The 72,089-nt window shown below is 29.4% G+C and overlaps 2 protein-coding genes across 2 annotated transcripts; both read right to left on the minus strand.

The window, feature by feature from the left end:
• Positions 1 to 7,489: 7,489 nt before the first annotated feature.
• On the minus strand, positions 7,490 to 9,799 carry LOC136075071 (uncharacterized). Its single transcript, XM_065787311.1, has 3 exons — positions 9,126 to 9,799; positions 8,363 to 9,005; positions 7,490 to 8,260 (listed from the first exon to the last, which is right to left on the minus strand). Exons 1-3 carry the CDS (start codon positions 9,797 to 9,799, stop codon positions 7,490 to 7,492), a joined length of 2,088 nt encoding a protein of 695 aa, XP_065643383.1.
• A 10,209-nt stretch (positions 9,800 to 20,008) lies between these two features.
• LOC136074979 (uncharacterized) lies at positions 20,009 to 58,252 on the minus strand. Its single transcript, XM_065787154.1, has 2 exons — positions 58,127 to 58,252; positions 20,009 to 22,082 (listed from the first exon to the last, which is right to left on the minus strand). The coding sequence occupies exons 1-2, from the start codon at positions 58,129 to 58,131 to the stop codon at positions 20,264 to 20,266; spliced, it is 1,824 nt and encodes a 607-aa protein (XP_065643226.1). The 5' UTR covers positions 58,132 to 58,252; the 3' UTR covers positions 20,009 to 20,263.
• Between the last annotated feature and the right edge of the window lie 13,837 nt (positions 58,253 to 72,089).

Here is a 72,089-nt window from a genome sequence, read left to right on the forward strand (position 1 = left end):
TTGTCGTGTGCTTTTTTAATTCAAAGGAATTTTAGAAGTTAATGGCGTACAGGTGATAACCTTTTCCATTAAATCTAAAACAATAGCTCCCGTTTAACCCAAAAAATATTTACAGAGAGTTGCCTCATTAGAGTAGATTTTTACTATTTGTACAATACCATCCGATTAGATGGCAGTTTGACACATCCGATATGAAAAATAACTATAAGGAACTGGCGCATATCTTCTGATTTATTAGTTTGACATCATTTTCACTTAGATATAGACTATAAACTAAATAGCTATTTTTTCATAATCACCAAGATTTCGCTAAATTCAATTTTTTTAATTTAATCAATTTTTTTCAAGATTTTCTTGAAGTTGTTTTTAATCCTAAATTTAAAAAGTCAAATGGCACCAAAACTTGATTAAAGTATCACATATAAACTACTAAAACTACTATATATATATATATATATATATATATATATATATATATATATATATATATATATATATATATATATATATATATATATAATTTTCAGAAGTTTAGTTATCCAAAAACTAAACTTCTGAAAGTTGGGAAAGTTGACGGTTAACATTGTTAATCGTCAACTTTCCCAACTTTCAAAAATTTAATTTTAGTTAGATAAAAAAAAAATAACAATAAAATTAACATAGTATTTGAAATGATCGGAAATACAATTAAAAAAAAAGAAAGAGATAAAAGTTCCTTTGAATTTGATTTTAAAAAACAAACTTTATTAAAAGGTTTAGTAAATTTAAATGAAATAATCCTAACCAAATAGTTATCTTAGTAAACAGCAAAGTTTATCGTAAAACGTTTGTTAAAAAAAAGTTTTTTTGTAAATCTATATATTTAACACAGCAAGTTGTTTGAAAATGGAAGTAAATTGGGGAGGCTGTCTAAATAAAATAATATTTTTCAAAAAATTGTGTAGTCCAAATTTCAAATTGTGTGATTGCTTGCTCAAAAACTCATAAATCAAAAAATTGCCCCCTACCCCTACTAGATAATTTGTATCGACTAAATCAAAAAAGTAAAATAAAATCTACCCTTTTCCCCTTACTCTATTGTCTGAATCCGCTCTTCGCTTCTTCTTTAATTCAACTCAAGTTACCTCAATACAATTACATTGAATCATAAAATATTAATTTCTCTAACGGAAAACTGTTTATATTACCAAAGAGCATGGTTTAAATATATAATAAAATTATGCTTGAAAAAAATTAAAATTTCATATTTGGAATACAGTAAAAACAAAACAAAGTCTGAAAGAAGAAGCCTAGAAAGTTTTTTCCTTGAGTTATACTTAGTTTAAACTATTAGGAAAATGTGATATTATAACTAAGTAATGTCCTTAAACTTGAAATTCCAATACAACTTCAAATTTATAAAAATGACTACGACTATTAAATTTTTGGCTTTCCACGAAACTCATTTAAACTATTGTTTCTTACTCAATAACAAAACATTATTTACAGGTTTCTCTAAATAGTAGTTGTTTCCTTGTTTGGTTTTATTGGCCGATCAATTATCAATTAAACTATTTTTATCGGCTTATTTTGCACTCTCGGAAGCCTTAATTTAAACACTTTCAATCAGAAACGATATTAAGACTCACAATTAAGACTATTAAAGATATAAGGAAAACTTTGCACTAGAGACACAGTTGTAAGATCCAATTAAATGGATGGTGTGGCAATGTTTGGAATTTCCTTTTTTTGTCTTTTCAGCAGTCACAACATTGTTCCTTTGTGACATTGCCACCAACAATTCTGTGCCTCACTTTTTATTTATAGATTTATCGTACATGTGAAAATATGCTTGTGCTTAACGACTACTCAACAAATAAATGAAACTTTTAAAAAACGTCACCAGTAAAAGTAAAAAATAAAAGCTTCTGTTGTGACAATCTATCTGTTGAGGCAAGCCATCTGCTATTGCAAATATTTTTACACTTTGCTTTAGAAAAATTCACGTCAGTATGGTCTGTAGATAAACGTTATACGAACTTATAACAGAGCGTTGCATCTGTTTTAAGTTGCTTTTGGGAATGTTTACAGGAATGCTTTCAATTAAAGGTTCCAGCTGTTACATAAGTTCAAATGTTTTAATTCTTTGTATGTCATTAACTTTACATAGAGCATTTGCAATAAGACTAGAAAAACAATTCTTTCAATCAGTTGGAGCATGTAATGTAACATTTATATGCCTCAATGGTAATTTATTACAACGCAGCATACAAATAGACCAAAATAATTGTCTCCTGGTTAAATATTTCAAATTTTATAGAAAACCTCCACCTTTTCCTGAACCTGTTATGGAATTTGCACATTTCCCGTGTAATTTCGAAGGACTCATGGGTTGCGCTCAAAACCATCTATTATAGATAATTATTATGGCTATATTGTCTAAACGTTAAATGACGTCATTCAATCAATGAAAGTCTGGTTGTTGTAAATTTGTCTTTTTACAGTTTAAAAATTTTAACCCCCCTTGCATTTATGTATCAATGATCAATTTTACCTTTCCAAAAAATGCAATCCCGCATAGGTAAAAAAAAAAAACTTTTTCAATTTTTCCATAGTTGTTATTCACATATAGTGGCACCATAAAATTTATCTGACAAATTAAAAATCAAAAATTTAGAAAGTACGATGTACCGTACTGAGCATATATCCTCTAAATGTAAATATATTTTTACTTTTTGTTTTAAATCTACTACATAGAGTTCTTATTGTTCTGGAGTTTAAGGTTCATAAGTTTTGCTGGTTTTCTTAGGAAAAAGAAAAGAAAAACTATGGGTACCCTGATTGTCACAGCGTGACAATAGTGGTAATATTGGCTTGATTAATTTTTTTTATTTTTTGTCAGACGCTCGTAGAATAGCTACAGAAGGTATTTACTTTTTTAAATTAAACTTGTTATGGCTTATAAGCAACACTAAAAGCATTAGTTCGCTCCTTATATCCTTATAAGAAAATAGTGACATGTGCAAACCATAGGGGGAAAGGGGGGTTATTGGGTGTGATAGAGCCCTTTTTTGTTGCAATTGCCCTCTTTTTTCTAACAATCGCTTTTTGTTTTGCGTAAATTTTTTTATAAAATTAAGGAAGATATTTATGTACTACAAATTGCCTTCTTTTTTAAAAGCGTCTTACCCTAAAAAATTTCACGGTACGGGCCTGATTAAATTCGAAAATATAAAATTCAATGAATTAATTCAGTCTAGAATACATGCAAGGTTCATTATTCAATTAGAAAAGTGATAAGCAGTTCTTAGGCTAAAATATTGTCAGTAGTTCTGTGAAAAAAGAGATAAAAATGAAAAACAATATATAAACTTGGAAGTATGGCAGTTAAATCAGATTTAAATCATTCTAAGTATTGTAAAAACTTTGCATACTTTATTCAAATTCAAGAAATAGAAAAGCAAAGAAAAGTAATTTATGTTCTTAGGATTCTATTTTAATGAGTTCTTAGTTAACTTTTTTTCTTTTTTATTTGAATATTTTATTTATCAAAAATAGCAAATAATGATATTTTTGAGAATACCCTTTTGAGCAATCTTTCTAAAGACAACATGAATAGTTTTTTAGAAACTTCAATGAACTTAATAAAAACACCAATATGAATTTAAAATCAAAAAAGATTTAAAGACTTAAGAAGATTTAAAGACTTAAAGATTTAAAGACTTAAAGACTTAAGAAGATTTAAAGACTTAAGAAGACTTAAACATAAGACGTATGGGTCAAAACTTTAAAAAATTTAAAGCATTTTTATTTATTATAAATTACACTTTCGACGTCATATATATGTCAGAGACTCGGCATGATTTAGAAAGTCCACTTGAGTCAAATTCTAGTTATAGTTTGTCCAATTACAAATGAGTTAGTCAAAAACGAGGAAACAATAAGAAAAGGCGGGGAGCAAGGTGTTTATGTACTTGAAAAGTATCAGGGTAAAATAAAAAGGCAATTAAGTGTAGAAAATAATAATTATGAAAGTTAATTTATTGAAATAATTAATGCAAAAATTAAAAACATTATAACTTGATGTGTGTACCGACCGTCTAGAGGTAAAAGTATACCATTTTGAGATTTTCTTGAAAAAAGTATTTTAAAAACAAAGAAAAAAAAATTTATTTTACCTTGGTTACAAAAATTTGAACGCCCTAACATATCAGAAAATTCCGAGAACAAGATTTTTTTTTGACATGTCATACAAATACAATGTTTTGTCTGTAATTTATAAACCGGTTAGGATATATAGAACTTCCGCAACTGCGATAGATAATATTTTTATTAACAAATAATTAGAAACTTCATTTGAGACAGGGATATTTAAGACTGATATAGTGATCCATTTCCAATATACGTAAACACAAAAATATAAAAGTTCTTCCAAATGATCAGCCCAAAAGTTTAAATTTAATTAAACGCAACTTTTCAACTTATATCAAAACAATCTAACATACAAAGTATATATAGAGAACTGGACTGAAGTTAAAAGGCAAATGTAGGATATAGTTTAATTTAAAACAAAATTTCAAGAGATTTTATTATGAAGCTTGTCCAGTTAAAGTATTAAAAATAAAAATAAAAACACTTATTATTCCTTGGATGGATAAAACACTTATAAAATACTCTAAAACCAAAAAAAAACTATATAATAAATTTCTTCAAAACAATAGTTCAACTAATGAAAAAAATTATTAAATATATAAATACTTTTATATAGATCTTCTAAAAAAAAAACTAAAAAAAATATTACAGTAAACAATTTAATAAATGTAGCTTGGTACTAAAAAAACATGGGCAGTTGTCAATGATATATTAGGAAAAACTAAAAATAAAACTTCTTCGCAACCAAAACGAATCAAAATAAATATGATAATATATTATGTCTTGGAGAAATATCTGAAGAGTTTAATATATATTTAACAAATGTTGGACTTGATCTAGCTAACAAAATTACGCCATCCTCTTATTCTTATAAAACCTATCTAAGACCGTCAAATGAAAAAATGTTGCATGATTTTGACTTGACACCAAAAGAATTTGAAACAGCTTTTTTTTTCATAAAAAAAAAAAAAAGCCATCAGAATTTGACAATACACCCAGTAATATACTAATTTTAATTAAAAAAAAGCATTAGTAGACGGTTTGTTCTATATTGTCAAGCTTTCCTTAAATCAAGGAATATTTCCTGAGGTACTAAAACTCGGAAAAGTAGTTCCAATTTATAAAATTATCATTCTAATATTTCCTATTACAGGCCTATATCATTGCTTTCTGTACTTTTGTAGATATTTGAACATGTAACTTGTAATAAAATCTTGACCGTTTTACAAAAAACGATTTTTTTATCTAAATCAACTTGGATTTCAGAAAAATCATTCAACTGAACATGCCATTATTGAATTAGTTGATCGAAAAAAATAATGACTTTAATGAAAAAAAATTTATCTTAGGTATATTTATTGATCTAACTAAAGCTTTTGACACTCTTGGTCGTTGCATCTTAATAAAAAAGTTAAAGTATTAAGAGGTATTAATAAGGACTACAATTGGATTAAAAGTTATCTTACTGATAGAAAACAATATGTTCAAACAAGGAATACGGAATACTTAAAATCTCGCGTGGAGTACCACAAGGATTAATACTAAGCCCTCTCTTATTATTAGTTTTTATAAACGACTTAAGTAATGCATCGGTCAAATTACAGCCAATTATGTTTGCAGACGATACAAATCTCTTTCTTTTACGGCCGACAGCACGAGTTTCAAAGTGGAGGGGCACAATCATCAATTTCTAAAAAAAGTCTCCATATCTTGAATTTTTGAAATAAAAAAAAAGCTCATTTAGAAAAAAAGTGTGTGTCGGGGGAGGGACAAATGCTCCTCTGGCCTCTTGGTGTTGTTGGCCCTATCTTTCCAATCATAGTATCAAGCAACTTTATGCCGACATGAAATTTGAATTAAATAACATGGGTTTACAGCAAATGAACTCTGATAAAACGTTAAAATATTAAGTTATACATTATTTCAAAAAAGTCGCAAATGTTAAACCCTCCCGTTAAATTTCCTGATCTATTTTTAAATAATAAAAAAATAAAACAGGAAGACTCTATAAAGTTCTTAGAAATACTTGTTAACAAGCATTTTTATTGGCTTCTTCATATAAAATATTTACAAAAAATGTTAGTAAAAATATCGGTTTGATGTACCGAGTTCGTCCTCATGTTAATACGCTGTGTCTTAAATTAATATACCTCTCTTTCCTTCATTGTTTTATTAATTATGTCAATATTACATGGGGTAGCATGCAGCCTACAAAACTTAAGAAATTACAGTGTTTCAAAAAATGCGTGTGAAATTATATACTGGGAAAACCGAGGGGAACACACTAAATCCTTAATGACAGAGATGACAACGATGAACGTTTATGAAATAACTAATTATCAACAGCTAATTTCATGTATAAATATACAAAAAACTTTACTCCAGCTAATTTTATTTGTAAGTTTGTAAAAGATATAAACGAAAAGTATTTTTTACAAGCAAATCAATCAAATTTCTTTAAAATGTATAAAATTTAAAACACAGCCCTACCAGTTATGCTTCTACCAGACACTAAAGACAAAAAATATACCTCAGAATAATTGATAGATTAATATTTACATATAAATAAAAATATAATAATAATTTTTTTTACCTATTTCCCTCATTACTCCCATGAAGTTGTCTAAAGTAAGAAAAAAGATAACTGAAGCTAAAACTAACAAAAACTAAACAAAAATTAACTATAAACTAAAATAAACTTTAAGTTTTAATATCTGCACTTCAGAAGATAAAGGTCGGTTGTCCAGTCTTTTTGTGGAAATGAGTTATGTATGAGACCTTTTTAGTTTTTTCAGTATCTTTATAGGTATAAAGACTGTTTTCCAACAATAATGTGAAACAAAGTTTGGTCAATATAAAGGGTCTGGTGTCGCCACAATGTTCAAAGGAAAAACGTCTGTAGTCCAGAAATGACTTTTCATTTTTTTTGTTTAACTTTTTCTTTTTGTCAAAGTTATGTTTTATGTGTCTCAAGACAAATTAAATAAAACACGAAAAAAATAACACAAATTTAACCATCAAGAAAAAGCCAATGAAGACTAATTATTTTACTATTTACCCTCTCCTGGACAATTTCTAAAATGAGACAACTGACTTGGACTTTTGAGGTACAGCTATAAATGCTTTATTTATTTAACTATATTAATCATGTAATTTATACTTAGTTTTTTTTCCAAATCTCCTAAAAGAAAAAAGAAAATAAAGCTTAAGCACTTGATGTCTTAAAATTCCAGTTACAATACAAATAAACAAATTCCTATTAACAAATACCTAATAGCAAAAACACTGACTTATTTCAGTCTTCAATCCTGTGTCTAAACAATAGAAGCATTTAAATGTGTAGACGTTAAATATCTACTTAACCTTTTAAAATTTTAATTTGATGAAGAGTAGCTCGTTCAGCTATTAGAAGTGGGACTGAGAGGTGAATGAAATCTTCCATCATAAAAGCTTTGCATGTATTCCAGAAATGCAAACGATTGTCAGGTTCACAAAGGGTCAAAATAATTGAAAACAACTGTCTAATTTGCTTTGGCATACATGTTAAAACCGCCTCAGAAAGAGTATTCTGCCATTTAGTGTCATCTTGCAACAAACCTTTCAAAACACATGCTTCACGAAATGTTTCAAGGACAATACCATTAACAGTACGCACATCCTCCCAAGATAATGCACCTTTTAATTTCAAAAGTAACTGTCTAAGAAAAAATAATTCTCCAGTTGGATTAACTTTATACATTCTTACTATCACCCTGTTACCACCCCTTTGTCTAACCTTCCATTTACAATGTTTATCATCAAGTATAACGTGATAAGGAATGTCTACATACGAATAGCAATGTGCTCTTTCATTTTCAGTATTTAACTTAAACCATGCCGTTAGGTGCTTATCACGTTGAGCTGCACGATCTAAAGCCACTTGTTCTGCTCCCTCTCTAAAATACGCTAATTGATTTTCAGGTAGATGAACTTTAAGGCTTATAATAGAGTGTGACAAATAACTTGTTGGATACTCGAAAATTCGCCACAATGCTTCAGGTACACTTACATAACGACAATCTAAAAAAGTGTTTACTTCATCATGATTAATTTGTTCATTTATTAAAATATTGGCACAGTCGTGACCCTTCTATATATATTTGTACAAATATTTAACAGCCTTAACAGACATGAAAGCTTCAAAATTAATGTGAGCTTGATATTTCTTTGATAACCATAGATTGTAAGGTACCACCGAGCGGTTATTTAAATTGTTAACTTTAAGATTGATAACCAAACTATTATCACGACGTCTATAGCGTGGATAACCATTATGAACTGCTACTGTTTTAGCATTAGATTCTTTAGGATAGATTTTGCTGCGCACCCCATCTTTCAGGCAGGGAGAATTTGGATTCAGTATGCCACATGGACCATGAATCATGCAAGTTTTAACGACGTCATAAAGGTCTCGATTAACAATCGGACCTGGAATTTCTGCAGATATTAAATTATTGATATCATGAGCTGTTTCAAGCTTATCATCATTTGCAAAGTGAAGTAAAATATGAAAATGTGGCAAAACACGCTTTTGAAACTCAATAACCTGAACATGTGTTACAACTTTCCCTAATACACCGTGCTTAAAAATGTCATTGAGAAGGTTATTTAATTTGAGTTTAAATACTCGAATAACCAAGTTAGGTCTATCATTTGCTATCTGACCTGGATATAAATTTTCAGTTATCTCGCGCCATTTTGGGTTGCAAGTGAAATTAATAAAAAGATCTGGTTTACTATACATTTTATTTATAGCCATAGCATCTTCAAAGTTTTCTTTTAAAACTCTAGGACTTCCTACATAAGTTGATGGCAAAACTACAACACGCCCTGGTCTAACACGATCATTTCAAAGCTTGTTTACATGTTCGTGTAAGACATTATAAAGCTCGCTCCTCAGTTTGTTTTGGTTATTTCTGATGAAACCAAGGCGCTGGCCTTCAATTTTCACATACGCATCAACAGCATATAGCTGAAACAGTTTTTTGCCATAAAAGAGTGAAGAAAAAAATTGTCTAATTGAAAGTTTATAATTGTAATACTGAGATAATGTAACACGATTTCTAACCAATGTGGTTTGTTCAGGATTATGAACCAATTGATTATGCCAACCAGCATGACCACTCGGAAAAAATAGAGGATAAACCATTGGATCTAAGTTGGCAGACATACGTGATATAGTTTTAAGAGGATGACCTCTTGGGTAAATAACAACTTCCCTGGAAACAGGTGGTGCACCATCTTCACCAACAAATACAACTGCAACTTCGTTATGTGAAAGGACATTATAGCGACGTCTATCATACCCTTTAAGTAAAGACATTTTTACAACTGACACTGAGCGACCTTTTAGAGCTGCTTGACGAATTTCTTCATCTTCCACTTCAGCCATGTATTTAAATGCAAGAGCAAATGGGTTTTCTTCACTAATAATAGTTTGCAATCGAAACATTAAATCATTTAAGCAAAGATCATTGCCACGAAATTGCATTCTAAAATTTACTGCTGCAAGTGGATCATAGATGTATAGTTGACAATATTTCAGCGGAACATCTTGATTTGGTCTTAAATTACCAATACGATGAAAAACTTGACCACATCTTCTAAAACATGGCGGCCCATGATTCATGGGTTGAACTACATTAGCTTCAAATGAAGCAAAAGAAGGACAGGCATTATAATTTCTAATATATTTAAAAAAATTCAGATTGGCATTTCTATCTGCATAGTTTCCTTTAAATAAATCTTCTAAACCTTGTGGAAATGGTAAAGGTTGCTACAAAACTACCTTTCCCTTATGGCAACATAAAAAATGTGTTTCATCAAGAAATTTCTTAGCACCCTAATGCTGAAAGATATAATTCATTAATTCATTTCTCCTAAACAATTATAATCTGGAATAGTATTATTTCTTGCTATACAATGCATTCTTTTGTATCTAGAAGCAAATCTCGCATTTTGTTGATTATTAATTTCATCTCGCTTAAGCCTATCTCTTTCATTTCTGCGACAGTTATTTTCAACTCGCCTAACAAAGCTCTCTTCATTTGGGTTCGAATTATTTGCTGCTTGCTGAGCAGCATTTTGTCCATTATTAATTTCATCTCGCCTAAGTCTATCTTTTTCATGGCTACTAATATTTCCATTTTCTAAACTAATATCTGCTTCTATCCTAATATCATCCATTTAAACTTCACTTTTAATTGAAAGTAGAAACAAAAAATCTTAAACGAATTCTGAAGATTGCGATCTTTCCTATATAATTTTTTTTCTACTCTAAATAGTACACACAAATCATTTTTATATATAACAGACTGTCATTTAAAATAAATTATACAATAATCCTATGACTTTAAAAAAATATATATATCAGCTAGGAGATGTTTGAAAAACAATTAGCTTAGCAAATAGTAATAAAAATAATTATTAAAAACATGCAATTCTAATAATAAACATACTGCTAACAAAGAAAAATTAAAAAAAAAACCCTTTGTTGCAAACTTAAAAATTATTTTTTCAAAAAAAATTATTATTAGTAAACGTTTCTTTCAAAAATTCACAAAATTTTACAATATTTCGTTCTTCTATACCACATTAATACATTATCTGATAAATCTAAAATAAAAAATGTAATGAATAAGTAAATAAATAAGAAAAGCATTACATACAAAAAATGAAAATCAATGCACCTTATAGAGAAAAGCTGTTGTGATTTACCAGAGTAGTAGTTGTAAAATATTATTATTTTATGTTAGCTTTTACAAAATAATTTATGCTGAAACATCATGATTCCAAAATACTTATAGCAAAATCATGTAGTAAACAGCACTAAAGACAAAAAATCAAATTGGCATAAAACAAATTGTATATATGGCAAAATAACTTGTATTGGCTTTTAGTGAATGATTAAAAGCAGTGATTTTTAATAAAATTACCTATTTACTATTTTTAACAATAGACACCAACATGAAGATAAGCCAAATGTCTATCAACTTAAAACATAAAAATAAAAGCATCACAGCAACAACACACAACAATAGCACACACCATAAGTTAATATAATATGTATATAACATAACTTAAGTAAGATAACATTCATATATAACAGAACATAAGTAACAACATTAAGCAAAATGTTATTAAATTTCATTACTATGTATTTTTTGACACTAAACGCTATTGTGTAACCCTCTGTTATAAGTACATCACCTGGCTGGCAAAGTTGACAAATCCTACTCTACACGTTTACAAAGTCACAGCACTTTAAAACAACATAATATAAACATATGTACCAACTTTAAACACAACAAATGTGTTTAAATATGTATATAAGGTTAAATATATACCTTATATACATATTTAATCACATTTTTAAAAACAATTATATAACACATATTAACACATACACAAACAATAAAAAACACTTTACATTATTATAAAAACACATTGATAAAACAACTATGAAGCACTTATTACCACATACACATACATATCAAAAAAGCATAAATGCAAACAATGCAAAATGCAAGCATAAATGCAAACGTGTACAAACAAAAATTTTAAAAATGACGAGAGAAAATTTAAAAAAGATTCAAAATAAACAAAATATATATTTACAAACAATACTCCTTACCTTTTTTTTTCATAAGAACTGTAATCCTCATAACAAAATTTAACGTTTACATACAATAACATATGACATGCCATGGCAGTGTTGGAACAATGTTTTAATTTAATTTTTCTAAATTTTCTAAAAAAGAACAAAAATAGTTAATAGCATCACAGAAATTTCAAAGTAGTAATAACCATTTTATGAAAAATAGCATCAGTATAACTTTAAACAACATCCATACCCCTATTTTCCTTCTAAAATATAAAATAATAAAACTGCTAAAAGAAAAGCTAAAACAAACAAAATATAAACGATTTAAAAAATTAAAATCCTTGCTACTTCATGTAATAAATATTTAAAATTTTTCTACTTTATCTAATAAAAATGTATATTCAACTATTTTATAAACTTACTTCTATTATAATATGATCTTAACGATGATTGTTTATCTTAGTATGATTCTTTAAGTAATATATCTAAACTAATAATTAAATTTCATAAAGAAAAAAGTTTCAACTCGCTTAAGAGATTTTTCTCAAATGACCGCGTGCATTTTGAGAACGCGTTCTTTTAAAGCATAACTAATAAAACGACATTAAACATTAAACGTTTCTGTAGTATTAATATTAAGATGATGACATTGAAATGGATGATAGGCTAAATAAAGTTATGTATTTACAAGATGATGTAAGTGCTATGAGGCGTGTTGAAAATAATCGTAGACGAAATGAAGGAAGTAGACTTAAAATAAGTAAACAAATAAGAAATAAATGCTTGAAATAAGAAATTTATGAAAGAAATTAAGATAAAATTAACCATTTACAAAATAAAATAAAATAGGCTTAATCAAGATGAAGTTAATCGTAGCCAAAATGAAAGAAGATGTGTTGGACAAGGAGGAATGTATTCTATGGCAAGAAGTAATGCTATTCCCGATTATTATTATTTAGGAGAAATGAATCAAATTTGTCACCACTGTGGTGCTAAGAAATTTCCAGATGAAACACATTTCTTATGTTGCCATAATGGTAAGGTAGCTTTGCCTCCACTTTCACCATTTACACAAGTTTTACAGGCTTTATTTACAGGGAGTTATGTAGACCGTAATGCTATTGTTGATCTTTTTAAACATATTTGAAATTATAATGCCTGTCTTTCTTTTGCTTCTTTTAAAGCAACTGTAGTTCAACCAATAAATCATGGGCCTCCATGTTTTAAAACATGTGGTCAGATTTATCATCGTGTAGGTAATCTTAGGCCAGATCAAGATATTTCACCAATACATTCTCAACTATATATATAAGATACACTTGCAGCAGTAAATTTTAGAATGCAACAATGTGGTAATGATCTTTGTTTACGTGATTTGATGTTTCAATTGCAAACTATAATTACTGAACAAAATCCATTTGCTCTTGCATTTAAAAGCATGGCTGAAGTAGAAGATGAAAAAAATTCGTCAAGCGGCTTTAGAAGGTCGCCAAGTTTCTGTTGTAAAAATGTCTTTACTTGAAAGAGGTGGTAGACGTCGCTATGATCTAACTTCACACGATGGAGTTGCAGTTGTATTTGTTGGCGAAGATGGTGCTCCCCCAACTTCCAGGGAAGTTGTTATTTACCCAAAAGGTCATCCTTTAAAAATTGTATCAAGTATGTCAGCCAACTTAGATCCTATGATTTATCCTCTCTTTTTTCCAAGAGGCGATGCTGGTTGACATAATCAGTTAGTGCATACCCCTGAGCGTGCCACACTTGTTAGAAATCAAGTTACATTATCTCAGTTCAACAATTATAGACTTTCTGTTTGGCAATTTTTCTGTTCATTATTTTTTGGCAAGAAACTATTTCAGCAATATGATGTAGATGCATATGTAAAAATTGAAGGCCAGCGTTATGTTTTTATCAGAAATAATCAAAATAAACTGAGAAGCGAGCAGTCTGATGCCTTACATGAACATGTTAACAACATTGCGAACGAACGTAATGTTAGACCAGGGCGAGTAGTTGTTTTGCCATCATCTTATGTAGGAAGTCCTAGAGCTTTAAAAGAAAACTTTGAAGATGCTATGGCAATTATTAAAAATTATGGTAAACCAGATCTTTTTATTACTTTTACTTGCAACCCGAAATGGCGTGAAAATAACAAGAAAATTTATATCCGGGTCAGACTGCGAAATGATAGACCTGATCTGGTCACTCGAGTATTTAAACTCAAATAAAATAACCTCCTCGATGATATGTTCAAGCATGGTGTATTAGGCAAAGTTGTAACGCATGTTCAGGTTATTGAGTTTCAAAAGCGTGATTTGCCGCATGCCCACATTTTACTTCATTTAGCCAATGATGATAAACTTGAAACAGCACAGGATATCAATAATTTAGTATGTGCAGAAATTCCAGATCCGATTGTTAATCGTGAACTTTATGATATTATTAAAACTTGCCTGATTCACGGCCCATGTGAGATACTGAATCCTAATAATGAAAGAAATAACTTACCTGTTGAGTTTTTGAACAGCTTAACTCCTTCAGGTATGCCTCCTTATTGTTTAAAATTGAAAATTGGTTGTGTAATTATGTTACTTAGAAATTAAGATCTCAAAGCTGGGTTATGCAATGGCACTTGAATGAAAGTTTGTGCTCTTCAAAATAATTATATTGATGCAAAGGTTTTAACAGGTGTTTCTGGTGGTAAACGGGTATTTGTTCCTCAAATTCAGTTGGCTCCATCGATTCCAATTTACCTTTTGCTCTGAAACGTCATCAGTTTCCTGTCAGATTGGCATATTCAATGACAACTAACAAAAGTGAAGGTCAAACATTTGACACAGTTGGTGTACATCTAAAAAAAACCGTGTTTTTCTCATGGGCAACTATATGTTGCCTGTTCAAGAACTAGAGCATTTAATAGCTTGTTTTTCAAAATTGATAAACATATCATTCAAGGTATGGTCGGTGAAAAATGTTACACAAATAATGTTATTTTTTCTAATGTTCTTAATTTATAGTCTAGGTTTTTCACATTTCTTAATGTTCATATCTTGTAAGCACAAGTTGTATGATGTATTTAATGACTTTTAGTTATTAATTAAACTTTAAATTATCAATTGTACTTTTTATTAATTATTTGTACTTTTTTTTGTTTAAACATTTGTTCCAAAATTCCATATAAAATTCCAAATGTTGCATTAACAAAATAGCATAAATTTTGAATTATTTAATAAATGGTCTTCAAAAATGTTTTATTTACAAATATACTTAAATTATAAATAATTATTGTTTTAATATTTAATTTTTTTTATAAAAAAATATAGAAAATGCAGTTTTTGTTTTTTAGCCTACTGCTATAACTGCTTTTAAATAGTTGTTAGTGTTATAATTCATTGCCAAATGTGTAGAGTTAGGTCTTTAAACTAGCAAAGCATGTGTGTAGTGCTAGGCCGTTAAACTAGCCAAGCAAGTGTTTTTTCTTGCAATGTATGTAGAGCTAGGCCGTTAAACTAGCCAAGCAAGTGACTTGCAGTGTGTGTAGAGCTAGACTGTTATGCTGGCCGGCTATTCTTTATAACTAAAAATCTATTTAAAAGTCTAACTAAAAATCTATATAAAAAAAAAAAAAACTTAGCGATCAGCAGGATTGCAAACTTTGCCAGCCAAGAGCTTTAGTTAGCAGAGCTATGAGACAGCATTTAATGCCAAAAGGTGTTTGGATCGTCCATAAGTTACGTAACACAAACTTATACAATAAAACAAAAAAGTTCAAAAGTTTTCTATCGCAGAGTTTTAATATTTAGATAAATTAGCGCATTAAGTTTAATGAAAATTGACGCGTAAAAGAGCTAAACATCTCCAACTTCTGCTTTTAGATATACTTTGCGTTGCGTAATTTATGGACGATCCCTTACTGTCATATTTAATGTCCGTTGTCTAGCCTCTTATAGCTATATATATATAAAACACATGTTTGTTAATATTTTGTCTAATTTCATCCTACAAATATCTTAAGCTATTTGCTATTGCTTTGCGTAATTGTTGTGATGTTATTGTTGTAATGTTTAGTGTTGATAGACAGCTTGGCTTATCTTCCCGTGGTGTCTATCGTTAAAAATGGTTACAGGTAGTTTCTCTAACTGCTTTTAATTATTCACTAAAAGCCAATATAGCATTTGATATTACTATAGTACAATTGTTTGTATCTCTTTTTTTTTTTTTAACTTTAGTGTTATAAATATTTTTGCTCTTTGAATGAGATTAAACGAGTTGGCTTTTCATTAAAGATAAAGATATTGGTTTCAAAAATGAACACCATAGCCAAAGTGCTCAAAAAATTAAGTAGTTTTTAAAAATCTTACTATTTTGTTCTTTTTTCTTTTTTTTTTTTTTACATTTCTTTTTTATTTTTCTATAACTTCCTACTAGTATGGAATCGCGTAGCTTTTTTAATGTTTAATCGTCGTCCCTATCGATAATAAATATTTTTAAGTATTTTAATATGGCCTTCTTTACAATAGGCTATGTTTGACTCCTCGTTCCTGGAGATGGCGGCTATTCTAACTCATTTGAAAAAGTGCCTTCAACGTTAATTGTTTTTTAAGAAAAATATGTTTTATATAGATTTTTTTAAATACTTTTGTTATAACTATTTATCATGTAAATAAATTTATTTTTAAAAAAAAGTGAACACAATTTTAACTATTTAATTTTTAAAACTGTTTTATGTGGTTTTAACATCTCTTGTATAGTCTTTTCAGCTCATTAGACCGGGTGAATAAAAAAAAGCAACTGCTTTTATTCAACGCTTTTAGACTAATTGCTCACCTTTATGTGAAAATATTTATAAATTTTGCTCAAATTTTTATTAACGTAAAGGGTAACAATTACTTCAGAAATGTCGAGTAAATGCAATTACTTATTTTATCATTCTGACTTAAACAAAAATTAATAAAAAGTTTTAAATAAAACTAATAATTTTAACGCAAAGTTAAGACAAACGCAAAGCAAGGCAAAATACATTTCGGACATTTTTCGCTGAATATTTTCTGCATTAGTATAAATTTGGATTGGATGAATGCTGAAATAAGCATATGCTAATATACGTTAATATAAAGTAAATCGACATATTTGTTTACGGTAATTTTTTTTTTTCTCTAATTATTACTTTAATTTCTGCTGGATTATTAAAAAAAAAGATAGCTTGAGTAATAAGCTTTAATATTATAGGAGCAGTATACAGGGATTAGCCTTATCCGGAATTGTGGATATATTTTTCAACTTATAGTTTTTCCGGATATCCAAAAGAATTTCTTTTCGAACAAGTTTACAAGTTATATAATAATAAGTTATATTAAGATACAAGATAAGGTATAATTTTTGTGAATATCTATTTTTTTAGCTTCACTCTTAGCAAAATAAAGAAAAGTTTAAAAAAAAATTAGGAACTACTTAGCTAAAAGCAAATTTAAGAGAAAGGAAAGGGAAAATATATTCCGGATATTTTACCTAAACAATTTTTCGCAATTTTAAAATAAGACTTGGATGATCTATGCATATAATTCAAATCATATTTTAACAAAACAATTTTGTTGTGATTTGCGCATTTAATGATATTATTGAAAAACCCTTACTAATTATTTTTAATCTTTCATTTAATAATGGTATTTTTCCTGACCTCTTAAAACTAGCAAGAGTAGTTCCAATTTTTAAAGACGGTGATATTTTTAAATTATCTAATTATAGACCTATCTCAATACTTCCATGTTTTTCTAAAATTTTAGAGAGAATAATGCATAATAGGCTATACAATTATTTTATAAAACATAAATTGCTTAATAATAATCAGTACGGATTTAGAAAAGGGCACTCGACAGAACATGCAGTAATTAAATTAGTTTAAGAAATTTTAAACGGATTTGAAAACAACCAATATACTCTTGGGGTTTTTATTGACCTCTCAAAGGCCTTCGATACTGTGGACCATACTATTCTTCTTTACAAACTCAGAAATTATGGTGTCAAAAATAATAATTATAAATGGTTTTTTTCCTATCTTAATAATCGCAAACAATGTGTATCTTATGACAAAACCTGTACAAAACTAGAAAACATTTCTCGCGGAGTTCCACAGGGATCTATTCTAGGGCCTTTATTATTTATTATCTATATAAACAATATTTACTTATCTTTTAGTGTATTAAATTTCAATCTTTTTGCTGACGACACTCAGGTTTTTTATACCCACTCAAACATAGAGCCAATCTTTATTACTATGAATCGTGAGCTTGACAACCTCAATGAATGGTTGAAAGCCAACAAACTCTCTCTAAATAAAACTAAAAGCAAATATATTCTTTTTTCTAAACCCTCCAAATCTGAAATTTTGCCCCTAAAACTCCCAAATATTTCAATAGAAAAAACTAATTTACAACGGACATTCTGCATTAAATTTTTAGGCGTTTTACTTGACGAACAAATAAATTGGAAAGACCACATTAATTTGATAGAAAATAAAATTTCAAAGAGTATTGGAATTATGTACAAGACAAGACATATGTTGGATAAAAACTGCTTAAAACTTATCTACTTTTCGTTTATCCATAGCTATATCAGTTATTGTAATATTGCGTGGGCCAGCAATTATCCATCAAAATTGAAGCGTATCTTAAATAAACAAAAACAAGCTAGCCGCCTTATATTAAATGCTAATAAATACACCAGTGCCAATCCACTGCTTAAAAAGCTTGGAGTGCTTAATGTTTATCAATTAAATATCTACAGTATTCTTTTATTCATGTTTAGATTTAAATATCGTATGTTGCCAAATATTTTTGACGACCTTTTTGTTATTATAAATCATAAATATCAAACAAAGCATTCATTGCATAATTATCAGGTACCAAAAACCTTATTAAAACAGTCTAATTTCTCAATAGCATACTGAGGGCCACATTTGTGGAACTCATTCCTTCCAATTGAAAGTAAAACTTTAATTTCACTTGAAACTTTCAAAGTTATTTTAAAAAAACAGTTACTTGATTATGACATATCTCAAATTCTATTTTATTTTCAATATCTTCTTTTTCAATTATTAACTTTTATTTCGTTTGCTTAAAATTAAAACATACATATATTTTTTTTTTGCTTATTTATCTAAATTTGTATTTATTTTTTTTTTTTTTTTTTATACATATATATTTTTTTTAATGTATAAATATTTATTTTTTTTTTGTATAAAAAAATGTAAAATTTTTATTTAAAATTATTTATATTTTTTTATTGATATTGTAAAAATTTATGATAGATTTAAGATAGTGTAAACGATACAACGGGGCTAGATGATAGGACTTTTGTCTTCTGCCTGCTCCGGTCATATCTTAACTCAAAATATTTTGTAAATAACTTATTATGAAAATGACGAAATAAACTATATAAAAAAAAAAAAAAAAATGTCCAAACGTTGCGAAATAAATGGTTAACTGTATTTTTAGTGAAGCTAACAGTTTTGTTTAACTAAGAAGCCAAGAAAGATAAAAGTAAGCAGAACTAAAAAAGTATTAAAAAAATTATATTTCATTAGAGAAAGCAAATTAAATTATTATTAATAATTTATTTACTTCAAACCCTCAGGGTTTGAAGTAAATAAATTGCTAGTTAATATTAATTACTAAAATATTCGTCATTTTTAAGTAAATATCGGTTTTTTAATCTTTTTCTGGCAGTTATATGCGAAAAAATTGTACTTCACTGCTCCGAGTGACTTTAAACAAAAGAAAAACAGAGCAAGTTTTGTCTTCCTGATAATATACGTGATGGTGACATTTATACCCTGGCAAGTGGAAATTTTGCACAAAATTTTATAAATCAAGTTCAGAAAAACTTTTAAGAAACTCAAAAGTTCTTAATGAAAGTGCTTAACTAAGAACGCCGATATTTAACAAAACGGGTTAATAAGCCTCTTCGCAGTCTAACACCATCATTTTTTTTCTTTTTTATGCTTAATTTTTTTCTGATTACAAAAAACATGCGTTAGTGAAGAATGAAGCTGACAAACTTTTCAAAAGAAATCAAATTAACATTAAACTACTATCAAACAAATAATTCAATTTTCATTTAATATCAATAAACCATAACGAAGGGTAACAGAAGCATCAAAAAGCACCAACAATGGATCACCATAGAATCTTGAATTCTTAAAAAAGCATTAAAACGCATTTAAAAAAGAAACCACTCTGCGGTAATAAAAAATGTCAATAAAACATTAAATAAAAGAATCAATAACATAGCAATAAACAATTTAAAAAAACTTCAAATTCGTAAACATACGTCGAAAATACATCAAAACAAGAATCAAAAGTCAAAATACAAACATCAATAAAAAAAAAAATCTCTACATCTCTAAAGATTATTGAAAACGTCAATAAAAAAAAATACCATACTACGAAAAAAGTTTTTCTTGATTGTGAGTTGATGTAAGCAGTTGAGCCGTTAATCATCGGCTTGTCTGATCAAATCAAAGCATATTTCGAGCCCTTTTTCTGAAGACATGATAGCTTTCACTTCATCGTCACCACCGATACTAATTATAGCGTTAGTAAGCTCAACCAACCGAGATGTAGAAGCTGCATCATAAGATTTGACAAACGCTTGCAAAAAGACTACGTCATTGAGCAGAGGATTGGCATACCTAACGTCAGCTACGGATTGTACAACGCAGGATCTCATTATTTGTGGCGATGAACAAATCTCTTCGGGAACCTCAGAAGCGTTTTTATTGCTGAAGGAAGGGAGTATAGATCCTATCTTATGAAAAGCTTTATCAATAGCTATTCCCAAATGAGCAAATGCTCCTAACTTATCTAAATCATTTATAACCTTTTCCTCATTTTCGCTCTTTAATTTGTCAATTGTTTTTTCATATTTAGAAATTTTTCTATTAAATTCATCTTCTATTGCAGCAATGCGTGAAGCTGCTTCCTGCTCATTTATTTGTCCTTGCTTCTCAGTAATTTCGATGAGCACGTTTTCTAGATTTTTTATAACAACCACTGCAATTTTTTCTATTTTCAAGCGAAACTCCTCGCTTTCCTTTAGTTTTAGTATGTCATCTATATGTTGAATAATGGTTGCTTTGTTCATTAAGTTGAGCACGGCTATTGCTTTTCCAGCGCCTTCTTTGTCGATGACTTGCAGTTTTACTAACATTTGCGTAAGCGTTTCTCCTTTGTTTGCGACAATTGTTTGGATCTCCCCAAGTTTTCTCTGTATCTCGTTTTTAATTAGCTCAAGTGTTTCCTTATCTGCACTAGCAACTTCATTTTTAAAACAGTGAGAAATGGTTCTGTACTTTTTCTCTAAACCATTCAAAAGCACGTCAATATCAGGCATGCCGGCTAGAAGAAGTTTCTGTCGTAACAAAAATATCTGCGACTTCTCCGACACGCTAGGGGAAACTTTTTGCAGAAACTCAGTAAGCAAAGGTGTGGCACTGTTGATTGCATCTTCAATACCAGCATTAAGTCTTTCAACCCCCAATCCTAACACTGCTTTTCTAAAAATACCGATACGTTCTGGATATTCAATTAGACTACTTACAATGGACCTACAGCTCTTGTCAATATTACTTGCAGATCTCAAAATTTTTTCAGTTAGAAGCTCGCATAAAAATTCGATATTAACAGTATCTCCATCGCAGTCAGACGGAGTTTTGTTAAAAATAAGTACGAGACTTTGAAACGCTGACGATATATCCTCATTGAATATGCGCCTGACGGATTCAAGCAAACTTACGAACGAAGACACGTTGTCATTATACAACTCTGAGAAGTCAGTAACTAAAACAATTTTTGCAGATTTAACTCCTCTCAACAAAGTCTTGATATAAAAAGAGTTCGTAATATCTTGGACTTCCCCTCTAGAGTCGCTAAAACCTGGTGCGTCCCACAAAATTAATCCATTAATACAGCTTTCGTTTCCTACAACCCACTTAGTCGGCAATGTTGTCACAGAAACTGCTTCAATTCCGATCTCCGGACCAACTGTTTTGCCATCCTTTTTTACTAAAAAGGTTTTTCCAAGCTTCAGTTTGACAGCTACTAGCCCGTTACCAATTAAAAAGTTAATGAGCGTGCTCTTACCAGACTTTGTAGTACCTAGAACAATACTGATGTCTTCGTGTTTTACTTTTGCTTTTAGAAGGGCATCTGCGTCCAAAATCGCATTCTCAATTTGCTGAACTACCTCGATTTCTGGTTTTATGGCTGATTGCATTATTGGGAACTGCTGCAACTTAGAATTCATTGCAAATCTAAAGGAAAGGTGAATACTTAATTTATAAGTAAAAAGCTTATGAACATATTTTTCTTAGATATACATTGCTTTTAAGATAAATTGCTCGACTAGGGCAGCATCAAAAAGTCAGAGGAGCATTTAAATTTATTTAAAAAAATAAATAATAAATTGCGCAACTTAAAAAGAAAAAAAAAACCGATTAAATTACAAATAATCTCGAAAAGACTCTTTTTTGAGAGTCACGCTATTCCAACATTTTTTTAATAAAATTGTTTAAAATTAAAAAAAGCCTTTTCTTGTACTTTGATCTGTAGCATTATTTTTATGTTAAGTAATTTCTCGATTCCACACTGTTGATGGTAGCGCTAATCAATTGATCAAAGAGGGTTTTTTAATTTTCTTGTCCTACTTTGCAGATGAAATCTATGGATTATTGTTGATAAAGTTATACATTCTTTGAAACGAAAACAACTTATTTTAAATATGGAAAAAGTTTATTTTTTCGCTTGATCACTAGTTAACATCCACTTTTTTATTCCGAGACAAGAATAGATTTTTATTTTTCATCTAACAACCACTAACCGTTTTTCTTCTGCACCTAAATTTTGGCTCGTTACTTTTTAGGTCCACGGTTTTTGCTGTTTGTGTTTGCATTCTAATAACTTAAAACAGTTTGTTTACTTTTTTAAGAAATTACTTCTAAGTTAATAAGTTTGTAGTTAAAAGTTTTTCAAAACATAATACTAATGAAGAACTCGCCTACTTTTATTTCTCAAAACTACACAAAAAGCTAAATTAGAGTTTATAGGACTCTTGGCAGAGCGTAATTATAATAGGGGAGGATCGGTTGGGGTAAACCACGTGTAGGAGCGAATCATTGATTTTATAGTTAAAATATGCCTAGGAAAAGACCCCAGGTTTTTTACTGGATGTCTGTGCAGGTGTCTGCATAAGCGGTGTATTCCACTTTATTCCGTGCAAAAGTAAAATTTCCGTGCTTTTTAAAAGTTTTTTAAAAAACATGCTGGCTATATTGAGACATCAGAAAGTCGTTATATAAAACAACTAACAAATAATAAATTAAATTTAAAAAAAAGGTTTTTTTATGCATAAACCACGTGCTTATTGTGCATTTATTATTTTAATCAAGTTGCTCAGCTTGGGGAGGAACGTGTCATTCTTTCTCGGGTATGACTGAAGTGCGACTCAATCATACTTTGTATAAAATTTATATTAAAAAGGTTATTGTTTTCTGGGTAAATAAATTGCCAAGTTTGACTTTTTGAATTTCAGTAGGAAACTCGTATGCTATTTTAAAGTAAAGCTACTTTTGCCTCGAAAGCATAGAAGAACTATTTAAAAAGCAAAAACTCCCAGTAAATATACGAAAGAAGCTATTATTTTAATAATTAAGGATAAAGTAAGTAACAACAAAGAACTCTAGAATCTTATATGCACTTCATCTTTACTTGAAAATTTGCTAATACTCAATAGTGCTACTATACTACTTGTGGCTACCTTAATATTTGCAAGCTGTTTTTTGCTATAGCACTTGTTTCTTTTGTTATTGGATTAGTAACACAGAATGTGAACAAATTATCTTTTTTGTAGTTTATACATTATGTTTGTTTTATTAAATTAGTTTAAAATGATGTTAAAATTTATTGCTGCACCGTTACTTAAATTATGTTTTGCTTAAAGATAGAGTGTTTGTTACCTTATGTTCAATTAATTAGTTTAGACAATAGTTAGTTTTAATTTTCTCGTAAATAAGGCTCACTCCTGCGATTTTCATGGTTCACTCCTACCCATGTCAGGTAAAAATGAATCAGTAGGTATACATGAATTATAGTTTAAGTTTATGAATAATATAAAACGTCTTGGAGTGGCAGTATTTCTCTTACTGTAGTTACCCGCCTTAAAATGACTTAAGATCCCCTCAAGAGTCCCTTAGTGGTCCAGAGTATTTTTCTAAAAAAGGAATATGTGAGCTAAATAAATATGTTTTAATTATTATATATACTTATTTTAACACGAAGCAAAATTATCTTTAACTTTGTCCGGATTTTTAGTTACCACCCGTTATTGTAACGTACCTCTTCACAAAGGAAAGTGCTTTGAACGTTACCACATTTTGAAAAATTATTAGTTTGTTTACTTTTTTATAAAATTTACAATTGTCTTGGAAAAAGTTTTGCGATTTTAGTTTGATTTTATGGGAAATAATTTTAATGATGAAAAAGTGTTTTTTTTGTTTGTTTTTAGTTTTACATCAAAACACTAAAAGTTTTTTTGAAAATACCTAGTAGTTCGAAAGAGATTGCAGTTTCACGCAACGTCTATATTGAGATCTAAATACCCGAAAATCGCCTGGTTCCTGGCGTAAGTTGGCGGGAAAATAGACGCGGTCAAGATGTGTTAAAAATTAGCCAAATAGACAAAAGATACTTAACACCAAGTCAAAATACGGGACAAAGAGAGTTTACGCATTTGGAGATGATCACATTCCGATATCAAAAGCAATATGGGAATGGATTTTGAAAACTTTTTTGTCACACAATAAATAAATTGCCGCGAAAGCAGCAAAAAAGATCCCTTCAATCGTAACTGGTAACGTGTTGCGGAATTTAAAATCGGCTGCTTCGATTAAAAAAAAACTTTTATTTATGTGAAAACATAACAAATCTTTCATTAAACGCCGTTAATTTAGTTTAAGGCGAAATGCCAGTATCCTTTTGTGGCTATGTTTTTGGCAAAAAGGTTAACATCATGTTGATTTACAAACTGAAGTAAAACTATTTAAGAAAAAAAATAAGTATTTGACTTTCACTGATATTTTCAAAATGGTGTTTTAAAAAAGAACGAAATTTTTTAAGGTCAAGCTTGTATAAATAAAAAAGTTTTTAAAATATTGTAAAACATTAAAAAAAAAGTTGAAACTTTTTAAAAAAAATAAGATTTAGTCCTTTGAAAAATTGGTAATTATTTTTTTTTTTTTTTTTTTTTGTTCATTTAACAATATTCTCTGGTAAAAGTGTCGTTGGTATATAATATATGAAGAACACGGAAACTCGAAGAGGATCGTAAGATCCTGTCACCTAACCGTTTAACAATACAAAAATTATAAACCAGTTATTTCAAAAAAATATAAAATAAAAAGTAAATACCGTTTAAGAAAACCTTCATACAAATAAAATAACCTCAATTAAAAAACACCGTTTAACAAAACAATAAAAAATAAAATCAAATATTTTAAATTAGTAAATACCGTTTTTATGAAAACCTTCATACAAATAAGATACCGATTAACAATACAATAAAAAATAAAAACAAATATTTTAAATTACATTTAGAAACACTTATAAAAGAGAAGCGAGATCAGAAGAACTCGAAAATATTTTCTATTGAGAAAATAACTTTTTTCAGTTTGTTTTTGAAAGAAGAAAAATTCCAACTTTGGGAAAAATCAAAGTTTTTTAAAACTTTTTGGTTCCACAAATAAGCTCCGCGATAAGATATAAGAGACCTTCCAAAATTTGTATGCGAATAATGTTGATAAATAAAATTGTCATTTCTTAGATCATATTTGTTTTTGGGCTTTATTGCATATAAATTTTGAAAATGTATTGGAGCTAAGTTTATCTTACATTTAAATATAAAGCAAAGAGTGTTAAAAACATTTAGTTGGTATATGTTAAGAATACTCATTTTGAATAAAAGTGGTTTTGCATGAGTAAAACGATCTTTAAAATTTATTAGTCGTGCTAGATGCTCCTGTTGCCGATAAAGAGGAACTAATTGACTTTTTTTAGCACTGCCCCATGCGATATTTGAATAATTTAGATGGCATTGAATAAGTGAGTAATAAAGTTGAATTAATGCGTGTCTATTTACAAAACTTCTCGCTTTATATAATACTCCAATATTTTTTAAAACTTTGTTGCGCAAGGTTTCAATATGATTTTTCCACGTAAGGTTTTCATCAATAAATAAAATTAATTGTATTTTGTGAGCTCATTTTCTCTCAAAGTTAAAAAAATTGATTCTTTTTTATTTTTTTATATTAGATAAAGAAGTACATTAATGCTATACATCTACAAAGGTAAAGCAAATTTTTTGCATACTGTTTGTGTAAACATATCAACCAATCACGGTCTCCCCAACATCGCCTATTTTTTCTAATTATTTGTAGATTTTGTCTAGAAAGTACTATCCAAGTATATTCATGTTTAACTTTAACAAATTTAAATTTGTTTTATGCTTGTTGTTGGCAAGTAGAAAGAAGTGTGTTTTATAGACTGTATATATAGCATTATACTTGATTAAACAACATTTTCTATATTCTATATTTATATATCTATATTCTATATTCTATATTCATTTTCTACATTTCTAAATTCTAAACTCTATATTCAGTATAATTAAAAGTTAGGTTACAAGCAATAATCTAATTTAACAGCTAGAACATCACTAATTTTTAACATTTTACGCCATATATATATACTTTTATGAATAAATCTAATATATTTAATCCATGACACAGTATTCAATTGTTCGATTCTTAGCCAATGGAACTTGACTCAATCATGCAAAAAGATTGCTTCAAGGTTTGCGAAATATAAATTCCGTAAAAAATAATCCAATGCATGAATTAATATGTTTTTTACAAGTAAAATAGAAGATAACGTTAAAGTCTACTTAAAGCTGGCTCGGATTCATTCTGAATACTGATTCGGTATTTATAAAAAAGAACATTGTAGTTAGTAGCGCACCATTTTTTTTAATTCAAAAACCAAATTAATGAATGAAATACCTTTATATGTTACTATCTTCACATATTAAGGTTTATTTTGACTTTACGTACAACATTAATTTACTTTTAAGTGGTTCGTCCCTTTAAAGCTTATTAATGATTTTTTTGCTTAAAAATATTTTCTTGGCTTTTGTCTGTTTTTGCCATACGACTTTTTTTCGCTCGAAGACATTTCTTGAGTTAATAATATTTGTAGTTCAAATAAAAGCTTGTTCATCAATAGTTATTTCAAGAAAATTTATAGTAAAAACATTATTGAGATGTAGTGTAATTACGACGCAAATTGCAGATAATTCGTACCTTTCTGCAGGTTCTTCTATTGGTTGCATAGAAGCATTCATCCCTTCCTGAATCTTTGTTACATTTACCTTAGCTCTCTGAAATTTTGTCATGGCTTTTTTTAATTCTGATTGAGTTTCCTTTAACTCGTCTTCAGGTTTTTCGCAATCTTTTTGTAAGTTTGATTTATATTCCTCGCATTGAGCAGTGTTCAACATTTCAATTTGATTTTGCCTTTGCCCTTCTGTTTGTTGCTCAAGTTCTTGCATTTTCTGAATGTGACAAAAGCAATGAATGCATTAGCATTAAAACATTTCAGCATGGTGGGTGCTTGTTAGTTAACAAGCGCCCAGCATGCTGAAATATTTTAATTCTAGTGCATTCTTTGCTTTTGCCATGATTAACTCGATCAAAAGCATGAACATATTCATTGCTTACAGCTTTTTCACCTTCATTCAACTGTAAGTAGCACTGCAACAGTTTGTTTATGTCCTTTAATAAACCATCAATGGTTAACTTTGTAATTTGGAGGTCTGCATCGTCTCTAAAACTTTCTAAATCAACTGTTATAATACCACTGTACCCCGAAGCCAGTCCAAGTAATCGCTCCTGCTTTCTCCACTACAAAGTTTATTGATCTGACTAAGACACTGACGAACGGCCACCACAAAAAAGCTGCAACAATCAAGTTTTTTTTGTCCTGATCTGCTTTCAATACTTTTTAGGTTCTTATACATACAATATGCATCCATAATTACGCGGTCACCACATACACCTGTGAAACCATTATTGTAAGCCAAGACTTTTTTTTTCAGCAGTGCTCAGTAGCTTAAAATTAGAAGCAGTTATGTTGGATTGAAAATGCTTGTAAGAATTATAACTTTGTTGGTACTTAAAGTTTCATAACCGAGTGAGGTAATCTTCTGCCTCAAAACTTTTTGTAGACAAAATAAACTTAAATGTCTGAAGCACTCAGAAATAAAAGTATAGGAAAACGCATATAGAACATAATAGATTGGTTTAAGAGCATTTAAGAGAAAACCCTACAAACTTTTATAAAAAAACGTCGTTTTCACTATTTACGAATTTTCTCCTTCTGTCAGCAAAAACTGCTGCAAAATAATGATGTCTTTTGCTGATAAACACACTAGTATTACAGCTGAAGAAAAAAGAATAATTATTCCAAAAAATTCTTCTAGCAGAAAAAAGTTGTGCTCGCTTGACTTAGCTGCTAGCCATGATATTTAAGTTTACTCAAGAGGTTAATCCCACCATCAAGAGTGAAACATCTCTTATTAACATTTATTTATTTAGGGGAGAGTGGGGTATTGGCGAACACCTAAGCGGGAATGCAAATTAAAGACACCAGTTATACAAAATTGATCATATTTATTGCTTATCAATTAGTTTAACTACTCAGTCACAAACCCTAAAAAGGAATTTTTAAAAATCTTATTATAAAATAAAAATTTATGCCAGAAATAAAACCATTGGTGTTCGGAATTACCCTGCCTACGTGGGGTAATTCCGAACACATTGGGGGGCAATCACAAGCACTGTTGTGTAATAGCGAATAAAAAGCTAATTGTAATAACTAAGTCTAAAAACTATATTATGCAACAAAAACAAAAAAAAGGAGTGACTTTATTTCCATAGAAGCTACAACAGAGTGTTACTCAAGAAAAACGTTGCATAAAATTATCAGAAAAATTTAAAATCAAATTATAGTGAACAACATCCGCAGCTTCATTACACTACTGCACGTCTGGAACTGAGCATAGGACCCCTTCTCAGCAGGTAAAAAAAAATTGTCGAATTTATTTTTTTACAATGCTGTTTTGACCATGTTCGGAGTTACCCCGCGTTCGCCATTACCCCACTCTCCCCTATATACAATTTATCACATCTCATGTAAAAAAAAAACTGAGAAATTGCGTTTAATAGAAAACAATATCCATCCACTGCTTAGAGTTTGTAGCTAAGCAGACTAGATAGACCTTGAGTTCATTTACAGTTAAACAAGCTCTTTACCCTTTTAATAATTACCACCAGTAATGACCGAAATGGCAAATTTTGTTGTAAATTATACTTCATCCAAATAGTAAGAGACAAATCAGTTACAAATAATAAGAGAGATAATCTTGTTGAAAAAAATTTAATACGGCAACGTTTCTGTTTAAAAACCAAACCAATAATTGCTGTTTTTATTATAGTATCTCCGAACTCATATATATATTAATTCTATTATTATATTCGTTAAAACGAAAAATAATTGAAACTTAGATAGTTTTAACCTTAAGATGCTATCACAAAGACTTTAATGTCAATTAACTTCTTTAATCTATTTATTAAAAAAGTTATTTAATATTATTATTAAATAACTTTTGTTTAAAAGTTATTTAATAATAATATTAAATAACTTTTAAATATAAAAAGTTAATTTGAATTAAAACTTACCGGCTTTTAAGTACTCACTCTTCTTTTTTTGGTAGATAAAAATGAATAAAATATATTCTTTTACTTGCCTATGCTACTTTAAACAAGTCAAGAAAAAAGTTTTTCTAAGAAATGTCAAAGAACTTCATTTTTATTTACTTTTGCAGAGATTAAGCGATTTTTTAATTGTTTGATTGAATAAATATGCATAGTTTAAGAAGGTGAAATCCTTTGAACTTTTCTAAGAAAAAATTTATTCTAAGAAATTTCAAACTTAAGCGTCTTGTTTTTAACCAATCTCTGTTTCGACGTCTTTTACTGAGCAAGTCCTTTCAAATTCGGTAACTAATTTAAAGAGAGTGCCAATGTATAGAGTATCTCATACGCGACCTATTCTTTGACATTGTTTTTGTTTCCGAAACTATATCTTACGTTCTTAAATTAAGTTTTGATAAGTTATTTTTTTTGTTAATATCCCGCTGCATTTTCAAAACTCTCACATTTTAGCGATACATCATCTAATTATAATTATATGTACGTGAGGTCAGGGTTACTTTCGGCTATTTATTTTCGTTGTTGTTTTGTCAAAATATCAATTTTACGAATTTTAAGAAATAAAAGTTTGATTTTTACGATATAAAGAAAATTTGATTAAAATGAGAATTATTCATATATTTATATTATTATGTTAAATATTTGTAAAATATCAACTGCAGTCACTAGGTATTTTATCGACGTATAGTTTATTTATGGTATGATTTTGTTGTTGAATGTTATTTATCAGCGAGATACAGCCATTATTACATGATGTATACCTATAGGGGTTCCTTGATCTCTCTTTCACGGGGCTGGTTGATCTGAGGATCAAGGTGCCCCCTACTAAAATTATGATACATGTATAAATTGTTATATTTAATTACATTAGAATAACTATTGAAATGCATTCACGGTTGTTTAGAAGTGACAAGTTATTATACGCAAGCGCAGTGGTAAATTTCAAATTTTAATAATGGCTACGATCTGTAGCAACGAATTTTTTTTTATTTAGTTGATTGATCATTTATATATGTTTCCATATAAATCAACATTTTAAACTCTTTCTTATACTGAAATCCTAGTAAGCATATCTCAGTTGCATAAGAAAATGATTTAAACAAGATAAAGATTATATCAAAAAGTTTAAATATGCGCTTTTCTATGTAAATTAACATTCTTGAATATGCTTTTAAAAACCCTAAAATGTTTTTTTTCTTTGTTTAGTTAATTAATGCTGACATTTGATTTTCGCAAACATATTTTGAAATTTCTAATGAAAAAACTGGTTTACTAAATTTTAAATGTGAATTTCTTGGCAGAAATTTTAAGAGTTATGTTTTTAAGTATACTTTATTGCTAACTTTCTATTGATCTTGTAAAAAACTAAATTTAAGATCAAAGTGCTCCAAAGTGCAGATTAAGGTGCCGCATATATAGTTCACCTTGATCCTTTGTAGGTGATGTTATAAAGTTGAGTTCTAGGCTTACTAAATATTATTTGGGACAAAATTAGCTTGTTGATTTGAAATAAATATTCTTTTAAAAATGTTGAAAATAGTTTTGTTTTCTGCAAGGGTTTTCAAGTAATCAACCATAAACTATAAAAAGGATCAAGGTGTCCCCATCTCCTCTAACAGTAATATTTTTTAAAGTTTTTCTGCAATTAGAGTATTTTAACACTTGTATGGAAAAAAGGAATTTTGATTGGATAAGGTTAAAATTTTAAAAATAAGTTTCAATTAGTAACTATTTACAAGCTTGTGTAACTAAATAGATACTTTCAAATTGAAGCTGCAACTTTTTTTAATCAGTTTTTTTTAATCTGAAAAAAAACTTGAAAATTTTCAAAACTTGAAAGAGTACTGGCTGATGACTTTGATAAAAATAAATATACAATTAAAATTAATTAAAAGTCATTTATAAGAAACGTGTTTTTAATAAATATACTTACAGACACACACACATACATATAGACATACATGCATACATACATACATACATACATACATACATACATACATACATACATACATACAGACATACATACATACTTAATTATACATACATAATTGAACATCTATCTCACACTGGTAAATAAATTAATGCTTGCTGAAAAGCAGTTGCTTTGTGAATTCACTTATATATCTAATATTGTATAGGTGTATATTATTTGGTGCCCAATTTGTAATAGGCACATGTCTGCAGTATTTCATTAAACAATTTAAAATGATCATTTTTTTTATTTCCGGTAATAAAAACTTTTATTTTCTTATACTTAATATTCTTATATCAACAGATTCATCACAACTTATGGCAGTTACTAAAGGAAGCTCTGCAGAGGACTGGCTCATTGCGAAGGCACCTTAGCAGCTCTCATCCTCAAGATTGGCAACAAATGGAGATGTCCTCCGTTGTCTCCTCTTTTATCATGTGGAAGAGCATCTCACAATAAAGGAGAGCATGCATCATATAATTCAAGAGCTGATTGTTGTGTGGAATTAGTCAAGAATCCCAACACATAGAGTTGGTTCTGGTGAAAGAAAACTTCGGAATTTATACAATTCCTATCAGCTTCTTAAAGAGAATCGAGCTACAGACCTAAAAAGCTGTAGAATTAAAAAACAGATGTTCAAGGACACACTTTATGAGCTTTTTGACTTGGCAACTAAAACCGCAATGGAGACAATAACCATTGCTGAAGATACGCAATTTCTTGCAATGCAGCGAGAAGATGTTACCAGCTGCAGCATGGCCGGAGTTGATATGAACCTACTGGCAAAGGAGGCCAGAAAGAGAGCTCAAGATCAAACATTTGCTGCAAGGTTATCAAAACAGCAACTCTCCAGAGGTCTTGTCTCAGCCAACATCTGCTGCTCAGAAGACAGTCAAGACAGCGATGATGACTCGAGTTTTTTGATTCTGTCTTCTGCATTGCAATATAATTCTTCTACACCAAAGCTAAAGCGTCTGAAAAGTATTGTGTCAAACCCAGAGGTTGCTGGAGCATTGGACAGAGTTAATCTTCCAGATCGCAAAGCTATGTTTGTTATTGCTTCAGTGGTTAAAGCACTAGTATATCCACTTGCAGACTTAAGTCTGCCTCGAAGTACAATTAGGAGATTTCGAATGTTTACTCGTAAACACATTACTCAGAATGACAAAGACAACTTTTCAATTGAATTTCCATTGCTTCTACACTGGGATGGGAAACTGCTTTCAAATATTACTAGTTCAAAAGAAACTGTAGACCGCGTTGCAGTGATTGTAACTAGAAATGGTTTAGAGAAATTGCTAGCGAATCCAAAAATTGCAAGAGGAACAGGAGTGGAACAAGCAGCAGCTTGCTTAAAAATCTTGGATGATTGGAAAATTCGAGATAAACTTCAGGGTTTAGTCTTTGACACAACATCATCCAACACAGGTCTTCACAAAAGAGCTTGTGTTCTAGACGAAGAAGCAGTTGGTCGTGAGCTTGTAAGTATTGGGTGCCGTGACCATGTTCTGGAGGTTGTTCCGAGCAATGTCTTTACAGCTCTCTTTGGTAAAACAGGGGGACCTGAGTTTGGCTTGTTCAAACAGTTTCAAAAGAAGTAGCCATATAATGAGCAAGCGAGATTCTCTCTAGCCAAAGATGAGCTCTTTATTGGAGATATGGAAGTCCTTCAAAAGGAAATGGTAGCATTCTACACCAAAGCCATTGACAAAAAGCAACCTTGGGAGGATTATCTTAAACTACTTTGGTTATGTCTGTTCTTACTCGGGGGAGGCTCTGTTGGTGCTGATATATCATTTCGCGCTCCAGGAGAATTGCATCATGTTCGATGGATGTCAAAGGACATCTATGCTATGAAAATGTTACTATATCAAGACCAGCTTACTCTGACTGTTTAAGCGAAAAAAGATCTAAAACAGTTCCAAAAGTATCCAAACCGCACAATCGCCGTTGCAGCTTTATCTGAATTTTATCGACACCTTTGGTTATTCTCAGAACATCATATAGGTCTGGCATGTTTTGATTGTCGGATTGATCTCGATGTGAAGAGGCCCATAGTAGTTATCCTCCAACAGCCCAAAACAATTCTAGCACTGAAGAGAGTAGATTCCAAGAATACCGACTTCAACAGACAAGAGACATTTGTGACTATGAGAACCTATAGTTTATTCGAGTTGTTGAGCAGTACAGGTAGAAAAGAGGCCAAAAACTTCATTTCAAAAGATCCTATTTATTAGGAAGACAATGAATCATATCAGATGTTGGGAGAGAGAGTCTAAAGATTGAAAGTTGTTAATGACAGCGCGTAACGTGGAATTGCATTAATTCGACAGTACAAAAAATCGATTACATAGGATAAAAAACAAAATCAGTTCCTACTCGTCTTGTTTAACGTCACCGCAAGCTATACACTACTTCATCCAAGGCAGCCATGTTGGCGAAAGATGACAAAATTGTTAATTAATAAACATACATTTTTCAACATATTCACAAAATTCTTGCATGATATTACATTATTGTTTAAAATTACGAAACATTGAAATACTTTAATGAAAATTGATCAGATGATCTATATTCATTAGATAATTTGCAAGCATTCATATCTACCTGATTTAAATTGTTAGTTTATTTAATTTTTAAATTTGATATTAAATATTAGTAAAAACATAAATTTTTTGATTTTTTATCATAGTGTTCAAAAAGTCAAACATTATAGCAACCCTTATATATTATCAGATTTGCTTCATATTTGGCTAAAGTAATGCAAATATTAATAGGATCAAAGGCAGCCTTGTGGAGAAATAAGTTTCAATAATTTATAATTTTGGACCATCCTAATATTACATACATATATACATACATACATACATACATACAAACATACATACATGCATACATACATACATACATACATTCATACATACATACTTACATACATACTCATATTCATACATACATACATACAAACACACATTGTTACATACATACATAAATACATACATACATACATACATACATACATACAACAATGAGAGAATTTATTTTTATTTTTTCCTTGAATTCTATTAAACTACTTTTTATTCATTATATGATAGCTACATTAGGTTGTGTATAGAATGCAAGGTGCTGGATTAATACTGACAAACCTTTTCATAGGATATATAAAAATAAATATTAAGCACACTTTAATATGCGATATATGGGAATGAGATCATAGTAACAAGCAGATTGTTTCATTGCAAAAGTAGGAAATGATAATATTATATTTCAATTAGTCTTATTTTACTAATAATTGATCACGTTAGATAATTAATTGTATTAAATCTCACAATAAGGTTTTGCTAAATATTAGTCTTTTATCCAAAAATACCTTAAAAAACTTTTGGAAGTTGACAAATGCTGATATATGGAAGGTTATGTAAATCACATGGTGGATATGACTGCTGGCAGGGCCATTTAACCTAATTTTAATGCAGTTTAAAAGACAATGTTTAATTGTATTTTTGGTTTAGAAAAAAAATATTTTACTACCTTATGTTTTGGTATAACTTCATATTTCCTAAGCTTAAGTTAATTGTTATTTCCTGATTTGTTAGAGTCAAAGGTTAAGATGTAGCCTTTGCTTTGGGTAACGAAAAGTAAAAAAAAAAATTAGGGTAAATATAGACCACGGTTGGACTTAAGCCTTTTGCTATCCTAGTCGAGTGATAAATGCCCCTTCGAAGTCAGAAGGCTTATTTAGGCTCAAATTAGAACAGACTACTAAACTTTTCCTATTTCTACCGCGCAAAGTTCGGATTTCGCAAAAAAAAAAAAGTTAAAGAGATTTCGAACATTTAAATTCGAACATGAGAACATGGCTAAACTGTTTGAGTGTTTTTATATGAAAGCTGAAATTTTAGGAGGCCTAAGAGAAGTCCATCATTCTCAAAAAAAGAAAAAGTACGAAGATTTTTGTTGCCAGTTTCTCCACATTCATGTCTAAGAAAGATACTTTACAGAAAATAGAGTAAATTTGACCATTTTTTTTCCATTTGAAGAGTTTGGTTAGTGAAGCAAGAATAGAATTTTCTGAGCAGTATTCTCAAAAAGCATGGAATATATTGGAACCTCAAATTCAATTGAAACATACACTGTTCAATAGGTAAATATAAAAATTTTTATCTAATAAAAATAATACTTTAGTTTTATTAAATATAAATGTTTATATTTACCTGTATACTCTTTTCTATTATCGGCTGTTTCTGCAAAAGCAATGTCGGATTTCGTAAACTGAATACTTAACGTCAAACTTTTAATGTGATCAATCCCGAGAGGTGAAACAAAAAGAAGTCGAAAAAAAGACGAAATTTTTCAGACTGGCCTTAAATCACCTGAGTATCTGTAAAGCAGCTTAAAGAAGTTTAATTTGTTTCTTTTTGCACACTTGCTCGTGGAGATTAAAATTTTCTTCGAATAATAATGAAAAGCAAGCTAGATAATTTTCAAAGTAGCTCATTAATTTGTTTTTTTTTTTCGAAATGTCTTCGTAGAGCGCATTGTGCTCTATATAGCCATAGGCTACTCAGAGCGCAATATTGTACACGCATGCGCAATTATTTTATTATAACAGTGGGGCTTATATTTCACAATAAAGATGTTTGGAAAGGCGGTTAAATCGAAATCAAAAATTATTTACTAAAGAAACATTTTGTGCAATTCATAAAGTAAATATTTTAGATTAGAACTTTCTATCGCCATCAAAGTACAACGATAACATTTATTTGGAGAGTCAATAATTTCATCAGTTCAATGCAGTGAACTTATCTTAAACATTTCATTCAATTTGAATGAAATGTTTAAGATAAGTTCTAAACAATCCATTATGGCTTGCCATCATCTATCTATAATAATCATGACTTCATTACTTTAAAAAAGATTTTTCATTCAGCAACTTATTGAGAAAAACATGCTAGTTCATGGCGCACAATTTTAGTACCTAATTTCCTTTTTCTTTAATCATTTGCGGGGGTAGGGGGGGAGTACAAGATAAAATTCTTTGCAGGGTAAATTTTATTATTATTGTTAATTACATTGCTACATTTTAATATCAATAAAATGAATTAATATTCAATAGCAATAATTTAAACCTTTTTTTACTTAAAAAGGTTTATATTATTGTTTGTATTAATAATATTATTATATTATAATATATTGATATATATTATCATAATTATATTATTATTACTGTCATAATTAATAACTTTATAATGTTGCTTTATTTAGATAAAATGAGTGAAAAATTAAATTGTAAAAATTTCAATAATTTCATATTGAAATTTATATGTTGATTTTTTAATGGAAACAGTAAAACTAATTGTAATACTATTATTACTAGTAATAATACTACTATTAGTGTACCAAAAATGTTTATGTTTTCTTATTTATTTAAACTTTTATAAATTATAAAAGTTTAAATAAATAAGAAAACATAAACATTTTTAGTACACTAATAAAAATAATCAGGAAGTCAATATTTAATTATAAATTGACTTTGTCGAAGTCAATATATAATAGAAGTTTTTGGTGTTTGTTTAGACATCCAAAATATTGTTGCTATGAATGAAAAAATCAGTTAGTACTCTTTTCATATACTTTTTTTATTATAATACAATCATATACAGTGCTGGCAAAAAGTCTTGCAACAAGGCCTAATATTACACAAATCAATGTTTCCACGCCAGTAGGCTCATTGTTATTATCTTATACTTTTATCTTTAGGTATAAATATATTTATAAAGACAATTTTGTGGCTTAAGCAGTTAATTTAGTGAAAATCATGGCTAAGATTCGGCAGCTTAGTAAAGAAGAAATAGCATGCATTCAACGTCTTGCTAAAAGTGGTATGTCTCATGCAGACATTGAAACAATTTAAATGGTTGAACGCACTACAATTTGGCGTGTTGTAAAGCAGGTTATCTCCCTATCTCCTAAAAAGAGGTCTGGACGTCCTAGAGTCACTTCACAGCGCACTAACCTCAGGATGGTAACAATGGTCAAGATGAATCCTTAAAAAACCTCTGGTGACCTACAGATCAGCATACCAACACGTTCTAATGTCTCAAAGCGCACAATCCGTCACAGACTTTCTGCGGAATTAAACTTACCTGCACGAAGGCCATTTAAGAAGCCATTAGTAACTGAAAAGATGAGAAAAAAGCGCATTGATTTCTGCAAGAAGCATCAAGATTGGACAGAAGAGCAGTGGACGCAGGTGATGTTCAGTTTTTTGTTTGTCGACATGCTGGTTCTAATCCTACCAATCCTAAATACACATGTAAAACTGTGAAGCATTCACCTTCTGTAATGGTGTGGGGTTGTTTTTCTGATCATGGCCTCGGAGATTTATACTTTTTGCCCAAAGGAGAAACTATGAATACAAAAAAGTACCTCAACGCTTTGGAAGAACCTCTAATCAATTTCATGATTATTCATCAGTGCACAATTTTTGAACATGATTCAACACCATAACACCATGCCACACTGCGTAGTCTGTGAAGCAGTGGCTTGGATCAAATCTATAGTAAATAAAAAGTACCGCAAGTAGTGAAACTGTAAGAAGGTACAGCAAGTATTGGAACTTGCAAAAAAAAATACCACAAGTAATGGAACTTGCAATAAGTTACAGCAAAAAGCAGAACTTTCAGAAAAAAAGTTACGCGAGTAGTCGATTTTGCAAAATAGTACAGCAAGTAGTGGAACATGCAAAAAAAAGTGTCTCAAGTAGTGGAACTTGCAAAAAAAGACAGCAAGTAGTGGATCTGCTTAATAAATAGTACTGCAAGTAGTGGAACTTGGAAAAAAGTACAGCAAGTAGAGGACTTTGCAAAAAGGTACAACAAGTAGTGGAACTTGCAAAAAAAAGTACTAGAAGTATTGGAACTTGCAAAAAGGTTCATCTAGTAGTGGAATTTGCAACAAGGTACAGCAAGTAGTTGAACTTGCAAAAAAAAGGGCGGAAAGTAGTGGAGCTTGTAAAAAAGTACAGCAAGTAGTGAAACTTGAAAAATGGTACAGATGTAGTAGAAGTTGCAAAGAGGTGCAGCAAGGAGTGGAACTGACAAAAATAAGTACGGCAAGTAGTTTAACCTGCAAAATAGCGCAGCAAGTAGTTGAACATGTAAAAAGGTACAGCAAGTAGTGAAACATGCAAAATGGTAGAGTAATATAAAAACTTTTAAATAAAAAGTACCGCAAGTAGTAGAACGTGCAAAAAAGTTCAGCAAGTGGTGCAACTTATAAGTAAAAAAAACCGAAAATAGTGGAACTTGCAAAAGGGTACAGCAAGTAGTAGACTTTGCAAAAAGGAACAACAAGTAGTGGATTTTTCAAGAAAAAGATCTGCAAATAATGGAACTTGCAAAAAAGTACACAGAGTAGCGGATCTTGCAACATGGTACAGCAAGTAGTTAAACTTGCAAAAAAAGAGTACCGCATGTAGTGGATCTTGCAAAAAGGTACAGCTAGTAATGGAATTTGTGAAAAGGTACATTAACTAGTTGAATTTGCAAAAAAAAAGTACGGCATACAGTAAAGCTTGCAAAAAGGTACAGCAAGTTGTGGAACTTGCAAAAAAGTACACTACGCAGTAAAACTTGCAAAAAAAAGTACAAGCAAAAAATAAAACTTGCAAAAGGGATTGCAAGAAGTGGAATCTGCAAAAAAGTACAGCAAGTAGTGCTACTTGCAAAAAAGGTATAGCAAGGAGTGGAACTTGCAAAAAAATAGTAGCTCAAGTAGTGGAACTTGCAAAAAGGTACAGGATGTTGGGGAACTTGCAAAAAGATACTTCAAGTAGTAGAACTTAAAAACAAAATACCACAAGAAGTGGAACTTGCAACAAGATACAGCAAGTAGAAGAACTAGCAGAAAAAAAGTACCGCAAGTAGTGGAACTTGTTTAAATAAACATCAAGTAGTGTAACCTGTGAATAAAAGAAACCGCAAGTAGTGGAACTCGCAAAAAGGTACAAGTAGTAAAAGTGGCAAAAAAAAAGGACAGCAAGTAATTGAAGGTGCAAAAAAGTACAGCAATACGTGGATCTTGCAAAAAAAAAGAACCGCAAGTAGTTGAACTTAAAAAAGAATAACTCAAATAGTACAATTTGCAAAAAAATAGTACTTGAAGAAATGGAACTTTCAAAAGGGTACAGCAAACTGTGGAACTTGCTAATCAGCACCACAAGTAGTCGAACATGCCAAAAGGTACAGTATGTAGTGGAATTTGAAAAAAAAAAGTAATACAAGTAGTAGAACTTGCGAAAAGATATATCAAGTAGTGTAACTTGTAAATAAAAAGTACTGCTGGTAGTGGAACTTACAAAGAAAAAGTACTGCAAGTAGTGGAACTTGGAAAAAGGTACAGCTAGTAGTGGAATTTGCAAAAAAGTACAGCAAAAAGTTGAACTTGCAAAAATAACGTACGGCAAGTAGTGAAACATGCAAAAAAGTGCACAAGTAATGAAACACGGAAAAAGACAGTATAAAAAGAAATTAAACTTGAAAAAAAAGTACAGCAAGTAGTGGAACTTGCAAAAAAGTGCAGCAAGTAGTGGAAGTTGCAAAAAGTACAGCCAGTAGTGGAAAAAGCAAAAAAAAAGTAATGCAAGTAGTAGAACTTGCAAAAAGGTACAGCAAGTAGTTTAACTTGAAGAAAAAAAGTACCGCAAGTAGTGGAACATGCAAAAAGGTACAGCAAGTAGTGGAACTTTCAAAAAGGTACAGCAAGTAGTGGAACTTGCAAAGAGGTACAGAAAGTATTGCAACTTGCAAAAAGGTTTAGGAAGTAATGGAACTTGTAAATAAAAAGTACCGCAAGTAGTGGAACTTGCAAAGAAGTACAGAAAGTAGTGAAACTTGCAAAAAGGTACGGCAAGTAATGGAAGTTTTAAAAAGGTACAACAAGTATTATATTTTGAAAAAATATTTAGCAAAGAGTGGAACCTGTAAATACAAAGTCCGCAAGTAGTGGAACTTGCAAAAATATACAGCAAGTAGCAAAATCAACGAAAAAAAGTAGCGCAAGTAGTGGAACTTGCAAAGAGGTACAGAAAGTAGTGAGACTTGCTAAAAGGTACAGCAAGTAGTGGAACTTTTAAAAAGGTACAACAAATATTGGAACTTACAAAAAGGTTTAGCAAAGAGTGGAACTTGTAAACAAAAAGTACCGCAAGTAGTGGAACTCGCAAAAATATACTGCAAGTAGTGGAACTAACGAAAAAAAAGTAACGCAAGTAGTAAAACTTGCAAAGAGTAAAGCAATTGGTGGAACATGCAAAAAGGTACAGCTAGTAGTTGAATTTGCAAAAAGGTACAACAAGTAGAGGAACTTGCAAGAAAAAGTACTGCAACTGGTGGAACTTGCAAAAAAGTACAACAAGTATTGGAACTTGCTAAATATAGGGCAAGTAGTGGAATTTGCAGAGAAAAAGTACCGTAAGTAGTCAAACTTGAAAAAAGAAATAAAAAGTAGTGGAACATGCAAAAAAGTATAGCAATTAGTAGAACTTGCAGTAAAAAAGTACAGCAAGTAATGAAACTTGCAAAAATGTACAGCAATTAGTGGAAATTGAAAAAAAAAAAAAAAAAAAAAACATAAGTAGAGGAAGTTGCAAAAAGGTTGAGCAAGTAGCAGAAACTGCAGAGAAAAAATTAAGCAAGTATTCGAACTTGAAAAATGTACACCAAGTTGTGGAACTTGCAAAAAAAAGGTACCGCAATTAGTGGAACTTGCAAAAAGGTACGGCAAGTATTAAAACGTGCAAAAAAGCGCAGCAAGTAGTGGAACATGCAAAAAGGTAGAGCAATTAGTGGAACTTGCAAAAAAAAAGTAATGCAAGTAGTGGAATTTGCAATAAGGCACAACAAGAAGTGAAACTATGGAACTGTTAAAAAAAAATACCGAAAGAAGCGGAACTTGCAAAAAAGTACATCAAGTAGTGTAACTTACAAAAAGATACAGCAAGTTGTGGAACTTGAATAAAAAAAGTACCTCAAATAGTGGAACTTTCAAAAAGATACAGCAAGTAGTGAAGCTTGCAAATAGGTAGTGCAATAGTTGAACTTGCAAAAAGGTACTGCAATTAGTGAAACTTCTATAAAAAAAAAACTGCAAGTAGTTGAACTTGCAAAAAGGTAGAGCAACTAGTGGAACTGGCTAAAAAAAAGTACAGCAAGTAGTGGAAATTTGCAAAAACGTACAGCAAGTAGAGGACTTTGAAAATTGGTACAACAAGTAGTGTGACTTGCAAAAAAAATTAATGCAATTAGTGAAACTTAAAAAAAAGCAAACCAAGTAGTAGATCTTGCAACAAGGTACAGCAAGTAGTGGAACTTGCAAAGAAAAAGTACTGCAAGTAATGGAACTTGCAAATAGGTACAGCTAGTCGTAAAATTTGCATGAAGGTACAGCATGTAGTTAAACATGCAAAATAAAGTACGGCAAGTAGTGAAACTTGCAATCAGGTACAGCAGGTAGAGCAACTTGCACGATAGGTACAGCAAGTGGTGGAACATAGAAAAAAAATCACTGCATGTAGTGAAACTTGCGAAAAAGTACACCAAGTAATAAAACTTGCAAAAAGGTACAGCACGGAGTGAAACTTGCAAAAAAAAAAATACCGCAAATAGTGGAACTTGCAAAAATATACATCAGGTAATAGAACTTACAGATAAAAAATTCAGCAATTAGTCGAACTTGTAAAAATGTACAGCTAGTACGGGAACTTGCAAAAAAATACAGCAACTAGTGTGACCTGCAAATAAGTATAGCAAGTAGTGGAACTTCCAAAAAGGTATAGCACGGAGTGGAAATTGCAAAATGAAAGTGCCGCAAGTAGTGGAACTTGCAAGAAGATACAGCAAGTAGTTGAACTTGCAAAAAAGTACTGCAAGTAGTATAACTAACGGAACGATTATTCCACAATTAGTCGAACTTGCAAAAAAGTACAGTAAGTAGTAGAACTTGCAGAAAGGTACAGAAAATAAATAAACTTGCAAAAAAAAAGTACTGCAAGTAGTAGAATTTGTAAAAAGATACAGCAAGTAGTGAAACTTGCAAAAAAAAGTACCACAAGTTGTGGAACTTGCAAAAAGGTACAGCAAGTAGTGAAAATTGCAAAAAAGTAGTACTTGTAGTGCAACTCGCAAAAAAGCACAGTAAGTAGTTGAACTTGCAAAAGAAAAGTAGTGCAAGTAGTTTAACAAGAAAAAAAGTTCAGCATATAGTTAAACTGGAAAAAAAACCCGCAAGTAATGTGACTTGAAAATAAGTATATCAAGTATTGAAACTTGCAAAAAGGTACAGCAAGTGGTAGAACTGGCATAAAGGTACAGCAAGTAGTTGAACTTGCAAAAAAAAAGTACCTCAAGTAGTGGAACTTACAAAAAGGAACAGCTAGTAGTGGAATTTGCAAAAAAGTGTAGCAAGTAGTTAAACTTGCAAAAAAAAAGGTACCGCAAGTATTGGGACTTGAAAATAGGTACATCAAGTATTGAAACTTGTAAAAGGTACAGCAAGTAGTAGAACCTGGAAAAAAAAGTACTGCAAGAAGTGGAACTTGCAAAAAGGTACAGCTAGTTGTGAAACTTGTAAAAAGGTTAAGCAAGTAGTTGAACTTGCAAATAAAATGTACCGCAAGTAGTGGAACTTGCAATAAGGTACAGCAAATAGTGGAACTTGCAAAAAAAAGTGGTGGAACTCGCAAAAAGGTACAGCAAGCAGTAAAAATTGCATTAAAAATGTACTGCAAGTAGTGGAAGTTGCGAAATGGTACAGCAAATAGTGGAATTTGCAAAAAAGTTCAGCAAGTAATTGAAATTTCGAAAACAAAGTACGGCAAGTAATGGGAATTGCAAAAAGGTGCACCAAGTCAGGGTTAGTAGTGAAAGTAGTGAAACTTTCAAAAACGTACAGCAAGTTGTGGAACTTGCAAAAAGGTACAGCTAATTGTGGAACTTGCAATAAGGTACAGCAAGTGGGTAACTTTGAAAAAAATGTACTGCAAGTAGTGGAACTTGCAAAAAGGTACACCAAGTAGTAAAACTTTTAAAAAATAAGTACTAGAAGAAATGAATTTAGCAAAAGGGTACAGTAAGTAGTGGAACTTGCAAAAAAAAACTACCACAAGTAGTGGAACTCGGAAAAAGGTACAGGAAGTTGTGGAACTCGCATAAAGGTACAGAAAGTAGTTGAATTTGCAAAAAAAAGTACTGTAAGTAGTGGAACTTACAAAAAGTTAAAGCAAGTAGTGGAACTTGCAAAAATGTTTGGGGATAGTTAAGGATGGTTGTTACTTCTAAATTGTTGTTTGATGTTTGTATTATAGGAGGTGTTCTAATGGAAGCCAGCTGTTTATTAGACACTGTAGTCTCATGACCACTATGAAATCTTATGTAAACATAATGAGGATTTGATTTGATGAGCTGAACCTCATTTACTGAATCTCCTTATCTACTTTGCATCGCATTTCTTTTTAAAATTACATGCCCTGGGTTGGTTTTTCATGGAAACTTGATATATTCATTTACATTAAACTAAAAATATCGATAATAGAAAGCTAAATGTACCTCTCTATAACACTTTCAGGTATTGCGAGTAATTAATTACACATCAGTGCATCAGTGAATGTAACCAAAGTCTTGTGTGCATTAACTCAAAAAAAAAACAAACTTCAAACTAATTAATCTTTATTTCTTTATTTAAAACAAAATAAATTTAAACAAATTAAAAAAAAAGATTGTTTTAGTTTTTTATTATTATTAACTTCTTTTAATTTTCTTATTTATTTGTTTTTTATCTTTTTACTATTTATATAGAAACTTCTATTGTTTTTGTTATTAATAATTCTTTTTCTTACTGTAAATAATATTATTATTATTATTATTATTATTATTATTGTTATTATTATTAGTGCATGCTTATATTTTTTTTTTATTTGTAGAATGGATTAGAATCAAAAGCTATTACATTTTGATCACTAAACTTTTAGTCAAAACGAGCACAGATGAACCAGATGCTTATGCGACAAACACTTACTATTCGCAGTCTTTATCACCTAAACTAGCACCTAAACTTTTTTAATTATTTAGTTACTGAATTCTACTAAATAATAATAATAATATCTAAAGCATTTTCATAAGTTTTTCTCAGTTAAAAGTTAGTTGCTGAATTCTAATCAGTTATCCAAAAAAAGAGCAACGTATTTTAAAATCTACATAATTATAAATTCTAATGGAGATAAATAAACAACATTTTTTCATTTTATTAAATTATAATATTAAAATGTTTATTCAACTTTATTTTTTAGTATTAATTTATGTCTATTGTGAATAACTTTAACAAAATTTTGAAAATTTATCATAGATCCCACGTTTTTTTTTGTTTAAGAAGCCTTATATTACTCTTATTGAAGTAATTATAGGTTTTCAGCTTTTTCTTACGCAGAACAGCTATATAGTAGGATTCTGGTCATTTTTATTATTTGGGCTTTGCATTATTAATGTCAAAGGGGAGGCAGAGTCTTGAATATTTTGTCAGTTTTTGATAAAGGGGAGGGGATGCCAACAAAATAGGGGGTTTGGTCATTTTTATAAGGAGGAGTTGGAGGAGGAGTTTTAAACACTTTGACAGTTGTTGATAAGGGGGAGGGTAGGAGGTCAGGAAAAATTGACATCAACAGTTTTACTTTTTTTAATAAAGTTATTTACTAAATAAAAAGAAATTAAGGCAGCTTTAGTAGCCGTTTATTACGTAGCGTTTGTGGGGAGAGAGGTAATCGAATGTTGACATCAGGGTTTATAAGGGAGTTCTGTGAAAGTTTGACAAAGGAGGAGGGAGGTAAAAATTGCCAAAATGTTGTTGATATAATTAATGGACAGCTCCTCATAGTTGTGCCTGGTATTTATTTTCTTTGCCACCAAAAACACAACTATAAATTATAACCGATCGTGGAATAATATAAATAATATAAAGTAAATAATGTGTAATAATAATAAAGTAAAACTGTGTTTATTTGGATTTGACGTTGTGCATGTTTGATTAAAGTACAATTGTCTTATTTTCTGTAAATGTTAACTTTCCGTTTATGTATCAATATATGTATTTCAGTTTTTGAATCTTTAAAAATTCTTCAAAACAGGCCTTAGCCCTAATAGTTGCCGAACAACTTTCTAGAAACCCCAATAACACAGACTAACAGTTTGTCAGGCAAGAGTGGATCCGAACCATGTAGTAGAAGGTAATTTTTTCGATTAGCTGGATATAGACCACACTGTTCTCCAAATTGACCACCAGGTTGAAACTCTCCCCACTCCCAATTTTTTTGCATTATGTTAATCATATGCAATAGTAAACACAATTTATGTTGCCAAAAAAATCTGAACTAAGTGCTGAGTATGTAAAATTTAAAAATTAAAACACATCATTTCTTTCTTTTTTTCTTTCAAAGTGAAAATAAAGTCAGCCATTGTTGTCAAAATAACACAATAATATTTATCTATTATATTTTTAAAAAAAACACTCAATAAATATATTTATAACACAAATGATATTTTCACTATTGTTTATTTAAATTGAAGTTCACTACCGCAGATTTTAGCTTTTCTCCATAGTTTTTGTGTCCAATAGTTCTTTTATAATTCACCCAAGTTTTTTTAAATTTGTGATGAACAGCTTCACCACATTGTTCTGCATAGATACTTAAGCTTTTATTATTGTGTTCTACAAAAGGGAGAATGTGACACACTAAAATATGAATTTTCCATGAAACTGTTAAATTGAAGTCAAAAATATCTTTGATATACAGTTGAAGATTAAAAATTGAACTTTTGAAGTCTTCAATTTTAACAGAAATATCTATACCCAGTTCCAAACCAAACACTGCTGATTATATTAATAAAAATTTACGCAAACAATTAACTATCGGTAAAATATTAATTGCTGCAGCAAAGGTGACATCTCTCTCTAAAACATCTAACAAGGACATTAATCTATTTGCATTGTTTCCATCTAAACCTACACCATGATACCCTCTCATTAGTATGTAATGTGTTTTCAACCAGTTTTTAAAATATGGCCAAACACACAAAAGTACAAAATTTATCTACAACTCCCATCAAAATGTGGAGCTCAGGTGAAGGAACAATGTGTTCAAGAAAAGTTTCTTGTTCTTCTTGTAAGTAAATTAAACGAGGATTGATAACAGTTTTGTATTCCTGCATTTTCAATCTTTTTTTCCCATCACATACATATTGATCATAACACAGGTCTATGGAGCCTAAAGTTCTAAGTTTTCCTGTTTCTAGCGAGCATTCTCCTTCACAATACAAACAGGCATTTTTACCAGAGTGACCTGATAGTCCAAAAATACTGTTTGCACACTTTAAATCAAATGCAAAACTAAAGTTTACTTCTTCAAGTTTTAGAGGAGCCAATAATTTTCCTCTGAAACCAACTCCACAATGGCAAGAATATAACAACGTTTTACGCCAAAATCTTTATATATTTCAGATGAAGAATAGTGATTTTTTGGATGAAAAATGTTAATGATAACTTTTAAAAAGTTTTGACCACCACCTATAGAAAATCTTATCATTGCATTAAGGTTATCGATACCTCTTTTTTCTGTTATAAATTTAATAAATTCTGTTGTATTTTTTACATAAACTATATCTCTAAAAAACTGTCTGATCTCCGTCAACCAGTTCCTCTGTTTTGCATTCATATAAAGAATCAAGAGTTCCCTCTAATTCAGTCATTTTAATATTAATACTTGATTCTACAACACCAGTTACGTTCCTCCGTAAAGTAGAACATAATTTTTTTGTTTTGTTTTTAGAAAGTTCTAATTCATTCGATAGTTCCATTATAGTTTGGAATGAGATCTGGTTTACTTTCTTTCTTTTTGACATAATTTTATTAACTCCAACTGTAACCGAGAGAAGATTTCCACCCGTAGACAACATGAAATGCTCTCTGCTTACAATGTTTTCACGTTCCATTTTGCGTTTTAACAATCCAGAAACTATTTGTTCTGCATTTTTCTCCCCAAGCGACTCACTGATATTTATGATATTGCCTACAGTGTTTCTTTTGCAACAAGGATGAGAAACTCCTCTGCCTAAAATTAACAGTGATAATTTAACAAGTATTTTAAAATAACTAAAAATTGAATAAGAAATAAAACAATAAAACTATTGAATCAAACTTTACAGTTTGATTTTAAAATTTATCAAACAATATAGAATTTTAAAGTTATTAAAAACAATATAAACTTTTAAAAATTTATTTGAACAAACAAGTTAACAATATCTACAAGTGCAAAATATTTGCACTTGTAAAAAGAATCTAAATAGTTGTGGATTATTTATACATTATAAACTTTTTTATTTTGATTGATAAAAAATAAAATAAAAATACATTTCAATAAAATTTATTTAAATTATAAAACCGTAATACTTATTATTCACAACAAGAATTAAATAGCAAAGACTTCAGATTTTCTCAGTTGAATTAAAAAAAAGTTGTATTTGGCTCTGTATCAACATGTATTTCAGATGTATTTGGCTCTGTATCAACATTTGTTTGGATACCTAGCAGTGAGGAGGTTCGTCTAATACTGCTTCTATCAACCTATATATATATTTATATATATATATATATATATATATATATATATATATATATATATATATATATATATATATATTTATATATATACATATTTATATATATACATATATATATATATATATATATATATATATATATATATATATATATATATATATATATATATATATATATATATATATGTATATATATATATATATATATATATATATATATATATATATATATATATGTAATAATTAACTCATATAAAAGTACCTTTGATATACTCTCTAACCAGTTGGAAAGATATACAGTTTCTCCTTTGTTTAGACTAAACAAGTTTCTTCTGCAGTTGGAACAAACTACTGAAGGACAAACATCAAGATCATTATCAGAGTTTGGCCAAATGTATTCTTGAATATTTTAGCATACTGAGGGTGTTATAAGCGTTAGACGTTTTGATCTGATACCTTTATTTGTCAAGCAAACTGCACAAGTACATATTTTAAATTATGTCGCCATGTTGGAAAATAATAATTATATCTGGAAAGAAGCCGTAAATATTTTATTTTGAATGCCATAATGGCTGACTGTATTTAAAATATAGTGAAAAAAAAGCAAAAAATGATAGGTTTTAATTTTCAAAATTTACACACTTAGAACTTAGTTCAGATTTTTTTGGCAACATAGACTGTCTTTACAATTGCATATGATTGATATAATGCAAAAAAATTGGGAGTGGGGAGAGTTTCAAGCTGGTGGTCAATTTGGAGAACAGTAACCATCTATATAGGGGGCAATATTTGAGTTCAATAATTTGTAAGCAAGCAGACCCATAATTTAAAACTAGCACTACACCATTTTATTATAGTTTAATGCCGTTTTTAAACAGTCGCCCAAACTTACTTATGTTTTTAAACAACGTGCAGTGTTAAATCTATAGATTTCGAAGAAAAAAATATTTCAAAACATCTAAGAGGAGGGAGGAATAGATTTACTTTTGTGTCGGAGATCATCCTTTAAAAATTGATGTTTTAAATTAGTTTAATTTTTCATAATATATATTAGTGGCCCAATAAAATAATGCCTTCTCCTGTAAAAAGCTTACGTTTCTCCAGTTTAGGAAGCATATTTTATTGTTTAAATGTTGGCTTATATATATATATATATATATATATATATATATATATATATATATATATATATATATATATATATATATATATATATATATATATATATATATATATATATATATATATATATATATATATATCTATATATATATATATATATATATATATATATATCTATATATATATATATATTTTGCTGTTTAATAAAATAAGTTATATAAGAGTTTTATATAAAATAATAAGACAATTTAAAAAACAGACAGGGACTCAAAGAAAATATGGGTGATGCAATACCACCTTAATCTTTTCATGCAGCCCATTTAGAAAATAAATATTGCCAAAAAGTTATAATAAACTGCAGATGTAAAATGTAATGTAATGTAAATAAATGTAAAATGCAAAATTTCCAATTTAAATACTCAAAAATTTAAAATATATAAACCAATAGATAAGTACCTAAAGAATAAGTGTACAATTACTTCCTTCAAAGAATAAAAAGTAAAATTATTTAGAAAATTTTAAATTTTGAGGAATAATAGATGATTGGAATTATTATTCCTCAGAATTAAAAATTTGTTTATCTATTAGCTTTTTAAGAAGTTTTTTTCGGAAAATAATTCCATATCTTCGGTTCTCGAAATGCTACTGAAAACTCAGTGTATTTATTTAATTTATTTGACAGTTTAAAGAAATTTGATTGATTTGCTTGTAAGAAATACTTTTCGTTTATATCTTTTACAAACTTACAAATAAAATTAGCTGGAGTAAAGTTTTTTGTATATTTATACATGAAATTAGCTGTTGATAATTAGTTATTTCATAAACGTTCATCGTTGTCATCTCTGTCATTAAGGATTTAGTGTGTTCCCCTCGGTTTTCCCAGTATATAATTTCACACGCATTTTTTGAAACACTGTAATTTCTTAAGTTTTGTAGGCTGCATGCTACCCCATGTAATATTGACATAATTAATAAAACAATGAAGGAAAGAGAGGTATATTAATTTAAGACACAGCGTATTAACATGAGGACGAACTCGGTACATCAAACCGATATTTTTACTAACATTTTTTGTAAATATTTTATATGAAGAAGCCAATAAAAATGCTTGTTAACAAGTATTTCTAAGAACTTTATAGAGTCTTCCTGTTTTATTTTTTTATTATTTAAAAATAGATCAGGAAATTTAACGGGAGGGTTTAACATTTGCGACTTTTTTGAAATAATGTATAACTTAATATTTTAACGTTTTATCAGAGTTCATTTGCTGTAAACCCATGTTATTTAATTCAAATTTCATGTCGGCATAAAGTTGCTTGATACTATGATTGGAAAGATAGGGCCAACAACACCAAGAGGCCAGAGGAGCATTTGTCCCTCCCCCGACACACACTTTTTTTCTAAAAGAGTTTTTTTTTATCTAAAAAATTCTAGATATAGAAACTTAATTTAGAAATTAATGATTGTGCCTCTCCACTTTGAAACTCGTGTTGTCGGCCATGAAAGAAAGAGATTTGTATCATCTGCAAACATAATTGGGTTTAATTTGACTGATGCAATTCTTAAGTCGTTTATGAAAACTAATAAAAGTGAGGGTTTATTATTAATCCTTGTGGTACTTCACGCGGGATTTTAAATATTCCGTATTCCGTGTTTGAATATATTGCTTTCTATTAGTAAGGTAACTTTTAATCCAATTATATTCCTTGTTAATATTCCATAATACTTCAACTTTTTTATTAAGATGCAACGACCAAGAGTGTCAAAAGTTTTAGCTAGATCAATAAATATACCTAAGATAAATTTGTTTTTATTGAGGTCATTATTTTTTTTCGATCAACTAATTCAATAATGGCATGTTCAGTTGAATGATTTTTCTGAAATCCAAGTTGATTTAGATAAAAAAATCGTTTTTTGTAAAACGGTCAAGATTTTATTACAAGTTACATGTTCAAATATCTACAAAAGTACAGAAAGCAATGATATAGGCCTGTAATAGGAAATATTAGAATGATAATTTTATAAATTGGAACTACTTTTCCGAGTTTTAGTACCTCAGGAAATATTCCTTGATTTAAGGAAAGCTTGACAATATAGAACAAACCGTCTACTAATGCTTTTTTTTAATTAAAATTAGTATATTACTGGGTGTATTGTCAAATTCTGATGGCTTTTTTTTTTTTTTATGAAAAAAAAAGCTGTTTCAAATTCTTTTGGTGTCAAGTCAAAATCATGCAACATTTTTTCATTTGACGGTCTTAGATAGGTTTTATAAGAATAAGAGGATGGCGTAATTTTGTTAGCTAGATCAAGTCCAACATTTGTTAAATATATATTAAACTCTTCAGATATTTCTCCAAGACATAATATATTATCATATTTATTTTGATTCGTTTTGGTTGCGAAGAAGTTTTATTTTTAGTTTTTCCTAATATATCATTGACAACTGCCCATGTTTTTTTAGTACCAAGCTACATTTATTAAATTGTTTACTGTAATATTTTTTTTAGTTTTTTTTTTAGAAGATCTATATAAAAGTATTTATATATTTAATAATTTTTTTCATTAGTTGAACTATTGTTTTGAAGAAATTTATTATATAGTTTTTTTTTGGTTTTAGAGTATTTTATAAGTGTTTTATCCATCCAAGGAATAATAAGTGTTTTTATTTTTATTTTTAATACTTTAATTGGACAAGCTTCATAATAAAATCTCTTGAAATTTTGTTTTAAATTAAACTATATCCTACATTTGCCTTTTAACTTCAGTCCAGTTCTCTATATATACTTTGTATGTTAGATTGTTTTGATATAAGTTGAAAAGTTGCGTTTAATTAAATTTAAACTTTTGGGCTGATCATTTGGAAGAACTTTTATATTTTTGTGTTTACGTATATTGGAAATGGATCACTATATCAGTCTTAAATATCCCTGTCTCAAATGAAGTTTCTAATTATTTGTTAATAAAAATATTATCTATCGCAGTTGCGGAAGTTCTATATATCCTAACCGGTTTATAAATTACAGACAAAACATTGTATTTGTATGACATGTCAAAAAAAAATCTTGTTCTCGGAATTTTCTGATATGTTAGGGCGTTCAAATTTTTGTAACCAAGGTAAAATAAATTTTTTTTTCTTTGTTTTTAAAATACTTTTTTCAAGAAAATCTCAAAATGGTATACTTTTACCTCTAGACGGTCGGTACACACATCAAGTTATAATGTTTTTAATTTTTGCATTAATTATTTCAATAAATTAACTTTCATAATTATTATTTTCTACACTTAATTGCCTTTTTATTTTACCCTGATACTTTTCAAGTACATAAACACCTTGCTCCCCGCCTTTTCTTATTGTTTCCTCGTTTTTGACTAACTCATTTGTAATTGGACAAACTATAACTAGAATTTGACTCAAGTGGACTTTCTAAATCATGCCGAGTCTCTGACATATATATGACGTCGAAAGTGTAATTTATAATAAATAAAAATGCTTTAAATTTTTTAAAGTTTTGACCCATACGTCTTATGTTTAAGTCTTCTTAAGTCTTTAAATCTTCTTAAGTCTTTAAGTCTTTAAATCTTTAAGTCTTTAAATCTTCTTAAGTCTTTAAATCTTTTTTGATTTTAAATTCATATTGGTGTTTTTATTAAGTTCATTGAAGTTTCTAAAAAACTATTCATGTTGTCTTTAGAAAGATTGCTCAAAAGGGTATTCTCAAAAATATCATTATTTGCTATTTTTGATAAATAAAATATTCAAATAAAAAAGAAAAAAAGTTAACTAAGAACTCATTAAAATAGAATCCTAAGAACATAAATTACTTTTCTTTGCTTTTCTATTTCTTGAATTTGAATAAAGTATGCAAAGTTTTTACAATACTTAGAATGATTTAAATCTGATTTAACTGCCATACTTCCAAGTTTATATATTGTTTTTCATTTTTATCTCTTTTTTCACAGAACTACTGACAATATTTTAGCCTAAGAACTGCTTATCACTTTTCTAATTGAATAATGAACCTTGCATGTATTCTAGACTGAATTAATTCATTGAATTTTATATTTTCGAATTTAATCAGGCCCGTACCGTGAAATTTTTTAGGGTAAGACGCTTTTAAAAAAGAAGGCAATTTGTAGTACATAAATATCTTCCTTAATTTTATAAAAAAATTTACGCAAAACAAAAAGCGATTGTTAGAAAAAAGAGGGCAATTGCAACAAAAAAGGGCTCTATCACACCCAATAACCCCCCTTTCCCCCTATGGTTTGCACATGTCACTATTTTCTTATAAGGATATAAGGAGCGAACTAATGCTTTTAGTGTTGCTTATAAGCCATAACAAGTTTAATTTAAAAAAGTAAATACCTTCTGTAGCTATTCTACGAGCGTCTGACAAAAAATAAAAAAAATTAATCAAGCCAATATTACCACTATTGTCACGCTGTGACAATCAGGGTACCCATAGTTTTTCTTTTCTTTTTCCTAAGAAAACCAGCAAAACTTATGAACCTTAAACTCCAGAACAATAAGAACTCTATGTAGTAGATTTAAAACAAAAAGTAAAAATATATTTACATTTAGAGGATATATGCTCAGTACGGTACATCGTACTTTCTAAATTTTTGATTTTTAATTTGTCAGATAAATTTTATGGTGCCACTATATGTGAATAACAACTATGGAAAAATTGAAAAAGTTTTTTTTTTTTACCTATGCGGGATTGCATTTTTTGGAAAGGTAAAATTGATCATTGATACATAAATGCAAGGGGGGTTAAAATTTTTAAACTGTAAAAAGACAAATTTACAACAACCAGACTTTCATTGATTGAATGACGTCATTTAACGTTTAGACAATATAGCCATAATAATTATCTATAATAGATGGTTTTGAGCGCAACCCATGAGTCCTTCGAAATTACACGGGAAATGTGCAAATTCCATAACAGGTTCAGGAAAAGGTGGAGGTTTTCTATAAAATTTGAAATATTTAACCAGGAGACAATTATTTTGGTCTATTTGTATGCTGCGTTGTAATAAATTACCATTGAGGCATATAAATGTTACATTACATGCTCCAACTGATTGAAAGAATTGTTTTTCTAGTCTTATTGCAAATGCTCTATGTAAAGTTAATGACATACAAAGAATTAAAACATTTGAACTTATGTAACAGCTGGAACCTTTAATTGAAAGCATTCCTGTAAACATTCCCAAAAGCAACTTAAAACAGATGCAACGCTCTGTTATAAGTTCGTATAACGTTTATCTACAGACCATACTGACGTGAATTTTTCTAAAGCAAAGTGTAAAAATATTTGCAATAGCAGATGGCTTGCCTCAACAGATAGATTGTCACAACAGAAGCTTTTATTTTTTACTTTTACTGGTGACGTTTTTTAAAAGTTTCATTTATTTGTTGAGTAGTCGTTAAGCACAAGCATATTTTCACATGTACGATAAATCTATAAATAAAAAGTGAGGCACAGAATTGTTGGTGGCAATGTCACAAAGGAACAATGTTGTGACTGCTGAAAAGACAAAAAAAGGAAATTCCAAACATTGCCACACCATCCATTTAATTGGATCTTACAACTGTGTCTCTAGTGCAAAGTTTTCCTTATATCTTTAATAGTCTTAATTGTGAGTCTTAATATCGTTTCTGATTGAAAGTGTTTAAATTAAGGCTTCCGAGAGTGCAAAATAAGCCGATAAAAATAGTTTAATTGATAATTGATCGGCCAATAAAACCAAACAAGGAAACAACTACTATTTAGAGAAACCTGTAAATAATGTTTTGTTATTGAGTAAGAAACAATAGTTTAAATGAGTTTCGTGGAAAGCCAAAAATTTAATAGTCGTAGTCATTTTTATAAATTTGAAGTTGTATTGGAATTTCAAGTTTAAGGACATTACTTAGTTATAATATCACATTTTCCTAATAGTTTAAACTAAGTATAACTCAAGGAAAAAACTTTCTAGGCTTCTTCTTTCAGACTTTGTTTTGTTTTTACTGTATTCCAAATATGAAATTTTAATTTTTTTCAAGCATAATTTTATTATATATTTAAACCATGCTCTTTGGTAATATAAACAGTTTTCCGTTAGAGAAATTAATATTTTATGATTCAATGTAATTGTATTGAGGTAACTTGAGTTGAATTAAAGAAGAAGCGAAGAGCGGATTCAGACAATAGAGTAAGGGGAAAAGGGTAGATTTTATTTTACTTTTTTGATTTAGTCGATACAAATTATCTAGTAGGGGTAGGGGGCAATTTTTTGATTTATGAGTTTTTGAGCAAGCAATCACACAATTTGAAATTTGGACTACACAATTTTTTGAAAAATATTATTTTATTTAGACAGCCTCCCCAATTTACTTCCATTTTCAAACAACTTGCTGTGTTAAATATATAGATTTACAAAAAAACTTTTTTTTAACAAACGTTTTACGATAAACTTTGCTGTTTACTAAGATAACTAATTGGTTAGGATTATTTCATTTAAATTTACTAAACCTTTTAATAAAGTTTGTTTTTTAAAATCAAATTCAAAGGAACTTTTATCTCTTTCTTTTTTTTTAAGTGTATTTCCGATCATTTCAAATACTATGTTACTTTTATTGGTATTTTTTTTTTATCTAACTAAAATTAAATTTTTGAAAGTTGGGAAAGTTGACGATTAACAATGTTAACTGTCAACTTTGCCAACTTTCAGAAGTTAAGTTTTTGGATAACTAAACTTCTGAAAATTATATATATATATATATATATATATATATATATATATATATATATATATATATATATATATATATATATATATATATATATATAGTAGTTTTAGTAGTTTATATGTGATACTTTAATCAAGTTTTGGTGCCATTTGACTTTTTAAATTTAGGATTAAAAACAACTTCAAGAAAATCTTGAAAAAAATTGATTAAATTAAAAAAATTGAATTTAGCGAAATCTCGGTGATTATGAAAAAATAGCTATTTAGCTTATAGTCTATATCTAAGTGAAAATGATGTCAAACTAATAAATCAGAAGATATGCGCCAGTTCCTTACAGTTATTTTTCATATCGGATGTGTCAAACTGCCATCTAATCGGATGGTATTGTACAAATAGTAAAAATCTACTCTAATTAGGCAACTCTCCGTAAATATTTTTTGGGTTAAACGGGAACTATTGTTTTAGATTTAATGGAAAAGGTTATCACCTGTACGCCATTAACTTCTAAAATTCCTTTGAATTAAAAACAAAAACAAAAACGCCTGCTTACTACGAGTATACTCGTAGTTGGCAAATAAAAGACGCCGACTTACTAAAAGTATACTCATAGTTTGCAGCGAACAGATTAAGGCCCACAGCAGTTTTTAAATTTAAAAAATTTTTAAACATATTGACGTATGCGTATCTAAACATAGTGCCTCATCCTAATATCGAAATAGTTATAGAACTTAAGAAAAGTTCCGTTTCCGTCATATTCAGCAAAAAATCAGATACTCTTCTAGTTTTATGCATGAAATTAGACATACCAATGAATGAACATCTACCGTAACTTTTTTTAAATTTTTCTAATTTTTTTTTTTTTTAGTTATTTATTTTAATTCCTACAACTTTGATGCACCTAATTATCTTAGAAGTCAGCTGAGTTATTAACTTTTATACATGATATGAAATTGTTAAAATGTATCAGAAATTTTGTTATATCATTACATCATAACTGATTTATTCATAACAGATTTTAATTCTCTATTTCTAAAATAAAAAGTGAAACATAACTTATAAACATAACTTATAACATAATAAAAAAAAAAAGGTAGAAAAAAAGGTTTTAATTTAAAAAGAAACAAAATTTTTTTTTGGCATTACAAGAAATTTCTATACAACTTACATGTCACTAATTTTACTTGTGTATTATTTTTTTATTCTTTATATAATTTTATCAAAATATTTATCAAATTTATAATGCAATTTGTTAGGCAGATTTAATTATATCGACAAAGTTTACAAAATGTACGAAAACCTTTTTTTTATATATGAATCTAATTTTTTAGAAATGAATTTAGATGAAAATCTATCATGGAAACAACATATTAACTCCATTGAAAAAAATCTCAAAAGCATTGGCGTAATCATTAGAGCAAAGACATTTTTAATTTTAGGTCCTTAAAAAATTTTGTTTTTTTTTATAAATAGTTATCTAACCTACAGCAATATCGTATGGGCAAGCACAAATCACACCAAATTAAAAAAACTGTATAGAAAGAAAAAACAAGCAGTTAGAATTTTATTTGGAGCTGGTAAAGCAATTCTTTGTGAACCTCTTTTGCGTAGACATTAAATATTGCGTAGACCTTAAATATTGACAAACTTAACATCCATCTGGTTTTACAGTTTATGTATAAAACAAAATGCGGCTGTCTCCAAAATATTTTAAAACTTATTTTGAAAAAATACACCATAAATGTACAACAAGTTCTTCCATAAAAAACCTTGTTGTTCCTAAATCTTATTCAAAACTGAGTTCTTATTCCATTCAGAATTGCGGGCCATTTTTGTGGAAAAATTTTCCGCAATAATAATGCCTTCTTTTTGCTCTGGTCATTAATTTTATTTGTACCTTTATGTAGGTTGTAAAATTTCTTCAACGGCAAAATATAATGTTCAAAAAAAATATAGTAAGAACTAGTTTGAAATTTCTTACAGCATTGTACCCACCTCTGGGCAAGTTTGGCGATATTGGATAGGAAGGAGGTGTGAACTTTCTGCTGAAAACTCTTGCGCAGTGCTCCGTGATAAGTAAGGACTTCTTGGGGCACCTAAAGATAAAAAGAATAAAAATAAAAAGTAAGCAGTAGCAATAGATGCAGGGGTGGGGAAAAGCCCCAACTCTCATCTGTTGCTACTGCTTATGCGTTATTTTAAAGTAGATAAATTTTTTAGCTTTTGGGTAACAAAATATAAGTACAACTTTGTCTAATATAAATAATAATTGCATGATTATGGCAAAAAGAGGGCAATATTTGAATGAGTCAATTCAAAAAAACCATATATCAAAATTAATTTTTGTGTGTTCCATAGAACAACACCACAAGTCAGTGAATAGAGGTGTTTTTAAAATCAACCGTAGAGGTGTTTCTAAAACCAATCCCAGAGGTATTTGTCAGAGGTGGCAAAATTTAGGAAGGAGGCGTGAAGACCGTAAGGACGTCTTGGGGCACCTAAATAGAGGAGAAAAAAAAAATATTCCAACAAATACACTATCAAATTCTTTCCCCAGGCCAAAGTCAAGATGAAGATATGTTAAGGTTATGCAAAAAAAAAAAATTAGCTTTAATCTTTTTTATTTGAAAGTAAATGCTAATATATTTAATACCACTTAAGGACTTATCTAACACGTTCACCTAAAATTAGTTTTTATGCTTAAAAATAAGTTAGTAAACAACAAAAATTGTTCAGATCATCTTGCCCATGTCTCTCCTACATTATTTTTCTTTCAAGATAATACATAAAAATAAGGATTTGATAAATGTTTAGTTATAAGACGTTTAGATATTATTTTTGAATAGACCTTTAAGATGGGGAAATCGACCTACATTCGTAATAATTCTGACAGCACAATTTTGTCTACTTAGAACTTTTTTAATCTTAAATACATTAGAGCTGCACCAAAAGATATTAGCATAGTTTTAGTCTATTTAAAAAGTGTATTTTGTTTTATTTGTATCCAAGTTGATTTTTCTTAAACCATTTCATTAGATTTAAAAACTCTTTGCTAACTATTTTGTATACATTTGGAAAATCAAAGAGTTGGCGATACATAATTCGCTCTAATATTTTAGAGAAACAAAGGAGATTTGAAATTGGTCTTAAATTTACAGGATTTAAAAACAGGTATAACTCTTGGATTATAACTATTTTAACGTTTATTTTTCAAGTATACCCTTTCTTAAAAAAGTTCAGAATATTCACGATGTGTTCAGATAGAAAATAGTAACTAATTCAGGTAAAAAGAAAATAATCGAGATCAATAACAATTTGCGGTTTTTACTTATAAGTAAGAAAACCCTGACAACCATTAACGACTAATTTATTTAATTAAATGTAAGTTTGAAAATTTCTAATAATTGATAAATAATAATTAATAAATAAATTCCAAGATTGCGCAGTATTGGTTATGAAGAGGATCGAAAGTTTTTCCATTTTTTCTTGTTAAAAAAAAATGGATAAAACTACAAAAAGAAAAAATACATCAGAAAAATGTCGCAAAGTAATTACACAGTGTGCTAAGAGACCACGAGGTTTTATGTCAACTCAATCAAATAAAAATCTTTTTATTCAAGAGTAATTGTCTTATTTGTCTTTATTATTAAATTAAATCAATTCACAAAACTTTATAAAACGTACATTAAAAGAAAGGCCACATAAAATACTATTTAGATGATATCAAATAACTTTATTACCTTTATTTTATAACACCGCTTTCCCCAATACAAACGCTACGCTATAAGCGACTACAAACGCTGACTAATTTTTCTTTTTTTAAGTAACTAAGTTTATTTAAAAAACTATTATTGTAAACGTCAACTTTTCTTGACCTTCCCCTGTCAATAATTGTCAAAACGTTTCAGACCTCCTCCTCCCCTATTATGTCCACATTATTAATGGACATCCCCAAAGAAAAATATCTTCGTCAATGAAGCTTTCACGTTTTATGCTTTTTAAAATTAGATTCGAAAGCAACTTTAAAAAAATATTTTTATTAATTTCTTTCGGCTAAACAATAAAAATAAAATATTAGGTCATTGTCTCTTTGAATCTGAGCAAATTACTAATGATATACAAACGACAACCTTAAAAGAAAATAAGGTATTATTAAAAAAATATACTTAGTTACAATAAGCAATACTAAATACGCTTTTATAATTACTAAACCATGACTAAAATAAAATATTATGCAGCAACAATCTCAACGTTTCAATGTGTTAGGTATTTTTTTCTTTTGTTTGAAATTTATTATTTACCAAATCTTTTTTTGTTTTAAACGTATACATATGTTTTAATGATTATTTTTTTATACTGTACTTGTTTATTTAATACTGCACTACTTAATTTGCAATGATTAAAAAGAAGATTTTGTAATTAAGATTTGTACCGGTAGTGATCGCTCCTACTTTATGAGAAATCGTTCCTGTTTCTAGCAAATAGTTCCTGAAGAAATAGTTTTAGTTCTTTAGAAATCGTTCCAATTTTTTAAGTTGATGGTTAGTAGAGCCGCAATAGGAACGATTTTGTTTTGGTAACAATATATATTTTGGTCCCAAATATTTCAAATTTTACGCAAATAGCTAAGCTGGTTTAGCTATTTATTTACAACTTACGTACATAAATAGCAAAGCTTGAAAATATGATATTTGATTTCAAAGCATCATTAGTGTTGTTTCTATGTACTGGAACTATTTTAAAACGAATGTCTATTAATAATTTTGTTTTATATTGATCAATGTTTATTTGGAAAAGTTAGTTTTTAATAAAAGAACTAATTTGTTAAAAATGATGATGTTAATTCTTTGAAATAATTATAACGTTTTTATGATCATAAAAGTTTCATATGATACTGGGGCCTTGACAAGGAGATGGAAAAATAAGAAGGGCATCACTCAGAAGATAGGGGTCATCGGGAGGAGCAAACGTTGTCAACTATCGTGCAGCACAAGGCAAGAGCTGGGAATTTTCTGTTTCTCCCAAGTGCTCAGCCCGCCTATGATAAAAAAAAAAGATGTTTTAATGAATGTTCGGAAATTCAAACCAATAGCTTAGTATCATAAATTTAATATACTTATAAAACAATAAAAAAAATTGTTACAAATAATTAAACTTTTAAGTTGAACTCCTAATGCTTAACATGTTTTAATGAGCTTCTAAAAAATGATGTTAATCAAAGTTGAGTAAATTCAGAAATTTAGTTCAAATAAAAGAAATACTGTTTACTGTATTCTATTTTTGTAAACATAACTTTTTTAATAGTGCAATTGCCATCATATATTACTGATGTACAATTTTTTGCAAATGTTTATTCCATATATCACTAATGTATTCCATATATCACTATATATCACTAATGTACAATAACACATTATTTTGATGTAAATACAATTACACTGTAATCTAACGGATACAAAATCAAAGTTTTTAAAATGATAACATCGTGTGGAGATAGAGTAGTTACAAAATAAAATGCTGAAAGATGGTTTTAAAAAACCTTATAAACAGCATATAAATATTAATTAAACTTTTGTCTTAATTATCAGCAATTGTAGTTAATGTTACAATTTTAAAACACTGTCGCCAATTTGTTTGAACACTAAATCTCAATTAAGTTTCAGTCAAGTAAATAATAAACTCCTAAGGTTTTTAATTTTTTGGTTCATCAGGTACTCAACTAAGAAAATAAGCTCCATATGATATAACTAGACAAGAATTCAGTATGATAGTAATGGTTGTATTCAACTTATGAAAGTCATATCTTAAATAAAGTGGTCTTTATCTCAAAGCAGGCTGTGTGCTGTCATATCATAACTTTTACTTCGTATTTTTTTACGTCAAACTAAAATTTAATTTTCGGGATTTGGGAAAGTTGACAATAAACAGCCACCATCATTTTTAAATAAATTTTTACATTAAAAGATCCTTTGTTTATCGTTGTCATTAGTTGGGCAGAATTTGTGACGACTTTTCGATTTAAAAAAAAATCTCCTTCATTGTTAATAAAATGAAAAAAGACTCTGGAGAAAAAAGTGAGGGCACGAGCCTTAACTGTGACCTTCTTCAAAATTTTAGTTTTTTAACATGTTGTTATTATTCATACTAGAAGCAATATTCCAAAAATTTTTCATTATATTCTTATTGGTTCTCAAGATACTGAAGTTTGACTAAATTTTTAGAAAAAATAAATAAATAATCAAGTCTCAAAATCTAACTCAAAAACGGTGTTCTAGACAATTAGCGCCATCTGTGTGACCTCGTAATACTGTGAGCCCTGGGTTTACAGTAAAAGTTTAGTTTTTAAAATGGGTATTGATCTTTCAGCTACTATATTTATAAAAAAATACCAGAGGTGTATTTTAATGCCATAAAAATTACCCACATATATTTAAAATATATAATTTCAAACTTGATTAAGGGCTTCCTTGTAAGAAGAGCTGCTCTGTGAAAATCAAGCAGAGCTCAGTAGTAACTAACTTCAGGTTTGAAAATTAGGTAAAAGAAAGTAACCATTTTGCATAGTTATTTCCTTTTATTATTTTATATCAGCTATTTGAGACTTAATAAACGAAAAAAAACATATATGGGAGACATAAGGCTTGTCTAAATAGCATGCTTCAAAGTACTCGAAAACTGATTTTTCTTTTCTTCTAATATTTATTTTTATCCAAAGACTTTAGTAGTCTATAATTTTTTTTAATTATAAATCTTAATTTGGTAAAATAACTTAAAATATAAAATTAATTACATTAATTACGCAAAACAGATACATCTTCAACCTCACTTCGACAACACAACCTAATTTAGTAACAGCCTTTTCTATCCAATGGGTATTTTTATATTTTAAGATAGCTGAAAAAATGAAGATCAATAATTAAAAAATAATAGTTATAGGCTAACAAAGTCTTTTTTTTTTTGATGAAAATTAAGAAAGAAATTTTTTGCGTACTTTTGAATCATGATATTTAGACAAGCCATATGTCTGCCATACACATTTTATCGCCTATTAAGTCTTAATTAGCTAATATAAAACAATAATATACATTTTCGGAAAATTAGTTATTATATTATAGTCTATTTTTCAGAAAAAATTATTATTACTGTTATAACACGGAAAAAATAATATTATTACGTAAAAAAAAATAAAAGAAAAAATAAATCATAAAAAAAAAACGTGAAGGGCCCTTTAGATTTGTCATCCGCAGCGATAAATTGCGATGCATTGATGTCTCACAGGAAAGTTGAAATCAATGGACGTATAAAGCATCCTTTCATCAAATGGAGAGATGCACAAGCAGCCAGAATTCCGAAAAACACAATGAATCAAAATGTACACTTGCGAATACTTATTCAAATGCATTAAATACAAAAATAAAATCTGTTAAATCTAACCCTAAAAATACAGGTTTAAAATGTTTTTATACTAATGCAACTTCTCTAAATCCGGATAAAATGAACAAATTATCTGCACTCTGTGACATAAACATGTATAATTTAATTTTTATTTCTGAGACATTGTTTACTAAAATATCTGCTTCTCAATTGAACAATTACTCACAAGTAAAGAAAAATCGAATTGGTCACGGTGAAGGTGTTGCTATCTACATCAAGCGTGATCTAGTCGTGAATGAGGTATCTGATCGTCATCTAAGAGAGATCTTAAACAACAGCAACTCCGAGCAAATATGATGTGAACTTAAAATCGGTAACGAAATTGTTCTTATTGGAGGTGTCTATAGACCACCTTTATTGCACATTAATGATATAAATAAAACAATTATGTTGTCTAAGCAAGCTGTTGATAGAAAAGCGTATAGTTGTATGTTACTAACAGGTGATTTCAACTTTCCGGATATCAAATGGCACGATGATGACAGGATCGAATTACTAAGCGGTCAAAATAGTGCAGCAAGTGTTTTTCTTGATACTTTGGCTAATCATAACTTAGAACAATTAGTTGATTACAACATCGAAGCATCTAATGGTAAAGCAAAAAACATTTTGTGTTTAATTATTACAGACTTTTTAACTAGATTAATCAACTTATCTATCTCTCTACCGTTAGGTAGTTCGTCGCAAGATCATCGCATATTGAGTTGGGATTATGTTGTCCATTTCTAAAAATGAGACTACTTTCTCAACAAAATAAAAAAGACTTTAATAAAGGTGACTATATAAATTTCGGTAAAAAGATTATGGAAACTAACTGGAAGTAATTATTTGAAAATAAAAACACTAATAAGTCCTATAAACTTTTCTGCAATAAGTATGATAAACTCAGCAAGCAATTTATTCCGCTAAAAAAAATCCATTTCACTCGTATTGCGCCGTGGATGAAAAAGGAAGTACTAGCTATGATAAAGCAAAAAAATAACTGGGCAATTACTTATCTACGACTAACTGGCGATCAGCGACACTGATTCGTGAATATAGGAAACTAAGAAGTCAAGTGCAGAAAGCATGTAAACGTCGTGTTCGAGTATTTGAAGCACAACTAGCATCAGATAAAAATAATCTTAAAAGGGTGTACGCTTATGCTAAGGTGCAACAGAATGTTCATGTATCTATTAGTGCTATATCTGATGCAAAAGGTGAAACCTTAACAGAGGGAATACATATCGCAAACAGACTTAACGAACACTTCAAATCTGTTTTTGTTGATAATAGTAAAATTAGTCAGTTACCTATTTTTGAAAGAAGGCATTATCAGGAGGACTTAGGCGATATAATTATTAATTTTGAAGCGACGCTAGCTTATTTGAAAGGTTTGAACCCAAATAAATCTATTGATGTTGATAACATTAGTTCAAAAGTAATTAAAGAATGCGCAGCTCATATGACTTACCCTCTTACTTTACTTTAAAATAAAGCACTGTTCGAAGGCTCAACACCTACAGCTTGGAAACAGTCACACGTCACACCGTTGTTTAAAAAAGGAAGTCGTCTTGATGCCGCTAATTACAAACCAGTGTTTGTAAACCAAAAAAGGATGCACGTCTAACTTATTGGAGAGTGTCGACTACATCACGAAAGCGTAAAGTAAAAGAAATTTTGTCGATATAGCATTTTTGGGCTTTGCGAAAGTGTTTGATAAAGTTTTTTTCACCGTAGACTACTTCATAAATTGAAAGCATATGGGATTAATGGCAATGTTCTAAAATGGATTAGAGTAGTTTTTGATTAGTAGAAAACAGCGAACTGTTTTAGGTGAACACTTTGCATGACTGGACCGATGTTCTAAGCGGAGTTCCTCAAGAGTCTGTATTTGATCCAAAATTATTTATCATTTATATAAACGACTTAAAGGATAAGATAAAATCAGCTCATAAAATCTATGCTGACAACACTAAACAGTTACAAGAAATAAGACCTGAGTTTCACGATGCTTATCGCCTGATCCTTTAAAACAATTTAAATATTGTAACAGAATGGTCAAAGGAATTGCTAACGGAATTAAATGTTCCAAAATGTAAAGTTATGCACCTTGGTTTTGGAAATAGTAATCATGAATTTGTAATGAATGATAGAAATACAGCACTTACTTCTTTGAGTTAACGGATATTGAGAGAGACCAGGGTATCTTCATATCTAATGATCTAAAATGGAATCAACACATACAGGTTGCAACACGTAAAGCGAATATGATACTTGGCCTATTAAAAAAAACATTTAGATCAAGAGATATGAAGCTATGGAGTAAATTATACACTACGTATGTTAGGCCGCATTTGGAATTCGCTATTCCGGTATGGTGTCCTTACTTAAAAGGTGACATCAAAGAAATCGAAAAAATTCAGCACAAAGCAACAAAAATACCTCATGATTCAATAGGATTACCTTATGCTGAAGACGTGGCGACTTGATCTAACAGTTTAAGCTAGAAAACAGTTTTGAGAGTATCAATTGGCATAATCCACCAATTCGCAGATCATCTTCCAACGTCCTAATGCGAGAATTCACATATAATAATGCTCGTCACGATTATTTACAAATCGTATTGTCAATGATTGGAATAACTTGCCGTCAGCATGGAAAAAGGCTCCGTCAGTTAACGCATTTAAGAATAGAATTGACAAGTATTTTTTTTCCTACAGCTGCAAGCAGTGCATCTTTTACTGAAGATGAGCAGCACGTTTATTAACTAACTCGTGCTTTAGCAGCTACAAATATTGACTTTTTAGATTCTATTTGTCATAGATGTAAACTTTAATTAAATGAAAGCAATCTTTTTTCCCTTTTTCCCAATTTTGATATCAACTTACTATGAAATAACAATTGCTTGTTTTTACTTAAAGTTTATATTTCACAAACCATAAAATTTTTTTTTATTTGTTGGTTTTTTAATTATTTGTCATTCTATCTACGGAGACTATTTAAGTATATTACTATTACTATTACTTTATGGACGACCCCTTGCCCAGTCTTGTAGCCAGAGTAAGATCGCGTATAACATACCCCTGTTTTTATTTGATATTTATATTTAATGTATTATACTTGAAACAAAATTGGGTACAAATATACGTATAATCTTACCTGGTTTTGTTTAAATATATTATTCGTAATTATTTTGAAAATATATTTATCATACTTAGTGTGTATCCAGAACATATCCGAAACATTCTTGTACATAAACGTAATGAATGTTTTTTTTGTAAATCAGTATGCAAAACATAAAAATAATTTTTTTTTTTTAAATATTATGAACTACTTTATTTCACACTTAAACTATTTACATATATTTTTTGGACTTTGAAGTTTTTATTCTTGAAACTAAAGTTTGCCGTAATCTCCGATGAAGGTCGCAGTTATTTACCAAACCATAAAGCAAACCAAAATTTAAATCTGTATGCCAAACTTCAAAATTTAGTTTAACAAACGGCGTTTTTCTTTTTTTTTGGGATTATATAGAAACGATGATTTAAAGTTGTTTATTATTAAAAAGTGTTTTACAAATGAAAAACCAACAATTTATTATACTCTATTATTGAATTTAATAACTTTTAAAAACTTGAACGCTGAACTTACTATAATTTCATAGTTTACAAAAAACACACCAAAGGGTCGTTTTGAACTGGCTCTCAGAACTATATTTTATAGAAGTATATTATTAGCAATATATAAAAAAAAGCCAAAAGTGCCATTAAACAGGTTTGAAAACCCCCAGAGGTCATGAGGCAAAGTAAAAAAATCAACTTTTTGATAAAATTTGAGCCAAAGTCAAATATTTTATTTACGATGGAAAATTAAACTTGCATCAAGTCCTTGGGTTTGTATTGCCTAATATATACAGTCGTGTGACAATTTATTATAACCACCCACAATTTTTTACATTCTCAAGTTTCAAAGTCTATTATTTTAATGTTTTTTGTGATTTATGTACTTAAAAGCAATTTTTATTTAAAAAATGGGTATTATATTGACAAATAAAAACCATTTAACAAGTTGGTAATTTTATTATTTAAAAAAATAGTACTAATATATTTAAGTCAATATTTGTTGATTCCCCCTTTTAGCCTCTATAATTACAAGAACCCTTTTTGGCATGCTTTTGAGGCATTTTTCAGCCATTTCCTTCAAATTTTTATTATGGTTCCAGCGGTGAATAATTTTATTAAACACTTTATTTGTAATATTTTATTTAGATAATTGCTTCTGTAGAAGCCCCTAAACATTTTCTAAAGGATTTAGGTCAGGAGAGTTTCCTGGTCAATCAAGTTATGGAATATTCTGTTCTGATAGATACTTTTTAATTAATTTAGCTGTGTGACATGGTGCCCCGTTCTGCATGTAGGTTTTTTTTTTAAATGGACCAAACCATTCTGATAATTGTGGCAACAATCTTTGTTCCAGAAATTTTTTATATAGTACCTGATTTATTACTCCCTTGGCAATATAGAGCCTCCCCCATTCCCCTTCCGCATATCACTGACCAGATCATCACAGAGATGGGGTGTTTAACAGTTTGAATGATGCAGTCCAATAAGTATTTCCCCCTTTATATTTTTTTACGTATTGAGCCTTCTTTGTTAACACTAGGAAAGTACTCTCGTCGCTAAAGCATACCTTAAAATATTATACAAGGATTGTTATGTGAATTTTTAAAGCTTAATGTAAGAAAGTGGATAATTTAAAATCATTTAAATAAATTTTACCAATTTTCAATAATTTTCTGTTAAATTCCTGTACTTTCTTGGCCACTTCAACCCTTTTTGCATCATTTTTGGTGTCAGTTTAGGCTTCTTAGCTGGACAACGTCAAACATTGAAGCAATCGTTTACGTTTCACGTTGTCCAGTTTAACCGACGTTGAACCGTTTTCTTTGACATTTTGACTCCAGGTTGGTCCATCTTTTTAGTTATTTCAATGTTGGTAGCCTTTCTATTTTCTAAAATAATCTTAGAATTCTTTCCCTGCGTGGTGTTAGGATTCTAATTTTTGACATTTGCCAACCCTCTTTGGCGTCATGTTCACCATATTCGCCATTTTTGTGTGTATATTTTGTACAGAAACCCGCAAAATACCACATTTCTGGCAATTTTTCGTTGAGAAAGATTAGTATTTATTAAAAGTGTCCTGATTTCAGCAGTTTTTTGTGGTAAAAAGTCTTTTTTTTCCATAACTAAAGTAAAATATCATTCAGTCAACAGTACCTTAAGGTTCGCTTTGGTATTCATAACTTTAAAAATAAAAATCAAATAAAATTATTTTTACTTTAAAATATAAAGAAATATTTAAGAAACAATATTTTTACTGATTTAAGTAAATATTTTAAAGAAAACCTAATAAACGAATTCAAAACTCTGGTAATAAATCTCAACAAGTGTACAGCGAAAAGATTATAATTACGATGACATCATACAAAATGGCTGTCAAAAGTGACAGTGTTGCCAGAACACTGTCACTTTTGAAACACACTAAAAAAAAACACTGACTTTATGAGCTAAAACCTTATTTTGAACAAAAGATTACCTTATAAAATATAAAATATATTATTAACGATGTCACTTACGATGTTACAATACATATATATATATATATATATATATATATATATATATATATATATATATATATATTTACAGTGCTTCCAGAAAGTATTAGCGCACTCATATTTTTTTTACCTAAGGGAACTTCAAATGAGTGTAATTCGAAAACAATAAAAGGCTGATTGATAATATTTTTTTAACTTATTCATAAAATAAAGCAGAAATACTTACTGCCAAATATATAAAGGATATTTCTTGATTATTACCTTGAATTTAACTAGAATACAATAAGAGTGATAAAAAACGATATTAAAAAAGTGTGCAAAAGTATTAGCGCACTTACAGTTTTTCAAAGATGGTAAGAAAGTTTAATATTTATGTGACCACCTATTAAGGCATGCTAAGGCTCTGCGGGGCATAGAATCTATAAGTTTTCTGACTAATTCTTGTGGCACGGTATTCCTCAACTCTTGCATCTGCATTTTGAGCTGCATCAAGTTAGTGGGCTTGCTTTTTTGTAATTTGCAGTCCATCCAACTCCAAAGATTCTCAATAGGATTTAAACCAGGTGAACGAGCGGGCCAAGGCATTAGATTCAACCATTTTTTTCCCATGTATTGCTTTATTGAGCGTGCTGTGTGGCAAGGAGCATTATTTTGTTGAAATTGCCAGGTGGAGTTTGCCTTGAAAACGCCCATTAATGGCTTTAAAAAACCTTCTAATATCTCTCTATATTGATGTTGATTAAGGCGATCAGTGTAAAGATGCGCCAGTCCATTGCTAGATCCAGCAATGTAGCCCCAAATGCTAATTGAACCTCCTCCTCTTTGAACTCTTGACATGATAAAACGAGGATCATATTTTTCTTTTTGTATCTCCTCACGAAAACCCTTTTCTTGCGATTAATAAGTTCAAAATTTGACTCGTCCGTAAAAATTTCCTTTCTCCATTGCTCTACAGTCCATGCAGCTCTCTTTTTGCACCATTTTCTTCGCTTGAGACGGCCTTTGATAATTAATAGTGGCTTCTATGTTGCAAGGTATAAGTTGGAATCTTTTTCTTCATCACTTACTAACATATTGATAGGCTTATTTGATATGCCGCCCGGCCTATTCAGTCTAGAGGCGATTTTTGGCTATGCGAGCGAGCCAAACTTATATAAAAAACCAACAGACACCTGTAGTTTACTTCATTTCAAATCTCACCATCCCAGACATCAAAAAGAAGGACTAATATACAGCCAAGCATTGCGGTTAAATAAAATAATTAGATCAAAAAATAATCTAAAGGGTGAACTAGAAAACCTTGCAAGAACCTTAATAATTAAAGGTTATCAGTTGGGAATGATCAACTCCAATATAAAGAAAGCACTTAAATTTACCCAGAGAAAACTTATAGAGGAGAAAATTAAAAACAACGAAAAGGAAGTAAGCCCGTTAGCTATAGTGATTCCGAATGACCAAAGAGGCCAATTAATTTCAAGAATGATCCAAAAAACTTGGATAATTATTGAAAAAGACCCCACGCTAAATAGAATTTTTCCAATGAAAACCAGAAAAGTGTTCTCTAACAACAAATCAATGAAGGAAAAACTAATATCCACAAAATTTCATTTTTAAAAAAAACAATGGCAACAACGCTAATTTTTTAATATGTATGGTTATGTATGTAATATAATAGTGTTAATATAAATTTCTCACATGGTTATAAACGAATTTTTAGTCTGGGGATATGTTGATCCTATGTATAACTAAACTAGGCATTATTGGGATAAGCGTTTATATATAAAAAAAACTTATTTTAACTGATTCAATCAATTTAATCAAATAAGTTCTAATTAAGTAGATGCGATTATGTTATTAAGTATAAGAAAAAGAATTGAAAACGAATCCACAAAAAGTGTCCAGTAATTCTCCCTTAACCTAAACAATGACACAATCTCTGAATACAGAGGGCAACGATGATAAATTGATAATTAAATACCTGTATAAGATGGACTATGAAAACAACGAAAAAAACTAAATATTGATGGATTTATTTAAAAATTAAAAAATAAAATACTTTAGACCTTTTGTGAAAAATATAAAACTAAAATCAATAACTATAGACCTAAAATTCATAAAGATTAACTATCGCCATGGTAACCTAGGGGGATAGCCACGGATCTTAAAATGATTTATTTACCCATGTTGTCAACATAAAAGAAAGAAAAAAATGAAAAAATAAAAAAAACAAAAAGAATAAAATAAATATAAAAAAAAGTACAAATGAAATAAGTATATACATTGATTAGGTCAGTATCCCTGTTAGAAAATTATCATTAAATGACCTTGAAAATACACCCTCGTCCAAAAAATTTTTTTTTTTTTTTTTTTTATAGTCTTTCTCTATAATAAAACTAAAAACCTTTTTGTTTATCTTTAAAAGAACACACACAACAAAAAGCTTTCAGCAAAAGAAAAAAGGGAAATTAGAATGTGTATCCAAGCCTTCCTACAAGATGAAGAAATAGGTAAAAGAATAACTCAAAGTCAAACAAAAGAGAAGAAAGAAAAAGCGCGAGAGAAAAATAATAACATAGAAACACTCGACTCCATATCAGAACTTCTTATCATGGATACAATGTCAGACACCATATGCTCGGGAAATAAAAGCGTTACGGATTGATGAAAAAACGAACAAAATGAAATGAAAAATGGTTCTGCATAAAAATCTCGGATCTTTGCCTGGTTAAATAAAAAAGTCTTTTGTAAAAAGTATATATAAAATAAATAAATAATAATATGTAATTAGATTTATTTTCTTTCTAAAAAACCCACATATAGGTAATAACAACCTTATGCTTGACCTATTCTAAACCAATAAAATTCAGATGGTAGGATGAACTTGTTATAACATTAGCCGATTTATTACCTC

The sequence above is a fragment of the Hydra vulgaris genome, chromosome 01 (genome assembly GCF_038396675.1).
Source record: "Hydra vulgaris chromosome 01, alternate assembly HydraT2T_AEP".
NCBI classification, from domain to species: domain Eukaryota; kingdom Metazoa; phylum Cnidaria; class Hydrozoa; order Anthoathecata; family Hydridae; genus Hydra; species Hydra vulgaris.

Bases quoted from the DNA above. Each gene is read 5' to 3' on its own strand.
- LOC136075071 (XM_065787311.1), bottom strand. From the start codon at position 9,799: ATGAATCATGGGCCGCCATGTTTTAGAAGATGTGGTCAAGTTTTTCAT. The intron at 9,006-9,125 runs GTATGTGAAAAT...TGATCGTGTTAG, and splicing joins CAGCTATATGCTGTTGATGC to ACCAGGGCGTGTTGTAGTTT. The intron at 8,261-8,362 runs GTACCTTACAAT...AAATATATATAG, and splicing joins ATTTAAATAACCGCTCGGTG to AAGGGTCACGACTGTGCCAA.